The sequence below is a fragment of the Numenius arquata genome, chromosome 2 (genome assembly GCF_964106895.1).
Source record: "Numenius arquata chromosome 2, bNumArq3.hap1.1, whole genome shotgun sequence".
Classification (NCBI taxonomy): domain Eukaryota; kingdom Metazoa; phylum Chordata; class Aves; order Charadriiformes; family Scolopacidae; genus Numenius; species Numenius arquata.
In genome coordinates, this window is record NC_133577.1 from 113,144,754 (window position 1) to 113,216,842 (window position 72,089).

Here is a 72,089-nt window from a genome sequence, read left to right on the forward strand (position 1 = left end):
TAGCATTTGTGGCAAGAAACATGGAATTTGTGAGATATAAGAATGAAATTTCAGCTGGTCATGTTGTTTAAGTGGTGTGGCTGGGTATCAGGGCTTTAGCTGTATGCACATCTGCTGCACTTAGGACAGTAATTCCCTAGGTGGTCCACGAATTCATTAGCTAGTCATCTGCATAGACAAGATAGTGGACTGCTGTATGATGGACTGTCCTGAGAGAAGGCTGAAATGCTAGCTGCCTTTGCAACAAAGCATTGGATTAATCAGTGCAGGAGCTCTCCAGGTGAGAAATCTGGACTGCCCTGAAGCCTCCCTCAGGCAGCACCTGCAGTGCCTAGTCTAAATTATACATGCCAATGTGTTGATTAAAATCCTGGGGAAGAAGTTGGACATTCTGGGGACTCCCAAGGAGGTTACTACTGCAGAATCAACCAAATCCTACATAGATAAGACACCTGTAAATAGTCAGAAACTGTTCTTCCAGGTGTAGACATGGTCAAGTAGGACAGTCTTTTGTCTACAGTTGACATAGTTACTGTTTTGTATGTGGTTTAAGGCAATAGCAATAGGACAGATTGTGCCTGAGCTGGCGTGGCCATGTAGGAGCACAAATAAGCTGCCTACAAGAACTTGAGAACTGAGCAGAGCAGCAGTTTGTGGAATCTCACCCAATCCAGCTGAAGACATCATTGTAAGGACCCTTGTAAAAGAGATTCCCTTCGCCTTATATACAGTGACTGAGCACCTTGCTCTGAGTTTTGGATTTCTTGTGTAAGCATTACCCTATTGCAAAAGCTCAGTAATTCAGGATTTTTTAACAGATTTTCTGTGATTGTCTGTGCAGCAACTTCAAATTAAAAAGTAAAAAAGAACAGATCCGTGTAAGTATTTTTTTCTGAGTATAACAAACATTACCCTTACACTTACTCTGATGATGACTGTTTTCTTTGAAAAGAACTAGGACTCTGAAGAGAAGATGATGCTAATAAATCTGACAAAATTCCATTTCAACCTCTGGAGCTGTAAAAGATCCTCAGGCAAATATTCTTACTGTTACAGGATCATGGTAAATTGTTTAACAAGAAAAGATAAGATCTACATAAGACACCTGGATGTAATAAACTATCCTTAGGGTAGGAAAAGGGTGAGAACAATGCTTTATGTTGCTCTGCTGTCACAAAACAGTAGGGAGATCAACACATTCAGTGGTTTGAAGAATTTGTCTGTCAGTGGCATACGCCTGTCCCATGACAAGAGGAAATGTCTGGAGTAGACCTTCCTACACACTATCTGAGCTATGCTCTTGAGTTATGACTTTCTCCTTAGTTTGACCTTGAATTTTCATAGGTATTGAAATGACAATCATTACTTCAAATCCAGACATCATTACTTTAAGCTGTAGACATGCAAAACTTTCCAATGCTAGATCACTCTGCTTTACCAGTAGTACACAACTAGTACATTTTGTCACACCGTAGTATATTACTTTATTGGATTTTTTTCCCCTGGGTAAATAAAATGCTGTTAAATTGCATTTTAAAATATGTTTGTACCATATGTAATAATTAAGCTGTTCGGTCTCATGGATATCCCATTAAAGACTTCTGCCATTAAAATATATAAAATGTATTGATGTCTTTATTAGGTAAAACCATTTTGACAAACTGAAATGTAAACATTATCTTTTCTAAAGTGTTACTGCAATATTGATGCTTGAATGAATAAGCCAAGTAGAAAACATAATATATTTCATTTTATAGGACTAGGGAGATAAATATTAAATGGATTTCATGGATTTGAATATAAATAGGAATTCCAAAGTTTGTACAAATATTTAACAATGTAATTGAAAGGAAGAATGAGATGGCTAGTACTGTCTTTTAATTAATTCAAGGGTAAAGATAATTTTTATTTTGTGCCTCAATTTTATAATAATGTTAGTAATAATCTTATAGCCCATTTCTCAAACAATCCAGACAGTTTTCTGTTTTGTAAAAGTAGGTGAATTACAAAAATACTTATTAAAATGAGATTTGGTTCATCCTCGCTTCTCATCTTGAGGATACCTAGGATGAGAGCTTTCTAAGCACAGTTACTTCTGGCTCCGTCCAAGAAACTATCAAGCACAGGACCTCAAGACCAAGGAAAATAATCTCTTTTTTTCCCAATTCTCAGCACTTCTCTCCTAAAGTTCCCCTTTTAATCACTCCTCCTCTCCCCCTACAAATTTATGAGAAATTATTTTTTGGCATTTGAATGAACTTTGAAATGTTCAATTTTATGATTAAAGGATTTTCAGGTAAAAATAATGATTTGACACTGTAACTTCAAAGAAAGCATGCAAAAAAATTACGTTATTGGGGAGATATAGATGCAATTGGTTTTCATCAGATTTATTAGAGGTATTGAAATTCAGACAAATTCAGGGAGAAGTGAAAATATTTTCATTTTCCAAATGAAATTAAAACCTAAAAATATTTTATTTTGGATATAATTAAATCTGTTTGTCTCAAAGCAAGACATTTTTTTAAAATGTTGTCCTTTTCTTGTTTTTAATTCCAGTAAAAAGTCAATTTAAGAAGACCTTTAAATGAAGTGATGGTTCAACATGAAAAACCAAAATGTTGAGAAAATATTGAAATAAGTATTTAAACTGTTTTATTCTCTAATTTTTCTTTATTAAATCAAATTATGATTAAAAATTACATGATTTCACTGTCTTTTCACAATCTCATCTATATATTTAGTGATAGAGTTAAAAATTCTACATGGAAAATACTGGAGTTTTCACTAATCAATAGATAAAAATGTCTCTCTTCCTAATACCCCATTAGAAAGTGATTTCTTAGGATCAAGCAAGAGATTTAACAAACACATTTCATATCTAAACAATGTAAAATACATCTAGGCAATAAAATCGTTTTACTGCTAGATCAGCATGGCTTCTCCTTACTCAAGCGTGTAGGCATACTGTTTGTTTACTATACATATGAAGTATTAGCCAATGAAGCAATAATAACAACTAAATCATTGGATTAAATAACATTAATGAAAGTGAGTGTTACTAAGGCACATATACATAATTTTACCCACATGCCTCGCTATATGGCCATTTTTTTTCAAAAATAGTTATTACTAGTCTTAGCACTATTATTAATTTACTGACATATCCATCAGCACAGATAGAATCTGTTCCACTCTACTTCTATTTTTATATCACCTTCATAACTGTAGTGATGAGCAGCTTTCATTGATGCATAAAGTATCATTAGTAATATTTTTCCTATGAGTTTTGCTCACTCTCTCTCTCATCCTAGATGATTATTGTGATATAAGATTTTTTGTAGAATACAATGTAATACATCCTTGTCTAACTATGCACCAAATGACCATTTAGCAGTTTAACTCTGTAGACATTTGGAGTTTTGACACATAGCAAGTATTGGGTTGTCAGATATTTTTAGTTTTATAAGTGTTGTATCCCTGCAAAATTCGCTGATCACCTTTTCTAGTCAAGCAGCCACAACAGTAGCTTTTATTAATTGCCTTTTTTCAGCACGGCTGTTTGTTCTCTTAGTAAATACTCCTAACAAAATATTATGAAGAACCCAGGAAAGAGTTCTATATGAGCCCAGACGAAAGACACTTAAAACTTGGCAAGCAAATTTATCACATACACACCAGCTGCAAGGCTTTTTATCCATTCATGTGATAATTATTCCTTTTGTGTTCACTTCTCAATTCACACACATTTAAAAAAACAAATGACAAAATGATTAAAAGTTTGAGATTAAGTTGACTTTGTATTACCAAAACGTACATCTGAGACAGAAAAATGCACAGAAGTCTGAATATCTGTGTTGTACAATTGCCTTAAAACAGCAATAATAACATTTAAATGATGATGTCATTTATGACATCACAAAAGGCAAATAAAATTTGGAATATCCAACTTTCACTTTCTTTTTAACACAGTAAATAATATCAAGAAATTAGAAGTATACTGCACCTTTAAAAAAAAAGTTAACATATTTCTTCTTTCCTAGATAAATGTCTGGCAGAACAGACTTCTCTGAAGAATTATGGAATATGTAATTGTTTTAATTCATTTTGCAAATGAGATTATACTCCAGCTTCACCCCATTACTTTCCCTCCCTCCACCCCGACATTCAGTACTTTGTAATTACTATGAATAAGATTTATAAAAGGATTTAATTTCCTATCTCCTTTTGAAATCTGAGCCTTGCTGTGAGTCTGTAAATCACAACCATTGGTCTTAACTACATCTTCAGGCATAATCATACACAAAGGTGGAGGTGAACGAATGGAAGCATCCTCTGTATAAGCTGAGAAGGCACCATACTTCACTGGCGTCCCTCTGAACACCACTACCAGCTTCCCAGTCATTCTGGAGTAAAAGCCAGGTAGTCCAACTCACTGGTATGTGGTTTGTCACAAATGTAACTGCAGCAAAAAAAATGGTTTATACTTGGATTGTGCCAGCATGTTGCCTTTTCTATAATTACCTGTGTCTTTAAAACAACGCTAGTTGCTTTTAACTAGTGTTTCAGCAAGGCATTGTTAATGCTTGGATTGGATGGTGCAGTAGAATAAAGGCAAGATCTTGGGAAGATGTTTCCACTTCACGGCTCAGAAATTCCAGAATTCAAATGTTATTTTCAGCTATTTTTCATCTTTTTTCTCTTGTTTTCCTAGCCTGTATTTTCCTGAGAACAAACCACATTTCATAGTTTTGTTGGTGCACTGTTTAGTTCATACTTATGTCACCAGATTAACTCTGTATTAACCCTGTACCTCTGTACCCTGTACCTGTACCTGTAACCCTGTACCTGTAGCCCTGTACCCTGTACCCTTGCATATATATATTCTCCTTTGTATAACCCTGTGCCCATCCATCTCACTGTATTAACCCTATTTAGGTTAGTACAATTATATAGAAGTATCAGCATGTGAGCACAACAGTCCATTTGGTTCAACTGGAGCTCTACTAAGGAAGAAGATGGCAGTTGAAGATGCTAATAAGACCTGTGCTGGCATGCTCCCTGGGCTGACCTGAAACACAAACCAGTGAGACCTGAAGAAAGCCTTCAGTGGCATGGCAACATTGTTAATGGTGGGTTTATCAGCAGTACAGGTGGTAGCTTGGATGCAACTTCAGTAAATCCTGACTCTCAGAGCAGGAAGCAGCCCTGGGTGATGCCATTTCCTCTGGAGGTACACCTGATGGCTGGTGCAAGGGGACAGGTTAGAGGTAAAGTTGAACAGTCAGATGATTTTCTGATATAAAGAGGAAGATAGAAACAGGTTCAAAAGGCAAAAATTTTCAAATGAGGATGTGAATATCATCAAGATTTACTTATTCAATGTGATTAAAGAAAATTCCTATGCATCTCTTTCATAGAAAAGAAAATGAATGGTTTAGCGCAAATACCCCGGAACAGCTTCTATTCTTCTATAGCTTCTAGACACTAGAAGCACATGTGTATAAAGGACATCAAGTCACTCACCAATTTTTTACAGAGATATAGAAATCAGCCGGAATGCAATAAATAACTGTATCTGATTGCTGACATGAAAAGAACTCAAGATGAGTTTTTGTCTGAATTGACAAGTGGCCTTTGGTTTTGTAAACACAACTTTGCTCTTTCTAATAAATGTGTCTGAAAATCTTATTATGCCTGAAAATCCTATCACTCAGCCTAAACCCCTCTGGAATTTGGGAGGAAATCCTGTTCTTTAAAATCATCAGCACCAAGCTTTTGACTTTTTGATATTATTTACATTCACAACTAATTGAAGATACAACTATTTGCAGATGCAGAATTATTTACAAGACAAAAGATTAAACTGAAGCTTTTAAATTGAGCTGAGCTGTATATGTGGGGTCTGTTATATTACCTAAAGAGGAGAAAGTGAGGAAGTAGAAAAAAGGTTACTGATGACTATGATAATAACTGCTGTAAAATGAGATTATATTATGAATGTTATTATTTTTGTTCTTAATAGCAGTAGCATAATATTTGCCAACTCTTCACTCAAATTTTATGATCGTGATTGTTATTTTTGTTCCCAGTGTGGGTATTTATAGCTGCTGAAGAGCAAACCTTTCAAACATTTATTTGTACCCCATAGCACATTCAAAGTCTGATTCCTTTAGTTCTTTCAAGATCCCACTGAATTGTTTATAAAGACTTCTCATGGCAAAGTCCAATACAGACTACATATCTTGTTTAGGACAAATGAATCTGGAGATACGTGCACTTGGCTTTAAATCTGAGGAAGAAATTGTATGTAGGTAAGTGTACAACAATGACTTCATTTTCTTGTTCAGTTACAAAGTAATGTAGTACTTTTCTTGCCATGAGCAGAAATAAGAAAAGCACTTTTAAAATCAATACTGCTCCTGCATATTTAGATGATTTCTTCATTTAGTTCTGGCAAAGGCTGACATGTTTGAGAAATTTTTAGATTCTCCAGATCTATGGATAACTACCTCTGAGCGTTTCACCTATGGAATTAAAACAGCCAAACAAAGTAATACAGTGACCCTTGAAAATCACTTTTTTTACATTTGAATAAATATTTAAAGATAAACAGGAGTGTCTAGGAGATTTCTTTTTATTTTTCCATAGGGATACATTCTAAATTTTTGAATGGAAGATCAGTATTACAGCTTCAGAAGTTAATTGGTGTTTATATGAGCAACGCTATTATCACAAGAATGTGGTAGGAGAGTTGTTTGACAGAGAATTTTTCTTGAATAGTAAGTAAATGAAAGTAGATAGGTCTTACTCCTGATACTTCCTTTAGCTGTAGTCTTAGAGTAGCTGGAAGAAGAGAAATATCTCAGTGAGCAATAGACAAGTCTTGTAATAGCGGTCATGTTAGAAGTGGGATTAATGTGACTGCCTAGTGAACTAGATTGCCTTTATAGTCAACAGACTGATACATTTTACACTGTAAATACCTGAAATGAGATTAATCTCCTTTCACTGTCTTTGTAGGACAGTTATGCACACACCACAAAGGTAGTATGGAGTGCACTAAAGTTCATTCCACTAAGACTTTAGCACATCTGGAATACATGTTGTAGTTGTGTTCTTTTCGGATCTAACAGGATTATTGAATTTAAGAAGGACATATCCTTCTTATGGCAGGCTAATGAGCAATTTTTGATACCTTTGCACATTTTACTTATGCACATTGAGCTATACACACCATCATAGAATGGTTTAGGTTGGAAGTTCCAACCTCCCTGCCATGGCCAGGGATAACTCCCACTAGACGAGGTTGCTCAAAGCCCCATCCAGCCTGGCCTTGAAACCTTCCAGGGTTGGGGCCTCCACAACTTCCCTGGGCAACCTGTTCCCATACCTCACCACCCTCACAGTGAAGAAATTGTTCCTGGTATCTAATCTAAATCTACCCTCTTCCAGTTTGAAGCCATTACGCTTCATTCTATCACTACATACCCTTGTAAAAAGTCCCTCTCCAGCTTCCTCGTAGGCCCCCTTCAGATACCGGAAAGCTGCTATAAAGTCTCCCCAGAGTCTTCTCTTTTCCAGCAGAACAACCCTAACCCTCTCAGGCTGTCTTCATAGGAGAAGTGCTGGAACGTGATCATCTTCATGACCATCCTTTGGACCCACTCCAACAGGTCCCTGCCCTTCTTATGTTGGGGACTCAAGAGCTGGATACAGTACTCCAGGTGGGGTCTCATGAGAGCAGAGTAGAGGGGCAGAATTAATTCATTTCTATCACGTAAAATTAGAGAGCTTTGCAGGCAATGTGTGCTTTCATTTCAAGGGCTGTATCTACCTTTTGTTAAGGTCGAACTGAATCTATATGGACTGAAATATACCTAAACAGATCCTTCATGACTTCATGATCTATTTTAACCTGTAGTACTAGACATACCCATGTAATTGAAATCACATTTTTACTAGCTGAAAACTTGAAATTTTTCATTCCCCTGCAAGGTATGCATGACATTTGCATGTTCTCACAACCTTATATATTGTCAGAGTTTACGTCTAAAATGAACTGATATGATCTTCTCAGTATAATTTAATGCATGTTGGTAGCTCCTGAAATTGAGGTATTTTCAGTTCACAGCAACAGATAATTTAGAGCTGCTTCTAGAAATTATAACACATCTTGCTTTAAAGGCTATAAATGATGAAGCACTTATAATTTGAAATTCTGAATTTCTTTTTCAGAAGGTAACTACAGTGTCTGTTAAAAAATTTCCTTTTCTTTTCATCTATTGAAATGTTATACAAGCCGTTAGGTAAGTCAGTGGATTAAAAGAACTCAAACTCAGTGGTCATTTAAACTTGACTTGAAGCTGCCTATCTGTCTGGCCTGCATTGTTTTTCATGCACCTAGCTCTGGGTGTTTGGGACTGAAAGTGTCCAGACATATTGACTGCAAGCACAACTTTAACATAGTTTCCACCTCCTTATGCCTGGGGAAACCAAACCATGAAGTAAGTAATTCCTCAGTGGTTCACAGTAAAATTCATAAAAGAAACCTTGCTTTGCAAAATTTTAAGAGTTAATTTGGAAACCTGCTGTGAGAATACCCTAAGCTAGCCAAAACACTGAGGAGGACCTGCCTTGGACCTTCCTTAGAACAAGCTCTCTCTAAAGGTGAAAGTAATTAAGATAGCAAATATAAGATCATGATCTTAGAATTTTTTTTTTTTTTTTAAATATATTTTCTTTGAAACATGCATGTTACACTACATTTAAAAGACAGGACATTCATTAAGAATGTGAAAAAGAGGCAGCTACATCCATGTATATGCCTTCCCTTTGGCACGAGGCAGCGTTTGGAGTAAATAGGAACAAGAAACACACTTTTATCTTAATGAAAAGACAATTAAGAGAGTTCCTCCAGGTATCTAGACAGATGCTTGTAAAGCTGTAATTTGATGAAATGTTGACAGTCATTATGGTGGCTGCTATCTCTCACTCTCAAAATTGCAAGCTGCCAAGGTACTGAAGAAATCTTTGACTAACACTGGGTTTGATTATAAAAACGTGCAATTTTTACTTTGTTAACTGGACTTACATTTATGTAAATTTTATAAAGACACTTACAGACCACTTAACTGTATCTTACTAGAGGAGTCTGCACAACTCTACAAGATTTGTTACATCTCAGCCTCTTTTTTGTACAAACCTGATCTATGTAAACATTAACAAAATCTGGAAAAGTTTTTGCATTTACCACCATAGGATAATGAAATGTGAACAGCAATGTTTTCTGTTTTTCTCACGACAAGAGTCCAGGCACTGCTGATGAAGCAAGCGCAGCAAAAAACCCCAACCAACCAACCAACCAAGTAAACAAAAAACCCCACCAGATTTTGTCCTTCCAGTCTACAGTAACAAGGAAGGGTAGTCACTTCATTTCATCTTATATATTAGGTTCTACCTTAGGGCAAAAGGAGTAGTCTATCAAATTGTGAAACAGTTGGGTTCTCACCTTTGTTCTGTTTAAAAGCTTCCTTATTCCCATTTGAGGATAAAGATATCCTCAAACTTTGTTTTCTTACTTGAAACTTCAATGATACAACTTCTGAGACCAAAGACTCAACATATTATTTATAACCAAAGAGAAGACACTTTTTTTCTTGATCCTCTCATAAACTGTACATTTCCTTTTTTTTACCCATATATTTAATTTTTGTCTTTACTTCATTATCACAGCCCAAAGTTTCATTCAGTAATTCCCTTTTATCTCTAACTGCTCTTCCTGTGCTTCTATTCCTTGTATTTGCTCAAGTTTGAGAGGTAGATAAGTATCCAAGCAAGATGCTCATTTTCCTCCAGGCTGCTAGTCCACTCATCTTCTACCACACATTGCCCATTTTTCTTCTGAGAAATTCCACTTAGCTAGTGGCATTCCTGTCATCCTCTACCTTTAAGCAGTATATAACTCTCCTGCTGCTTATGTCTACTGTAAGGCTTCTTCTTTTTTTTCTTTCTTTCTTTCTTAATCTTTTTCCCCTGAACATGGAGTATAATATTGACTGAGGTTCATTATACCTAACCATATTTATTAGATTTCATTAACTCCTGCATCAAACTCAGATCTTTCTGTCTCAGGTAACATTTCTTATTTTGGTCTGCTAGCCATATGTCTCCTGTACTAAAAGGCCATTTACACTTCATATGATTCAGACTGGACAATGTCCTCTAGTTTGCTTTAGTAAAACTCCAATTAGTGATTTATTCCAAATGCTTATCTGGGTTTCTTTTTTTAACCTTCCTTTCAGGCCTAAAACAAAGGCCTGAAAGAAAAACCAAAAGAAAAAAACAAAACCAATAATATATCAAAAAGCCCTGTCCAATAAAGTGACAACAGGAAAATTAGGGGAAGAGAATATTTTGGGGTTTTAAAGGCTTCAATAGATCTACAGAACTAGTTATTTTGAGAATGACTATGACCACACATGATAATTCAAGAAAAATAGCTGCACGGTATGTACAAATTTGTAAGTTAATCAAGAAGTAATGCTTTCACTGCATCTTTGGTCATTTCTGTTGCGTTCAAAGAAGTGTATTGTTAGTTGGCCAAATTATGGTGATATCTATCACTCACAAAGAGGTTGGAGGAACCTTATTTGTTTGTTTGGGAGATTGTGTGTGTGGTTTGTTTTGTTTTCCCTGAAATACCTAATGCTGTTGCAAGTATGGTCCTTGTGGAAGACAGGATAGGACAGAGGATGAAACGAGGCGGAGGGAGGGGGGAACGGAAAGTAATAAAAAAAAAAAAAAAGCAGGTAAGTAATAGAAGCGTTGGGCAATTACTGTAACTACTGTAGCATGTTATCCTATTACTGCTAAGTACAAAAGTTTCTGAGCTTTTGCTTCCAAAATGTCTTGTCAGACAAGAGCTGGATTACAGCTAAAATTTTTTAATCTTCAGAGTAGAGAAGTCCAACATTTTTATAACAGGATGTGAGCAGTGATACTCTGCCATCAATGACACTGCTACAGCTTTCCAGTTAACTTTGGCACTAGATGCATTTTGTATCTGATATTTGGTGTAGCGAGTTATTTAATCTTCAGGAAATTATTAACAATATATTTCTATGAGACTGTATTTTAAACAGTGCTTATAATCAATTTATATAGTTTTAAATAGGGATATAAAGCAATTTGTAACCCATATTCCTGCCATATTTGATGTTTTGCAGGAGTTCCTTAACTAAATATAGCCAAATATGCCCAACCCTAGAGATGTGTCCCAGTTTGAAGTAAAACTGAACCAATTTTCTGTTCTGTAACTTTACATCCCAGCTAGGCCTCTTCTAACTCTCTGAAATTAACGGCATATTGTGGAGAAAACTGCTCGTTCTCAGAATTATAAGACCAATGTTTGTGCTCCATGCCAAGGAATGGTATGCAGGGAGGCCCTTGCTTATACTTATTGCTATAACAACCAAGGTCAGCCAATTTCGTTATTTGCCCCCTTAGAGGGTCGGAAATGGAAAAAACGTAGAGGGGTCACATCGGTGGGGAGGAGCGGACAGGACAGGTGACCCAAACCTGACCAACTGGGGTATTCCATCCCATCCATCCCAGCTCAGTATAAAGGCTGAGGGATCAAAGGGTCAGCCCCCCTTCCTGCGATGGCCGACGTGCAGAGAGGACTCTGTCTGTTCATCTGCCTTTGATCCCGATCCATGTGTTCCTGACTCCAGAGCTGGAATCCCGTTCCCATTCGTCTCTGAGTCCAGTCTGGGACTTCCCCAGTGCCTGCCGGTGATGTGACTGTCATCCTGGGAGTTGATACTGTTTTATATATATTGTATCTATTTCATTATTTTCATCTTTATTTTTATTTTAATATTAATTCTTCATTAAAGTAGTTTAGTTCATTCTAAACTTCTGAATCTCCTTATCTCTTTCTCCTCCTCTCTCCTATTTTTGGGGGGGAAGAAGGGAGGGGGAAGGGCCATCTGTCGGTCTGGTTTTGGCAAATTCGGCCGAAACCACGACAAGATGAAAACCCAAACGCTGCAGGGCTTACTAGTGGTTCTTTATTTATTTGGAATCATTCACGGTATTCTAATAAGAGTTTCAATACTGCAGGGCAAGAATTTCACAGCCTGTTGAAGTCAATAGAAAGCCAAAATGTTGATGGACAAAGATCAGTAGGTCTTTGTAGCATTAACCCTAACATATTGGCTAAATTTGAAGTCGTATGTTTATGTTCTCTCTACTTACATGCCCTGCTTGTTAACAATTAGACACAGTGAGGTAAATTCTGTCATCTCTTATTGAAGACCCCTGTCAAAGATGTGCCAAATCAAAGTAAAATGTATCTGAAAGAAAGTATAAACAGGAAGAAAAATAAACACTGGTGATTAGGACCATTGCAAGGGAAGTTGAGGAGAATAATGAGGGTAAGCAACCTGGTCACATACAGATACAACTTTTGAACTACCAGATGATAAGAAGTAGTTATATAGAGAAAAAAAAAAAAAAGTAATGGAGAAGATTTATGAGTTTTATTGCTCACTTTGAAGTGTATTAAGTTCATGAGGACCAGTTAGTGCGTATCTGAATTGGATTATTTTTTTCAGATTGAAGTGGCTCATGTATCAAAACCAAAATATTTGACACCTAATAAAAGACACACCCTCCCCTTCCTTTCTTTGTTTCTTCTCCTTTCTTTTCCTCGCTTCTCTTTCCTTTCTTCTCTGAAAAAGTGTGTAAAAGACAGATACTTTGAAGTATATTCAAAAATCCTCATCATTGATTATGTCGTTCAGGGAGAAGAGTATTCCAAATCAAATGAATCACTTCAAAGGTTGAAAACACCCCAAAACAAGCAGAACATGAGTATGGATCACTGAAAAATGGTAGACTATGCTGCCACCCAAAGGCTCTGTTGAATAAATTGGTTGCTTTTATAATAAACTAATATAAGTTTCCAGGTGGAATAAAGATTTAGTTATTCCTTGGTTGGTAGTTGTCATGACTGATGTGTCAGCACCAGTAATCTTATTAATGATTTTTTTTCTGCTTCATTTTAGTTGTGAAGTGGCTTGTGGCACTTTTGAAATAATATTTTTTAAAATTATTAAAACCCACTTTCATATTTCTCTTTGACTTTTAGCGACTTAAAAGCTTAAGTGACTTGACTTAAAAGCTACTTAGTACTTTTAGCTACTTAAAAACTTAGCTAATGTTTTTTATTAAGGTGCTATCTGCCTCAGATTTAAGAATAAGGTTTTCATGTTATATAACTTTCTCTTCACCAAGCGTAGAGTATAAAATGGTGGCCATTTGAGTAGAACTGGTTGTATCCTTTTGGAAATAAGAATGTATACCTTCTTAGTTCTCTCTTATTTGCACAGAATGATTGATCTGGATCCCACTTGATGATAACTTACAAACAGTTCACCTCCTTATTTTTTTATGGGTGTTTTCTTGTCCACAACATATGCATGTCTAATTTGCCTAAGTGTGACATATAGCTTTCCAGAACACTCGTTTTGTCTGGAACCTTATACGTTGTAGAAAGATTTGGAAATCCTGCTCCACTCTTTCTTCTACTGTGTCATTGAGTGATTGTGTGCTGTATAATTTGACAACCTCCTCTATCAGCTCATCAGTATAACCTGCAACATGCATAATAATTACAGCTTCATTCCAGGAAATACATAAGAAAGGGTCAGAAATGTGTCAATCTGTCTAACTACTTCTTCCATCACATCTGTTCTACTTAGTTGTTGGACAGAGTGGGACTGCCTTATAAAATAATAATGCATTTTTAAAACTGGAGTAATCTTTTATGCTGTCACAGTGCTCATTCAGTGTTATTCTATAACCTGTCTTTTTTGAGGATTTCCTTATAAAATGGGATATTTTAATAATATTCTATGAAAATCACTATGACCACATTACCATAAACGCAGAGTTATCCTCCACCAAGGCTTGAATTATATAAATACAGGCTAAAAAGTTTGGTGTAAAAGTTCTGTGTAAAATTTAGCATTATTTAGTGGGCCACAGTTAATGTCAACATTCTAATCATAAATGATGTGCAGATTTTTAAAGTTTGTTACAGAGATCTGCTATGTTATAAATGTATCACCAGAGGTACATGTGTAAATGCATAAAAAATGCAATAATTTTATTTGCTTTCTGAAGTATATAACAATTGATTTCATGAAATGTCTTTAGCAAGTCTATTAATTTTTTTTTTGTGAATATGACTTTGAGATAAATTATTGCCTCTAAAGGTTTTGTTTATACACGGATTGTATCACTGCTATTTAATAAATGGTCATTAAATGATATTTTCCTTGGTTTTCAGAAGACCATTTTTTTACATTAGACTTCATTGTTCTCTTTAATTATACAATAGCTAGACATGCGTGTATATCATATGCACTGTGCAATTTGTCTTAGAATTTTTCGTGTTCTCCCCGCAATTGATGCAAAACTTATTTGTTGTCTGATAAACATTAGGAAAAGCTGAAAAAAATATTACATCTTATGGTTCTTTATATTTCTTCTTAAACATTCAAATTCAATAGCTTTTTTTTTTTAAAGTAAAAGATCAAAGATGACTTACAGAAGCAGGAACAGTGAGTTGTAATTCATTGTAATTCATGCCCATTAACTAGTGTATGCATATACTCCTCAGAAATTGTCAGAGTTTACAGCCTGTAGAGAGAGGAACTTCTAAGCATACTTGAAATTAGAGCGCTTTAAAACAAAGGTGCATTCAGGGGAAACCATCTTTCTCACAATAAAACTGCAGAAAGAAAAGCTGACATTGCAATAGACTTGTCAGAACTATTTTATAAGAGGTGATCTGTTTTCCATCTGATGAGAAAGCTAACTTCAAGGACACTGTCCAACTTGGCATTTTTGTCAAAGGTTTCAGAGAAAAAATTAGTTTTAAAGAAAAGCAAGCTTTTTTTTCAGATTTTGATTTACACTGAGCAACAAAAATGTTAAATGTTACAGTGAGAAAGGTGATGAAAAACTGTTGTCTTGAATAGGTTTGTTTTTGTATGAGTCCCTGTGATAGAAAAACAATGTTCGGTGTATTTTTCTTTTTCATTGAGATAAAAAAGAAGTCAGAGACAAGTAACTAAAAACAAACTATATGCTATGGTTTGAATATTTTTATTAAAATATATTGATATGCTATATCAAAGAAGTATCAAACAGTGATGGGACTGAGCCTTGTATAAATATTTACTTATAGCTAAATAATCTGAGTCCCAAATCTGAATCACGTTGGTGACCAAATTCTTGTTTCCTTAAATTTTTGTTCACATAAGCAAGCATATTAGAATCAAATTCTGGTAATAATTTCTTTCTTTTTTTTTTTTTTTTTCCCCACAGCACTATTTCAGACCAGGAACATGGACCAGGACATGGTGCCATATTTTGTTGTTCAAAAGTTCCTGGTTGAAAGCACGCAGGTAAGAACTTCTCTGAATTGTACAATGGAGAATACGGTACCTTAGAAACTGACTGTATGATATTCTATAGAGCTAAAAAATAGGAAGTACAGGATAGTCTTTGGAAAAAAAAAAAAAAAAAGCTTTCCTAACCTCTTTTTGGTGAATATATACAGATATATAATGTAGTATACAGTGTGCTATATAGATATATAGTAATGTCTGAGAAACTCAAAATCTGTCTATGTATATGTGTGTATATATATGTATGTAAATCTATGTGTATGTATGGACGATAAAGGCTGTGAGTGAACCCAGTGGGTACCTCTGATACTTTTCTGATCTTTAAAGTAAACATCTTAGTTTGATTCTCCCGCACCATTTTCTGTTGGGGAAAAATCTCCAGTCCTCATCCTTAGAAAAATACCTCAGTCAAAAATTCATTAGAAATTAAATTAAATGCTCAGAAAATCAGACTGAATTTTCTTTTTTTTCCTTCAGAATTTTTATCTTTTGATTAATTCTACACAGAAAACCAATCATCTCCTTATAAAGATATGTTTGTCAGCAAGCAGAAAAAATATTTTGTAATGTGACTTGAAATCAGTGAAGTATGCTGATTTCATCTCATCAGATATTATATTTTGTTACAGTTGAACAATACTGAATTCTTTCTTAAGCCATAGGATGAAAGCATATGCAATTTTCATTCTCTTAAGAGAGCAAGGATTTTTGGAATTGCTAATAGTGGTGCTGCAAATTGGACTAATGACAGTAATTGTATTTTATTTTGATTCATTGATAAAATTTTAATGAGCCTATCAATAAACTCTTAGCTCATATACATGGTGTGTTCGCTATTGCCTGTAACAGGATTTGTGATGGAACTGATGGACACGTCTTCTTTCCTGGGAATATCAAGTCCACACATCAGGAATGTCATTCACAAACAAACTTTAAAGTCAAGGGTAACATATACTAGCAAATGCCTCTGTATTCTCCATTTTTAATTCACATTTTTATCACAGAAAAACAACAGCTAATTAACAAACTTTTAAACCTTAAAACATATTTATGCTTATCAGGCCTAACTCAAACCATCCACAATTCATTGTAACAACTCACTGTCATGGTAACAGAGGTTCTGGGACAAATTCTTCTTGCTTCTCTGCAAATTCCCATTCATTTTGAGATTAGTTCTGGAAATGGATAGTTAAATGTTCATCTTTATGACAAAAAAAGTATAAAATGCTTAAGGGCAAAAATTAAGGGAAAATTGGTAGTCAGGAATTAGTCAGCTTTGTTCAAGCCTTGCTGTATATATCAAATAATTCTGTACTACTGTGTAGTAGAGTTAATCATAAAATTAACATGCTGGTAAATCCTCGTGCTCCAGAACAGGAAAAATGAAACAGTGTCTTGCTTTGTCTAGTGCTGTTTTTTTAAAGGGCTTTCATAACACTTTCTTGTTCTACTCTTGACCGAGAACAGTATTCTTTGCTTTTGTAAAATGTTAAAAACTATTGCCAACTTGGTTAAAATCACAAAGAAATCAGACCTTGCACTCCCACAGTTCCCTCAGATGAAAAGGAATCTTCTTGATTTAAACAGATTTGTAGCTCTTTGCCTACTTCCTCAGCAAGCATGTTGAAAATGTCCCCACACATTTCAGCCAGGACTCGCTCAAATGTGGTCAAAATAATTCTGGTTGGACTGCCAGAGCTTTAGGGACTAAGAGACATACCCTGTTATAGTTTGCACACAACTGCTTATAAAATATTTGAAACTGCTTACTGAACTTGCGTGAAATGCTTTCTCTGTGATGAAATTAAGGCCAAATGTTGGTCCTCTAATTTGATAAGAAATAGTAGTGATTTTTATTTTTTTTCATAATACTTTTAATAGATCAATACCTTTATTGGATTGATACCACGTAAGTATGTCAGATATATATATTTGCCGAGGAGATCAGGTGCAGTGGAGGTAAGCGACACTGTGGGAAGGGATCGTGGCAAAAAAACCCCACAACCTAAAAGGACCGGGAAGGAGCTCTTTTTGAGGGCTTTTGAAGCCGCCAAAAGCGACTGGTCCCTGCCGGAACCCGGCAGCCTGGGGGCGGGCTGCGGAGGCGGCGTGGGCGGAACCACTCCCCCCCCCCCCCCGTCCGGCTAAAAAGGGCCTCTCAGGAGCACAGCGACCCGTCGCTGCCCACCGGGAGGGCACGCGAGGCGCTGGGGGCGGCAAAGGGCACGCAGGGAGGAACCCGAAGCTCTGTCAGCTAGACAGGTGAGTCCTCCTGGTGATCATCGCCCCCCTCGGTAGGAGTTTAACCATGGTCTTCACCCGGAGGAAGGTCACGCGCTCCACCCTAAACAGAATGGATGTGGGAACCCAGAGGGAGCTCCCACAGAAACATGTGGCCGTCCAGGTCACAGGCTGCAGGGAGTGCCAGGACCTTTTACTGGTAACAGGTGATAGCTGTGAGACCTGCAGTGTAAGATGTGAACAGATCAGTGATCTGCTCAGCATGGTGGCAGAGCTGAAAGAAGAAGTTGAAAGGTTGAGGGATAACAGGGGGAAAAGCAGCAAGGGTCCAGGAGCCCCTGCAGGCACCCCTGGTCAGGCTGAAGGCAAAAGAGTAAATGAAAAGAGTATGTGGAAGCAGGTTCGTGGTTGTGGCACCAGGCAACCTCCCACCTTACCTACCTCATCCTGTGAAGTACCTCTGAGGAATAGATATGAGGTTCTGCTTGAGAATGGTCAGTTGAGTGAGGAAGTAGGTAAGGAGCACCCTATAACACAGATGCCTCCTAAGTCAAAAAAGCATATACCCTGCATCACCACCACTCCCTCTAAGAAAAAACGAAGGGTTATAGTTGTTGGGGACTCCTTCCTGAGGGGGACAGAGGGCCCAATATGCCGGGTGGACCCTCCTCAGAGGGAAGTCTGCTCTCTTTCTGGAGCCCGGGTGAAGGACGTCACCAGGAAACTTCCTGGTTTAGTACGGTCCTCAGATTATTATCCGCTACTGATATTCCATGTAGGCGCAGAGGAGACAACGACTTGAAGCTCAAGAGATATAAAGAGAGACTTCAGGGAGTTGGGAGGCTCAGTAAAGGAATCCGGAGGGCAGGTGATTTTTTCGTCACTCCCTCCAGTGGCAGGCAATGATGCTGGGAGGAGCAAACGGATCCAATCAGTCAATACATGGCTCCGTGGCTGGTGTCACCACCATGACTTTGGGTACTTTAATAGTGGGTAGGCCTATACGGCACCGAGCTCGTTGACAGGGAATGGAAGATGCCTCTCCCAAAGGGGGAAGAATATTCTGGCCCAAGAGATTGCGGGGTTGATTGACAGGTCTTTAAACTAGATGTGAAGGGGGAGGGGGGTGATAACATCAGGCCTGTCCTTGAGGCTCCTGAGGCAATAGGAATCTGGGAAACACAGATAAAACACCACAAAGGAAGGCCACCTGAAGAGCGACATGAAGGAAATGGAGCCATTCCAGCTAATAAGTCAGCCCCATTGGGCGCCCAGCTGAAGTGCCTTTACACAAATGCACACAGCATGGGGAACAAGCAAGAGGAGTTGGAGATGTACGCATGCCTCCAGGGCTACGATCTTATTGACATTACTGAGACGTGGTGGGATGGCTCTTATGACTGGAGTGTTGGAATGGAGGGTTACAGACTCTTCAGGAAGGACAGGCTGGGCAGACAGGGTGGGGGTGTTGCCCTCTATGTCAATGACCAGCTGGAGTGTGTGGAGCTCCACCTCGGGATGGATGAAGACCCAACAGAGAGCTTATGGGTCAGGATTAAGGGGAGAACAGGGGCAGGTAATGTTACAGTAGGGGTCTGCTACAGACCACCAGATCAGAGTGACAGGGAGGATGAGGGCCTCTATAGACAGATAGGAGCAGCATCGCACTCACACACCCTGGTCCTCATGGGGGACATCAGCCACCCTGATATCTGTTGGAGGGACAACACAGCAGGGGATAAGAAATCCAGGAAGTTCTTGGATTGAATTGATGATAACTTTCTTCTTCAAATGATCAAGGAGCCAACAAGGAGAGGAGCCGTGCTGGACCTTGTCCTTACCAACAAGGAGGGCCTGGTGGGGAATGTCAAGTTCAAGGGTAGCCTTGGCTGCAGTGATCATGAAATGGTAGAATTCAAGATTGATGGGGCAGCGAGGAGGAGGTGCAGCAAGCTCGCTACCCTGGGCTTCAGAAGAGCAGACTTTGGTCTCCTGAGAGATCTGATTGGCACGGTAGTGTGGGAGAAAGAACTGGAGGGGAAAGGGGCCCAAGAAAGCTGGTTGGTATTCAAGGATTGCCTCCTCCAAGCTCAGGAGAGGTGCATCCCGAAAAAGAAGTCAGGCAAAATAGCCATCAGGCCTGTGTGGATGAACAAGGAGCTGCTGGACAAGCTCAAGACCAAAAGGGAGGCCTATAGAGGGTGGAAGCAGGGACAGGTAGACTGGGCAGAATGTGGAGAAACTGTCCGACTGGCCAGGAGCCAGATCAGGCAAGCAAAAGCCCAGGCAGAACTAAATCTAGCCAGGGACATCAAAAGCAATAAGAAAAACTTCTATAGATATGTCAGGGATAAAGGCAAGACTAGGGAAGTTTTGAGCCCTCTCCGGAAGGAAATGGGAGACCTGGCTTCCCAGGATATGGATGAGGCTGAGCTACTGAACAACTCTTTTGCCTCAGTCTGCACCGGCAAAGGGCTCTAACCACACTGCCCAAGTCACAGAAGGCAAAAACAGGGGTTCTGCGAATGAAGAACTGCCCACAGTAGGAGAAGATCAGGTTCGAGACCTATTAAGGAACCTGAAGGTGCATAAGTCCATGGGACCTGATAAAATCCACCCACAGGTACTGAGGGACCTGGCAGACGAAGTTGCTAAGCTGCTTTCCATCATATTTGAGAAATCGTGGTAATCTGGCGAGGTTCCCACTGACTGGAAAAAGGGGAACATAACCCCAATATTCAAAAAAGGAAAAAAGGAAGACCCAGGGAACTACAGGCCAGTTAGCCTCACCTCTGTTCCTGGCAAGATCATGGAGCAGATCCTCCTGGAATCTCTGCTAAAGCGCATGAAAAATAAGGAGGTGATTGGAGACAGCCAACACAGCTTCACCAAGGGCAAATTGTGCCTGACAAATTTGGTGGCCTTTTATGATACTGCCACAGGCTTGGTGGACAAGGGCAGATCAACAGACATCATCTACCTGGACTTATGCAAAGCATTTGACAGTGTCCTGCACAACACCCTGGTCTCAAAATTGGAAAGTCATGGGTTTGATGAATGGACCACTCGGTGGATAAGGAACTGGCTGAATGGCCGCACTCAAGGGGTTGTGGTCAATGGTTCAATGTCCAATTGGCGGCCAGTGACGAGTGGTGTTCCTCAGGGGTAGGTACTGGGACCAGTGCTGTTCAACATCTTTGTCGGAGACATGGACAGTGGGATAGAGTGCACCCTCAGCAAGTTTGCCGACAACACCAAGCTCGGTGGCACGGTCGACATGCTGGAGGGAAGGGATGCCATCCAGAGGGACCTGAACAGGCTTGAGAGATGGGCTCGTGCAAATCACATGAAGTTCTAGCAGGCCAAGTGCAGGGTCCTGCACCTGGGACATGGCAATCCCAGGCACAAATACAGGTTGGGCGGAGAATGGCTGGAGAGCAGCCCTGAGGAGAAGGACTTGGGGGTGTTGGTGGATGAGAAGCTCAACATGAGCCAGCAGTGCGCACTGGCAGCCCAGAAAGCCAACCTCATCCTGGGCTGCATCAAGAGAAGTGTGGCCAGCAGGTCGTCGGAGATGATTCTGCCCCTCTACTCTGCGTTCGTGAGACCCAACTTGGAGTACTGTGTCCAGCTTTGGAGTCCTCAACACAGGAAGGACATGGACCTGTTGGAACAGGTCCAGCGGAGGGCCACGAAGATGGTCAGAGGGCTGGAGCACCTCTCCTATGAAGACAGGCTGAGAGTGCTGGGGTTGTTCAGCCTGGAGAAGAGAAGGCTCCGGGGAGACCTCATAGCAGCCTTCCAATATCTGAAGGGAGCCTACAGGAGACCTGGAGAGGGACTCTTTGTCAGGAGATGTAGTGACAGGACAAGGGGTAATGGTTTTAAATTGGAAGAGGGGAGATTTAGATTAGATATTAGGAAGCTATTCTTTACTGTGCGGGTGGTGAAGCACTGGAACAGGTTGCCCAGGGAAGTTGTGGATGCCCCATCCCTGGAAGTGTTTACGGCCAGGCTGGATAGGGCTTTGAGCAACCTGGTCTAGTGGAGGTGTCCCTGCCCATGACAGGGGTGTTGGAACTCGATGACCTTTAAGGTCCCTTCCAACTCTAACGATTCTATGATTCTATGATTCTAATCTCATACTGCTCTCTTTCTTTCTACAGTGTTATGATTGAGTAGTGTTATTACTCAATAATATACTTAAGGTGCTTTTGTTAAGCTTTTTAAAAAATGTTCCTTAAACACTTAAAATGATTTTCCACGTATGTAGTCGTATTACTCGTTCAACTCTTTTTCTCCCAGTGTTTTTTTTCTTTCCTCTAGTCATATATGTTAAAGCAGACAAGAGTAGTCATCTTCTTGTGCTCAGTACTTTTACATCATTTTAACAGGGGAGAGTCTACACTTCAAAGGGCTACATTATCATAGAATCATAGGGTGGTTTGGGTTGGAAGGGACCTTAAAGATCATCAAGTTCCAGTCCCCCTGCCACGGGCAGGGACAAGACCAGGTTGCTCAAAGCCCTGTCCAGCCTGGCCTTGTAGAGTCCTTACAGGATTCTACAGAATAATCAAGAGTTTATTTTACAGACATGCCCTAAATATATCATTAGGCACATAAGAGATTTTCAAAAGCAACTAAGTAGATTACTTATCTAACTCCCACTGACTTTAAGATTGAAAATTGAAAATATGACAAGACAGATGATATTTGAATTACCAGAGTGGGGTGACATCTCTATATTTTATCAAAAAGCTGATCTGTTTGGGTGGTGGGGGATAAAACTTAGTTGGACAGAAGTGAAAGATCTGTGAAAGGTGGAATAATTTAAATGGTAATTAATGAAATCTGTGCATGTAAGGTATGAATAAAGCCTTTAATGTATTATAAATACACTATGATGAATACCACGGCAATTGCATAAAGTCAGGATACAGTTCTCCAAGACTGTCTCTTTTATCCAATGTGATTTACCTCATGAAAGTTTATAAACAATGACAATAGAGAAAATGAAATAAAAATCAGGAAAAAAAAGCTTATCACATGTAACACAAGATGACAATTTCATCTTACAGTACAGGAGCTAGCTCAAAACTAAGGGCAAAATGCTACCACGAACGAGAGGGCTTGGTAAATATCTGTGTGCACTATTTTGTGGTCTACCAATTTGACATGCTGTAGAAATCACACAAGTAGCATATGAATAAAACAAGTCTATCAGGCAATTTTTTTTTTGGTGCTACTTCCAGTGAAATAAGTATGCTCTTCGCTCCCAAATAGTGTCCAGATGAGACCACGCTCAAAGATTTTTCCTTTGTTTAAGGCTTTCTTCAATGTCAATTTAAACAAAGATTATTTTCTGTTTTTAAGATCTGACTTCCACCAATTTCAATGAGTGTTGGGTCAGACACTGGCAATTTTGCCACTGTGGAATATTTATTTGACTGTAAAACTACCCACTGCATTTGGTACAGTCAGTAAGATCTTAAATTTGCAATGCCATTTTTTAAAAACAAATTAAAAAGCAAGCCAAATCTTCAGGTTCAAATATTTAAAATAAAAGATCACTGAGGTGACTACCTGACATCCCACAGAGACTACCACGTCCTTCTTTTCTTTACCACTGGTCTCCTTCTGAGAATTTTTTTTTTCTCAGTGTTGAGGTCCATACTCATGTGATGTTCATACTAATAATAGATTTCTCTGTGTTTTCTAACTGAAGAAAGTATCTCTATATATATGTATATAAATCTGGTTGAATACTACTTCAAATTTTTCCCTATTACAATAATATTTTTAAAAATAGGCAAATAAAACCCATAAAAAGGGGGCAAAGCCTTCATGGTAAAATATTCAAGAACTTCATATCCTGTATGCTAACTCCCTTGTCCACAAATCATATCTTCATTCTGTCAGATACACCTGTTATTCTTGCAAAATAAATTAAATAAAAACCTAGAGCAGAGATTAAAAAAAAAAAAAAAAAGAAAAAAAAATAGGATAAATGCAGGTTTTTTTCTGACCTGCTCCATTTGGCATGAAACCACAGCCTCTTTTCACTATATTGTGTCTCATTTGTAAGAAAGTTTCGAGAGTGTAGTCTTCAAATAAGACATGGAAGCCAGAGGTTTATCCCCACTTCCCCTGTAAATGTGTTCACATCCACATTGCTAACGGGCTACATCACTGATGAATCTGTCCTCATCCCAGCTACTGATGTTCTGTGAATACCTGGGGACACATGGGAGGCTGGAGGTACTCATGCTCCTCTTACTTGAAGTTCTCTCATGGCATAGGGTTCACTGAAGCACAAGCTGAATCTAGATGTGCTGTATTTCAGGAAAGTGTCCTGACTTCAGACTGAAGAATCATTTAATTATTTTTATTTATTTATTTATTTATTTGCAAATGGCTATGTGTTTTACAGATAAATCCATAAGGTTTTGCTTACTGTCTGTCATTTAGAAAACAGGATCCCTGTTTGAACATACTCAGAAACTGTTTGGACATAGACCCCTAAAGTGAAGACAAGTTTCATAGAACTACCTTGAAAAAAAAGCTGTCATAGCTCCAGCTTTTCTTTCATGTGGCCTCCCCTACCCACTCCCACCCAAACTCCACTGTCTCCAAGAAAAAGCAGGATTTTGGTCATTCATCTGAGATTTTGTTAGATATTATTGAGCTGTGAATCCTACACAAATGGCTATGGCACCTGCAGAGATCGTCTGTTCAGCTCAAGTGCATTAAGAGTGATGTATCTTGGGCTGTGGGCTTTTGAAGCAGCAGCTGTAAATTTAGTGTATTTGAGCAACGTAATGAAAATATAGTTCTTGCAACACTCTGCAGTGATGCAAGTGATTTCCTTTGTGGAAAAAAGACAAAGTGCTCCAACAGGGAAGCAGGTGGATTTTATCTTGGCAAGTCTGTAGGTGTTCTTCCTAAGATTTATATAGTCTTTCTTACTTGTTTTTCTGTACTGGGAGCTCCCCTCCACATTTTCAGTAGTAAGAGAACTCCCCAAATTTTCTGTCACTTTCTCAACCAGCCAAACAGTATTAACAAATTCTTAAACACTAGGACTTTTCCAGTTTGGGGCATTTAATAGATTTCTTTTGTCACCTCCTTCCTCTCTCCCATACCATAACCAGGCATAGTATTTTAATTGTTTCTTTGCTTATTTTATTTGAAATTTTTTAAAATTATTCTGATATAGCCATAAAATTATGTTTTGGTAGATACCCGATCACATTTCTTTGTAATTTTTTTCTTTTATCTTCTGGCTAATTACCTATCTGGAGCAGGCAGTTAGGCGATCAAACAAATGTGCATTCGTACTAAAGGTACCCCAGCTGAGAGAAATACAGATAATAGCTGTTTAAGAGTTTAGAGATCAGACATTGTTTTACAAGTAGAGATTCTGCCAGGAAAGACAGGAATGAGAAAAATCTATAGGTTTTTCTTTACAGTTAATTAAGCATGAACAAGTTTTTGCTTTGCTTTATTTCATTTTCTTGGTTTTGTCTCAGAAAAATCAATACGGTTGCATGATGAACCGTTGCTCACTGTTACATTTTTATCTTTGCTCCTCCCTTCCGCTCTTCTGTATGAAATATGGCCACATTTTTCATTACCCATTTCAGGTCCTTCAGCCTTCAGAATAGCTCTCTGATGCACCAATTAATAGTCAATTTAAATATAAATATCAGGCTATCTCCAGTTCTGGCTAGAATCATTGATTTAATTTCCTAATGACAGAAGAATTAAGTAATAGGCCCTAAATAGGAATGCAGGCAGCCATGTGAAACCATGTGCCAAATTGATATTTCAGCAGCTCTGATAACTTATTAGGATGACAGCCATGGGATGTCACAGAGCTGAATGATAAATCTTCAGTCTGCGTCTTTCCTACTTCTTTAAAATTATTGTAGTATTGCAAAATTAATTGGCATTTGTGTTGAGAGTCAGTGTTGTCTTTAGTAATGCTTAAAGTAAGAAACTCACAATGTTACTAAATGTTGTGGAAAAGTTAAAAAAAAAAAAAAAAGCAAATCATCTGACACAATAAACAGGCAGATAAATGGGTTTGGAAACCATTTCACATAGAGCCAATGCAAGTTTGACGTGTCATTTAAGCTCATTAATGGCAAGATAAGCACTTAAGTACTGCATATGCCTATAAATAGGGAGAATTTCATAAAAGAGGAGTAAACTGGAAGAGTAGGTTTAGAATTGCAGGCCTAAAAGCATAAATGCCAATAGGAGCAGAACACATACATCTGAAGGCTGAAATAAACTGGCTGCCATGAGGATTTTGGGGTAGAAGGGTAGGAACACAAAGTAGTCAGGAATGAATCTCCTGTGAAATACTCATGGTCATATATGTTTTTAATTGATTAAAAACGGTCAGTGATATTTTAATAAGAAAACCAATGTCAGTTATGCTTATAGGTTAGATTTTATGTTTTCAAATGAACATGAAATGAATTAACGGCTGTGCTGTTAAATTGTCTCCCATTGCACTCAGTAGCAGTTTTATCCCTGATTTTAGAAGAATGAAAAAATTGTATCTTACCTACTTCTTGAAAAATGTAACTGATCCAATGCAGCTTTAACAGAAGTTCATGTTTTTCTCCCATCCTTGTAGTGCACTAAGTATTGACAGAACTGTAGAGATTTCAGCTAGTAACACTCAACTTGCATATCGTTCACCATACTCCCTTACTTTAGAAAACTACTACTTTTTTTTTTTTTTCCATTTCATATTGCTTAATCAAAAGACCTAGGCTTTTCAGATCATCTTGGATACCAAACAAGCTGGGAATGCTCCCTGGTAGCAATGGTGCAACTATATTCTAATCTTAGGTTCTTAAAACCTAATGTTCTTAATGTTTTAGTTGTTTGTAGCACTTAAAAAATGGAGGAAAAAGCTCTACTTAAAATATAGACAGTGTAACTCCTGATTGACACTAAAAATCCTCTGAAAAAGATTTGTTAAGCAGTGTATGAAGGCAATATAGTTTGCAGAACAATGCTACTGTTGTTCTTCTGTATACTATGATTTCTAGTGATTTTCCACTGTACCTAAGGAATCTGCTTTTGGATGAACAAATGCCTTTGAAAGTTAACGTAGATGTTTTGAAAATTACACTCTCGGGTACAGAAACAGGGTGGGTACTCCATAAATGAGATGTGTACCTTCCCTGAAGCATTTTTGTCCCAGAACTCATTTGCAGGTTTGCAACAAGCTTTGTGTAAGGGGAGAACACATTGTTTCTGCTGCAAGAAACCAGGGACCGTATTGTGAGGATGTATGTCTTCACCAATGTAAAATTGCTCAATGTATGTTTCAACCCCCACCCCAAGCCCCACAAAACAAAATAAAACAAATGAACTGAAGAAATATAAGTTTCTCTGACACTGTATCTCTAGGCAGTTGCGACATTTGAATAGGTGAGGGAAAAATAACCTCGTAAAGTAGTGATTAGAGTACTTTTAATACTAAAAGTAATAATAAATACCAGTTATGATTTTTATGCTTCCAGGCACTTTTTCAAAGATTAAAAAATACAATTGGAGCTGGTGATCCCTGTGTGAGTTAAAAAGACACTCGTATAAATAAAAAGAGATACCTAATACAACAAAAATAGCTGAAGCCATTTGAGACATTGATTCTTTCTTCAGATACTGTAATGACTGTATAAGAATTTTCTCTGAGTAGTAGAAAACTCCGAAGTGTTCAAAGAAATAAACCCTATCATTTATTATGAGTGAGGTAATTCTAAATAAACAGAGTAATTCAAATGTGAACAAAAGAACTGGAGACTTAACCTTACTAAAAGGTCAAATTCTCCCTTCAGATACATGAACTTTGAAGGAATGCTCATGGGCAGAGTTTAGCCCTGATGTACATAGTACAAATTTAGCAAATACATTATTGAATCCATGGCTTTGTAAAGAGATTTCAAAGTCATGTGTGTTAACTATGCTGCATGGGGAATAAGCCTTTGTGAAAGAACTCAAGAGGATTGAAAGTAATTCGCTGTCGGAGGTAATGATAGTCCTGAGGATTTCTGACAGTTTAAGGTGACATGACTGAAATAATTTATTACTTACAGTTACATTGATGAAAATAATTTAAGTGTGGAAATTATATGGACAGTTGCTGGCACTCTGATACTAAGGTTGTTCAATTTTCCTTTACAACCTACCATTTTCAGTTGCATATCATATTGCCAGTCTTCAAAAGTGTGGATTGAATAAATTGATACTTGGCTTAAAATTGATTTTTTCTTATTATTATTTTTTGAGTTCAGCAAAAGTGTAAGGGATTTTAATTTTGTTGTGTTTGGGGGAGCAAGGTTAGCAACAGATGCTGTGGGTAGTTTTACCTGTTTTTTTGTTTGTCTGTTTTTCTGTTGCTCTTCTGAAAAAGTCTCTTGCAAAAAGTGTATCATATTCAGCAGGGAAGGTTCTGTGGTCTAAATGTTGCCTTATTAGAAATTCTTCCCCACTCAGTTTTATTTAAATAACTTGAAATTCTTTTTGGGGGGCGGGGGAGTAAACACCCACAAAAGACCAAACATACAAACAAAGCAACCCAAGACCTCCCAAAAAGAGAAACTTGACCAAAAACACACAGGAAGGGGACAGTTACTCTTGTGTATTGAGTATGATGACAGTTTAAAGTGCTTTAACACTGATTTTTGAGATAAGTGTTCAGTTTCCTCATCCACCTGGGAGGAATTAAGACCCACATCCTTGCAAAATGCTTTAGGTAGAAAGTTTTGAACAGTTTTTGTGTAGGGAACTAGGGATGGAGAAGAAATTAATATCTCCATTTGAAACTCTTCCGTTGTGCAGTGAAAATGAACATGTTTTCTAGTCTACTGTGTAGGGCACTCAATAGATGAAGGTTTGTAGGTCCCAATCCCCAGTTCAAAGCCTGGTTATGCAGTTTAGTGAATGATCTTTTTCATATAAAGTACGTAGCCAGTCACTGAAGCCTATACATATTTGTTGGTTCTTGCCAGAGCAGCAGCAGCTGGTAGGTAATCTATCCCCTCCGACACTGAGAAAAAGTGAATGTAGGTTTCATCCAACATAAAAGTAAATGTGGTCACATATGGAAATCCATTGAATATAAAGACAGTAATTCCATACGTAACCTACAACAAAGTGGTAATTGTCATTATGAGGCACTAGGGACGATGACGGAGAAAGAAATAAAAGGAGAGGATTTGGATTCTGATTGTCCCAGGAGGCAACCAGAGGCTAGTGGGCAGGTAAGCAGGGTTTCAGGATGCGTTAGTTTGAGGGACTTAAATACTGATTTTCCTGATGAAGTCCCACTTTAATTTCCTAAAATATACTTCCATATAAACAGAAGTGTGAGTCACGTTGATTTTAATGCAAATGAAGTTTCCAGATTCCTGCCTGCGCTGGGGTGACCATCAGCTTCTGGTTTCTCTTCCTTTGTGGAGAAGCCCCACTTTTACTTCTCCCTGTCACATATAACTTCACTAAGGTGCAAAATATGAAGTAATTTTTCTCTGAAATGAAAATCAGAATGGAACTATAATTGTAATATCATGATACTCACACTTATCTCTCATCTGAAACTGTGTACTTACTTGTTCCTTATCATCCATTTAAGACAAACGAAGTTAGGCGGGTTAGGTGCTCCACTTTTGGTCTCCAGTATCTTAGATTTTATTTAATACAGTGGTGTTACTCAAAATTCTTTGGGTGTACTTTAGGATACTATTACCTTGCAATGGTTAGCATGAGCAGAGATTCAATTGTTTGCAGAGCTGAAAACCTTTATTGACAGATAGTAATGACATTAAGACTTTCTTTTTAAAAAATGCATGCAGTCAATGTGTTTTAGCAAAGCAGTATAACAATCAAAGCTATACACAAATTCAGGTTCAGCTGGAATACCACCTTTAGAGTACGAATTCTTCTTTAAGGTATAAAGAAAGGTACATTATTTTGTCTGAAACATGATGTTATATTTTAGAAGTATCAGGTACCAAGTGGCCCATGACTCCACTGACATGCACGCAGCTGGAACAGTTCCTGCTTCTTATTTCATTATATCACTGTGAGAAGTGGCTTGGAAGAAAAATGTCTATTGTGCTTATGCCAGAGACCTGACTTTTTTAAAAAAATCAAGTATAAAATTGTATGAAAAATATTTTAAAATATACTTTTATTTGTTTATCCTAAAAGTATTTCATTCTTGAAACTTTTGAAATGTGTTGTGAGAGAAAAATGGTACAATTTCCTTTTAAGTAGCTCAGTCATTTCACAGGAAAAATAAAATGTCATGAACTCCTAGTCATTTTAGTTTACAGAATCAATATTTTTCAAGCAGCTTCCCAGGTCCATGTAATAATAATGTATTTCATTGTATTCTACCACCTGAAAGTCCCATCTCTATATCATCTGTGAAAAGATGAAAATGGCTCCAGCTAATATTTCAGTCACCATACTGTTGAAATATGAATTTTTCTTTCAAACACACAAACTGCTAACTTGGCTTAAGTGAGTAATATTAAGCAAAACTGCATAAGGATTCAAGTTTCATTCATGTTCACTAATAAAGGAACAAATAGTAGGAAGGAATTAAAGAGGGAGACTAATGGGAGAACCCTGAGTTGGGAATGGGTACTGCTGAAAGATTTCAAATCACTTACTGGCAATTTATAAATTAGCACACCTTTGGGAATGTATGGAAAGTCCTTTTCAGATTTTTCAGTTGTCAGTGTAATTGGGGTGTAAATGTGGGAAATAATATTATGCATAAAGACTTCTAAATCTGCAATGCACTCTAGAAAGAGAGCAATTACAGCTTGAAATTTTAGTTCAAAAATGTGGCTGCTACTGCTCAGTCACATGGAGCTGTTCTTGAAATATCTACAGGAAGCTATGAACTAAATTCTGCAAAAAAATCTGAAAAAATACTTCATTATTTTGTTTAAGACGAAAACAAGCAAAATTAAGCAATTCTTCAGTTACAGTATATTTTTCAGGTCACTGTGCAGGGTGTTTCAAATGTTTTCACATTTGCTTCTACACTGATGTGGGTGTTTAGATAAATTAAAACTGCAGCACATAACTGGAATTATGGAGTATGGCACTTTCTTTAGTGCCACTTCTGGTTTTTATGCGATATCTAAGGTAAATTACACAAATAAGGGATTTAGTTCTGAGTCTTGTACCTCCTGGGAAAGTTTCCTCCCTATTGGCCAGAAAAAATGATGCTGATTCTCATTTTTTTCTTCTCTGTCTTGCTTTCTTTCAGCAGAGCAGCATAGCTTTTTAAAAAGGATGCTTTTTAATCCCTTCTTGCTTTCCTCATCTCCATCCTTGTCTACAGATTGATGATTTCAGTACACTTATGGAAAGCAGCAGACAGGTTTTCAAATCCTGGCAGATTGAAGTGAGAATAAAATCAAGTCTTCCGCCTCCCGGCAAAGTGCAGTAACCACTATGCTATTATGAAAATAAGCTGGTGGCAGTAGCAGCATTTGAAAAGAAGGCAGCAGCTACTACAATATTGTGTGAAGTGCCTGATCTTGTTACTGTGTGTTAGGAATTCTCTGAAAAATACTATGAGGTCAAGCCCCTGAGGGGATTTGCACACAAAAGTGCTAGTTTCTGAATTCCAGTCAGGCACAGAGATTTATGTGACAACACATATCTCAGCAGTCTCAAGGTTGAGGGGCCTACTGCCATATTCAGGACAAAAAGTTTTGGGTACTTAAGGAGTCCTTAAAATTAAGATTAAAATACTAAGATTAAATAAATAGATAAAAATGAGTTGTTATGAAAATTAGATGTCACTAACCTTCGGTGGATATTTGAGTTTTCAGGATAACCACTTTGGACATAGAATAAATACTGTATTCTATCTAGTTAATTCAGGGTCTATATACGTAGGATGGGGGGGGGGGGGGGGGAAGGGGGCAGGTGGGGTTAAATCTGTGCCATTGTTTTATTCTTAAAACAGATTCAAAATACCTGCAAAAGTATTTCCTGAAGTTAGCTAAATTCTCAGATTTCACGACCCAGCTCACAACTTGATGGAATAAACTATTTCTGTGTATTTTATTAATTTGATTAAAGTGGCTAATCAAGAAAATATTCGTCTAAACAAGCATATTAGTACAATTAATTAAACTAATTATAGACAGAACAATTTTAATTGAGGTCACAGTAAAGACTGAGCCAATAAATGACTATTTTCAAACATCTAAATCTTCAAATAGAACAGGTAATCACTGAATTACGGGTTTGATATGAGATGAGGTTATTTTATACTAACATTGCTTTAGGAGATAGAACTCAGAGTTTTTAAAACTGGGGAACAAGCAGTTCCAGTCACTGCAGATATAATTTCCTACTAGAGAAAAAGCAGAGAAATATACAAGATACGTGTGTTCTTCATTTAAGTGTCTGTTCTGAGCTAAACTACTTGACAAAGGTTTCGATTCTTAATCAAAGGAATTGTCTATTCTTTCTAGTGTGCTATTTAGTCATTAAAAAATATTATTACCTTCTAAAAAAATTATTTTAAGCAATACCATTTTTTAACTCCTGTGTCTATTGACTTGTTTATTGGCAGATGCATTTATTTTAGAAAACAACAAATGGTGGTTTTCTCCTACATACCTGCATTTGTGCATAGCTGCGCAAAAAAGAGAACCTGATTAATGTAAAGTTTAAACTTCTTCTGCTTTGTTTCTATAAAGGACTTCAACTCGGCTTGTTGATGTTGAAAATCTGTACGTGGAAGTTTGATCAGAACTCCTAAAAAAGGATTTTGGTAACAGCCAGATTATTGGTACCAGCAAGACAAGCCTTTTATCTGTTTCTCCCCTAGATGTTATGCCAAAAGAGGGAAGAGACACACAGCCGTTGTCACTCGGAGCCTGGGTAAGATTGTTACCAGAAGAGAATCATACTATGCAGCGACGTTGTCATCTCAAGTTTATTGGCTTGGCAGGAACAGGCAATAGCAGTAGCAGGGGAATAGCCATTCCTGTTCCCTAATGAACAAGCACTCATGAAAATCAGAACTTCAGCTCCCCTGGGGCAGTTTAGCTCAGCACAACTCGGCTCAGGGGAGCAGGACACTCTGCCCTTCCGAGGTGTCAGGTCTGTGGCCAACATTCAGGCCCTGTACATAGCAGTTCATCCTCAGGCTCTGGCTTCCACAGATATGCCTGAATTCTGCCTCCTTCTTTTGAACTATTTATTAGCTCTTTTTAACCACTTACTGATTTCCGTGGTAGTTTATCAGCATAAGCTACCGATGGCTTTGTAGTTCTGCATACTCAGGCCAATCTGCATTTGACACAGTGGTTTTTATCACCTTCTGGCTTCCACCAAAAATGTCACCAAAAAAAAAAAAGTTACCTTTGTTATTCAGCTCCTTTGAGATTAATCTGGCTGGTTTGGGCTCAGCAGCTGTAGTCCATCTGGATAGCAGGCCCAGGTAAACTACACCCTGGGGCACTGCTGTCCAGAGAGATCCCTTCTTCTGTTATTCCGATGAGAAATCCAGGTTTAACCTTTCAAGGTTTAGAGAGGCCAGACTGCAGCCTGTCTGTCTGTTGAGAGATAGTTTCATTTAACAGAACATACATGTGATCTGGGCAAACAATATCATATATAGCAAAATGACGACTCCTTTTGCCAGCAGTCCCCTAAGCCAGATGGCAGACAATCCCTAAATGAACAGGGGTTGTGTAATTTTTTCATGCAGGCTTCTTCTTTCTATGTGTCAGGACAATCCAAAATCATAGCTTATCCTCTCTACTTCACAGGAAAACTAATTAGTTAACACTTAATAGCGCCCGCTCTGACAGAAAAAAAGCAATACATATTCCCTTTCTCCATTTTAAATATATATTATATTTTCTGCAGTCATTTTCAAATTCAGACTTGGTAAACACAGAAAGCATTTATGTCAGTAAAGTAAAGGTTTGGACCTGCATTTTTTATGCTTGATCAGAGTAGGAAATCTATATCAAAGAAATTCAAGAAATCCTGTTAAAATGCTGAAATAAAATTATTCTAAAGTATTTAAATTTAGACATCACAAAAGGTGCTGTGTCTAGTTATTATCATTGTATTAGAAGTTCCCTTTTATCATCCTTTGTTTATTAAGAAGCTATTAAATATTTACCAATTCAATTAACTAAAATATTTCTATTAATTGCTATGAATATTTTGACATTTTCTTGCCTTAGAACTGATTAAAACATCAAAAGACCTTAGTATATTGGTTTACTAAGCATTTTATTAGTCAAATAACAATGAAATAAAAGACCTGCATTTAAATTTACTACTTCTCAAGTAAAGGATTGGCTTTTTTAACCACTTAAAGGAACAAACAGGTTTTTTTAGGGAAATAGAAGCATTATTTTTTCATGACAAGTTCCTCCTGGAAATTATTTTATAGAATAGATGTTTTTGATGTCAAAGAATGAATAATTCCAAGTGTTTATGAAAGAAATCAGTTCTAGATGGCTGTCTCGGTTTCATTGAGAAAAATAAGGAGGAATAAGGAAGGCTTTTTTTTTTTAACTTCCGTGACTCCATTGTAGACAGAGGCATTTATCCTCACTTTGAGAAGATAATTTGCAGTTGCTACTTCATCAGTTAGTTCCTACACTTTATATATACCTTACATCTAAAAACTCTCAGCAAACACCTAAAAGGACATAAGAAGTCAGCATGAATAATGCAAATATATATACCTTACAAACCATTACAGATATTCTCTGATAATTTGGGGAATCTGTACAAATAAAGTACATGAATACTCTTTGAATTTTAGTCTCAATATGTGTCTAATTCATACCCAAACTCTGCTTAGACAATAGAGTTGATTTGGATTTTCTTCTGAATTTCTTTTTTTTAAACTCCACATGATAATATGGAGGGGTAAAGCGACAATTTTGAAATTCAATGATACAATCTGCAATAAAAAGAAACTTAATTTTTTGATGTAAAACATCATCTATATGTAGCTTATCCTCAAGAAGGTTGGTTAAAACATAGCTAAAAGCTATGCAGGTTTTGTAGTAATAGTAGTAGTGACAATAGTTTGTATTAGTTCATTTGAATGTGAGAAAGGAAGTACAGCTCTTTAGAGGTCTTTGACAAGTACAAAGAACAATTTAGAATGCTATCAACGTAATGAAGTGCACAGAGGTTTTTGTTTATAGAAATAAAAAGGAATATTTCATTTTAGAGCTCTTGAAAAATACGTGTTTCCAATATCTTTAAAACATAGTAATAGAGGTCTGGGAAGGGTAAGAACTACCAGTAAAAAAAATGATTCAGTGATTCTGATCATCCACAGCTCCTACGATGTTTATTTTTCATGGAAGAGGAATGGATAGAGAATCTGAAGGTGCCCGTGAGATATTTCTGATGTAAAGAAAAACATTATTGTTACTTACTGGAACCATTGAAAGCTGTTACAAGGAGCAAAATGGGACTGAAGAAAGGTGGGTGAGTATGTCTGCAGAAGAAGAAACATGATAAACACCAACATGCATTATACAATGTCCTTCTCTGTCTAACCTCCCCACTTGGATAATTATAAATCCACCATATGGAATAAGTTTTAATCATCAATTAGGCTCATTGTGGAAAGGCAATGCAATTCTTTTTATTGACAAATTTCCACTGGCATAAAAACTTAATAATAACTTACATAATTCTGTATCTGTAATATAATGAATGTTGCCATCCATTGCCATATACAATGAGTATAAAGAGCAGGCCCTGCATCTGCAGAGCCTCAGATAAAGTTCTGACCTCAGCCAAAGGTACTCAGATTTCAGTGTCATACTCTTATTTTCCTGTAAACATGCAGTGATTTTTCTATTTTTGCTTACCTACACAAAAAGTTTATTGCTCCTTATACTCACGATTTAATTTCAGAATGAGAAACACAAAATGTAAGCAACTTGCTCATCATGGCCAACACGAAAAATGTTAACTGACCTTTAACTTTGCTGCCGTTTTTGTCCCTCCTCTGTAACAAATATAAAGTGTCATAAGCCTGATCCTTGCCCTGAAGTAAAGCTGACATTTTTAGCTGTCTGACCAGTAATAGAAAAGAAGATGGGAATGGTCTTTTAAGTACAACTCTTCTGGTGTTTTAAGTAATGAGAGATGGGTTGCAAGTGTTGGTAAGAAGATTGGTGTGTTCAAACCCAGAGCACTGAATTATTGGAGTGTGCCTTAACCACCAAACTCTTGGTGAAGATGGGATGGCATTTGTTTCCCTACCTCTAATAGGAAATGTGCCATTGTGAAAAGAATTTAAGATCTAAAAGAGTGAATAAGTGATTTAGTAATCTCGCAAGGCTGTGGAGGGCACTGCTCACTTCCTCATTCTTTTTCAATCATCCTAACGTGCACTTAAATACTCCCCTTACTCTACCTGCTCCCAATTAAAAGAAAATGATGACTCTGATACACTGATGTTGTAAATGTCACGGTACTGTAGGATTTCAGCAGTTCTGATTTTTTTTAGCAGCTTAGAAGCTCTGCAGAACAATTTCCGATTTGCATTTCATCACTACCTTAATGGAGGAACAGCAGTAAGCTTGTGAATTAAAGCTTGCTAGATTAGGGAGTTTGTGCACAAGATTTCAAGTCTCTGGTGAATGTCTTGCTACAGCTCTACAAATCATTCTGTCAAAGCAAATTGTGCTGTTAAAATACGCATTTAAAACAATGCTCCCCAAATAGGTAATATGGAGGTAATTGAAAAACCCAAAGTGCATACAAATAATTGGAAAAAGTGAGCAGTGAGGCAATAAGGAACTAAATGAAAAAAGAAACTGAAAAAACCCCAAAAACAAAAAAACAAGGGAAATGTAAATAAACATTACTGTAGAAAGAAGAAATATAATTTACTTTATCACCAACTGCAAATAAACTACATACTTTGGGACTTAACTCTCACCTATTCTGCACACAGTGCTATCTACTGAGATGTGATGGGGAATCATGGGGCAAAATAAAGAAAACTTTATGCCTCATAACTCTCACACTGAAATACAATGAGAAATGTGTAATTTTCTGCAAATGCCCAGAAAACATCCGGCTAGGAGCTCTTCATTTCATTAAATGGCATCATTGATTTTCATGGGAAGTTACAACTAAAAGAAAAAACAGAGGCCAATGACAAATGCTAATCCTATAACATTTTTTTAAATCAAGGAGTTAAATAAAATAAAAAACAGTATTCAACAGTGTAGAAACTCACAGCAAATGAGTTTGTATCTTTTATGAACCCTGCTATAGGCTATGCAATATCAGTATAGTAAAAAGACTTATCTGCTCAAGTGTTTATCAAAATGAGCTGCATAAGTTAGTATGTGTGCATACCTCTAGCACTTATCATAAATGCTAAGAAAGAATAAACTTGAACTAGATTTTTCTCCTCCTGACCCCCCCAGTATAAATCTATATATTAATAAGCAAGGGATATAATTACTAAAGAAGCTTAAGAGATTTATAGGTTCATATTTTTAAGATTACAAAAAGTATACTGAATATTTAGTTCAACTCTCTATATAATTAACAGCACAAGCTTTTAGGTGAGGTAAGAATGCTAATTAAGGGTTCTGTTAAGTAGATCTGTTTCTATTAAACACCTGGACCAACATAGATCCCTTCTTCATATACATGGAAAGGAAAAGAGAAAACCTTAATAGAACAGCATGAGTAGTGGGTTTTTATGGATTCAATTGAAATTGTGAAAAAAAAAAAAAAAGCCAAATCAAAATCTAAACGCACCTTTCTTTATTGGAAGGAAAATCACAATTATCTATACATGCCAATGAATTTATACTGAAATTCCCTTCTGTCCCACACGTATGTTTAACATCTCATTTAAAATTAAATAAATACATTGAATTAATTTAATCCTTTGTGACCTTTTATCCCCAGAGTTCTTAATCAAATGTCTCAATTGATTAATAGGTCTGCATATGACCTTACATTGCTCAAAACTTGTCCTTTTCCTCATTCTCTTTAAATATCAATTAATTCTAGAGCAAAAAGGAATATCACCAAATGTTTGCCCATCCTCTAACACAAGCCTCATCCATTAAAACAAGGTTAGTGGAATATAGACAACATCATTTCTGAAATTTTCATTACAGTCACTTCAGAAAAAATTGTAGGATGACTTTTGTTAAAAGTAAATCATCTGCATTGCTCTTCCTATCCTCAGGGGCACATATTTAGTATATTATATATTACATAATTTGGTCCTCAAGATTTAAAACCAAAGATGGGTTCTTTTTGTTTGGTTGGTTTTGTTGGTTTCGTGTGTATTGGCAGGGTTGGCATACTAGCATTTCCATTTGAAGCAAAAGATATGATTAGAAGATATAACAAGAATTCCAGCTTCTATATCTGGAAATACTTCCCCTTCAATCAATCTGTGGAAGTCCCAGTCCCTCACTATAATTTTGGATTGATTCTCTTTTACATATATAGAAAATAATGTCCTAAACGTTTTGGAACTTCTCCCATTTGTTTCCTTCACACCGACAAATCAGGTGTAAAACATCAAAGAAATATGTTTGGTTTGTTTTCTCGCGTCAACCAGATCATTATTTTTACAGAACATACATGCAAACCTGTGGATCTTGTAATGACCAAAAATTTTAACACCTTTAATTGATCACTTCCAGATGATGCTATACACAGGAATATATTACTGAAAACTATGCTATTGCCTTTTTTCTTCAGTGTAGTAACTCCACAGAATCATAGAATCATAGAATGGTTAGAGTTGGAAGGGACCTTAAAATCACCTAGTTCAAATTCCCCTGCCCTGGGCAGGGACAACTCCTACTAGACCAGGTTGCTCAAAGCACCATCCAACCCAACTTTGAACACTTCCAGGGATGGGGCATCCACAACCTTCCTGGGCAACCTGTTCCAGTGCTTCACCACCCTCACAGTAAAGAATTTCTTCCTAATATCTAACCTAAATCTACCTTCGTTCAGTTTTAAACTGTTACCCCTCATCCTATTGATCCACTCTCTGATAAAGAGTCCCTCCCATCTCTCCTGTAGGCCGCCTTCAGGTACTGGAAGGCCATTATAAGATCTTCTCAGAGCCTTCTTTTTCCAGGCTGAACAACCCCAACTCTCTCAGCCTGTCTTCATAGGAGAGGTGCTCCAGCCCTCTGATCATCTTCGTGGCCCTCCGCTGGACTCACTCCAACAGGTCCATGTCCTTCTTATGTTGGGGACCTCAGAGCTGGACACAGTACTCCAGGTGACATCTCACAAGAGTGAGGTAGAGGGGCAGAATCACCTCCCTTGACCTGCTGGCCACATTTCTTTTGATGCAGGCCAGGATGCAGTTGGCTTTCTGGGCAGCAAGCGTGCATTCCCAGCTCATGTTGAGCTACTCATCTACCAACACCCCCAAGTCCTTGTCCTCAGGGATGCTCTCAGTCCATTTTCTGCCCAGCCTGTATTTGTCCTTGGGATTGGCCTGACCCATGTGCAGGACCTTGCACTTGTCCTTGTTGAACTTCAAGAGGTTCTGTTTAACCATCTATTGAATACTGCACAAGAAGGCAGAGTATTTACATGGCTCTTGTAGGCCCTCATACCATTTAGATATGACAGTTAAGCATATTTCAGTCATGGCAATATTTTTCTCACAGTTCTTTCTCCTCCCCTCTTTTTTCCTTCTTCCAGAAACTATAACCATAATCATATTTGTTTATTTATTTGTTTGTTTATTCATGTAAATTCATATTCCCATTTAATGTAGCAGCAAGAAGTATTTTAAATGTAGCATGTGGAAGAATTCAAATATGGAAAGAATTTGAATGGAAAGTAAGGGGAAAAAGAAGTACTTCTATGAATAGTTAATTAATTAATTGATGCGTTTCCAGATAGGAAAGGAAGCACAATGAATATTGATGACTGTAGGCTATGAATTGGATCTATTTTTCTCTTTCCCAGAAGAGCAAAACTATTTGAACCAATCTTGGCTATGTTTTCCAGGGGTTTTGGTTTTGTATTTTGGAGTTTTTTTACCTGCCTTTCTGTGCAATGTAGATTTGGTTCATCCCTTCAGATCATTGATTCTTGAAATTTTGCTGTAAGTGAAGGAGAAAAAAACCCAACTACAACACCATGAACTGACAAATAGAAAGACCCAGTCATAACTAAATGAAGGAAAATCTTTCCTGAGTATCATAATTTGTGTCTCTTGATCATCATACAGAGTCTTGGATCTCAAGATAGCAGCCTTAGAAATGATGTGTGAGTTTAGATAATGATTTGGGGTATTGGGACACATTAGGAAACTCAGTGTAATCTCTGCTGTAACAGGTAAATTGGGAATTTAGATTATCAATGATATTTTGTTTCATATAATAGTAATTGGAGTTAGGGAAACTATAGCATATTAGCAGTAGTGGGGAAAATTGTCCCCATTCAGAGGGAAATCGTGTTTTAAGGTTTTTTGGGGTTTTTTTTGGCTTTTTTTTTTTTTTTTTGCCTGAATGATCAAACTAATTAATTTTTAATGAAATTGAATACAAAGGGAATATTTGACATAATTACAAGATTTTTTTATAGTTTCAAATAAAATTTATGAGTATTTTCAATGCAAAAACATTTTTTTAAAAACTACGTACTTTAAAAATGTCTATATTGTTGATTTTAAATGTTTTCAATTTGGATGCTTTCTGGAAGAAAAAAAAGTTAAATGAATATATAAATGAATATACTGAAAGTATTTCACACTCTTTCCATTGTGTTTCACACGCTGTAGAGCTATGTCCTTCAAAAATGTGTAGGAGGGGAAAACATTTCTTAGCTTAAGACTAAGCAGTATTTCCTTAATGCCACGGAGAATCAATAGATAAATACCTGCATCAGTTTGTGTATGTTTCTGACTGATATCTGGGCTATATCAAAGTGAGCAGTTTTGTTGACAGCTTTAACATGTTTTGAAGGAAAAACATCACCTACTTATATTGAAACACCATTAAATACAAGTAGTCTTGTATTTCAGTTTAGCCCTTAACACAAAAGCTTTCTGAAGTTTTGCTTAATTCATCGCTATCTTTGCTGTCTCCACCTGCAAAATGGACATCTTCCTATATGCTGAGTGAATCTAATTTCTGTACATGCTGACCTCTTTTTCAGTTGAAGAACTGAAAACCTCCATCCTCAGGATAGCTGGTCACAAAGCTGGGCAACCCTTGATGTGAAGCTATTCCCTTCTTTCCCTGTCAGAGAGCTTTTTGACTGTAATACAGACATTTCTGTAGTTATTCTTCATTCTTCCCTCAAAAAGTTAGTTGAGACAGATAATAGATAGTAATGATTTTCCATTATATGGGTGCATCATCAAATACCAAAGTCCATAAAATAAGGACTATCATCAGATTCAAAATCTGAAAGGCACTTTGAAGACAAGAAGTCCTGCAGAAGTGTTTGGTGTTAAAAATACTTTGTTGGATGTAGAGTGTATACAAATGATTAAATAAGTGTTAGGACTGAGCTAGAACCTAGGCATATAATTTTATATATTTTATATATGTGTACTTTGTCCCTGTTATACATATATCCAGAATTTAGAGCCATGTCTCTGAACATTTACTCAGCTTTCAGTAATTTCACAAGTTTCACAGTCACCAAAAAATGCATCCCTATTCATATCTTGATCCATCTGACAGGTGAACTGGCAGGCAGGTTAACTCATATCTAAGCCCAAGTAAAACCTACAAAATGAACTTTCTTTTGACCTTGGCCCAGTTATAGTGGGGACACTCTGAAAACAGTCAAGTTTTCCCCAATACACAGTTGCCTCCAAGGCTGACGGAAGGGCTCGTGCCTTCCTCCTAATTATCCAGTAACTCTGGGAAAGGTACACAGGGAAACAGAGGGAGAACTGGACTGAATGTTCTCCCTCAACCAATTTCTGCAATTTTTGGAATTGCTTGTTCTGAACAGTACATCTTAGAACTCCTGCTGTCTGTGTAAAGTCCCCTAAGTCTTGAAAAAGAAAGTCTTCTTCAATTCTAAGGAGGTACATTAACACTGGGATATTGCCTACAGTGAATCGAACATTGTTTTGGCAATGACAGCACCGATAAAGGATCTAGTTTATTGTTTGGCAGCAACAAGTGCATACTTAGCCACCTGGCTACAACAAAATCTCTTATTTTTTTATCATGAGGAAGATGAGGCTGACTTGAGCATGTAAATTCAGGCCAAATGTTCACCAAATGTTCACTATGATTTTTGAGAAAAAGTAGGTTTCCAACAGTCTGTGTGAGAGGGTCAAAGACTTGGCCTTCCATGTGGGCAATCTTAAATAAACTGTGCAGAATGGTCTTTGGTAAAGTTTCCGATTTTGTAGCACCTAATAATCAACGCTTGATTTACTGAGTCCCTTGTGTTCCCTAGGAGGAATGGTGTCTTCAATAACATTGTGGTCCTATTGTGGATTTAGCTTATTGCATTTCTATAGTCATTAACTTTAAAGGACTAAACAGGATGATGAAAACTGTCAACCTCACTCTATTAACAGAGATAAGAATGTCCATAAAGAGACCATTCTAAAAATGGGATATCTGTTAATCATGATTTTCAATGCACTTTATGTTTTGAGAATATCCCACAAATAAGTATTGTTCAGTAATGCTGCCTTGAACCTAAAATGCAGTGGTGTTCACCATTCTGTGATCAGAATTTGTTATTTTTCTATAACACGAGAAAGATCAGAAATTTCAACTTTATGCTTTAAATTTCTTCTACTAAGGAAAGTGACATATTGCATCCTTCCATGGATAACAGTGTCAGAGGAAGTGATCCTTAGAAATACTTCAGTGATTGGCATTAGCAAGGCTTTGATACATAATATTTATACAAAAAACTATTATGCTTCACTTAGTTCCTTTGATGTCCTTGAAAGAGATGGCACATAATTCCCCATGTAGAAAACGTGCACAGTGCCGTATAATCAATAGGAACATTTTCCTTTACACACTGTGGAGTGTTTCATGTGCAGTCACTAAGATTTATGCTGGAGTTTGAGAGACTACAACATGATGGTAACCTTGCAGTTAAGAATGAGAGTAAACTGCTGGTTAGGTTATGGTCTTGAACTTCAGATCTCCTGGCTCTCCATACTCCTATTTATGACAAGTATAGTGATAGATAATTAAAGACTGGACAAATATGATAATGAAGTATGGTATTTAATCTGTTGGTTAATGTACGCTTGTTTGGTTGTCCATTATAAGATACTTAACCAACATTGGTAATTTCAAAATTATCTTTCAAAATTCCCCTTGACCATTGATCACAAATAGGTGCTAACTTCACAGACTGATCATTTTTTTTTTATTTATCATCTGTGCATATGCAACCAAAGAACAAGTGACACAAAGTTTTCTCTCTTGGCACTAGCAAATGTCACCAGCTGTCCCCATATCCTTTTATTGTGTTGTAAGATTTATAAACATTTGCTAATGATTCACTGAACTGTTTTCCATACAAAGTGTTAGAGGTGACACATGTGTCTTTAAATATTATGTTTTGCTATTACTATTCAAAAAGCTGGTGATCACTTAGCTGTGCAGAAAACGGCTGTCTTAGAAAGAGTAAAATTAGTGTTTTGAATTCCAGAAATTCCCAACTGCCTTTTCTTTCAAAGACTTTCAAGAACAGAGTATATCAATAGTTAAACAGAGAAACAATAGATGAGAGACTGGGGATTACTTAGGAGGTTAGCCTGGGGGAAAAAAAAAATATGCTGCATGAATGTATGATGGAAGTACAGAGGGATGATGAAAAGCTGCAAAATATATAAACTGGAATACATATCACAAAGAAGTTTCTCAGTAAGTGCTAGGGAATTTCATCATAATTGAAAGTAAGTCTTTGTTATCATCCATAGTATTTAGGGAAAGTTGTACAAAGCATTTTGCTTAGCCTATGTTTTGCTTTTGCTTTAATAGCCCAAATGGTGCTGACTTCACAAGATGTTTCCTCAAGAGATCTCCCACTGTGTATGCTTGAGATTATTATGATGGATTGTGATTTACTGTACACTAAGTGGCGCCTTCCAAGTGCTGTTGTATTCTCACGGAGGTTAAATAGTATTCAGTATGGAATACTGTCAAAAAAGTTTTCTGTTGTGGCAAGAAAACAACACAAACAATAAAGGAGCGCCCCCCTACCCACACTCACTGTGGCCAGTCTACTTTTGCTGTCAGGTTAGAGCAGGCCTCAAAGGATGGAGACAGCAGTTTGGAAATGAGTTCTCTGCTGGATAACAACATACTGGTGTGACTTCAAGTTTTTAACAGATTTCTTGATTCTGCTGCACAGAAATGGCTGTTGGAGTAATTAAAAAAGAAAAAAAGTAACAACCAAACTGTGAAGCTATTAATTCTATCACTTGTTAACTTAGTATACTTGGGCTGCTCCTAATTACCAGTGGAGCACCTGTTATTTGTTTTTTAACTTAATTTCAGTAGAATCCTACAGTGTGAAACAAGAAACATTAATGCTCCTATATCTATTCCATGTTTCAAGAAAATGCTTTAGAAGTTTACTGTAACTTCTTTCATTTATAAATAATTTTTATATAAGTACTTGTATTATTTGTTTAGATAATATATTTATTTTCTTAAAAATAAGTATTTATTTTATTGTTGCAAGAGTCAACAAACCAATTGCAATACAAAACAAAGATGGATGAAAAAAAAAGTGTAATTCAAATTATTTTTTAAATAAAACATTGACAGTACCTGGAGAAAAAATGTTGTTAGCACAATTGTCACAACAACTTGAACCTGAATGGCTTTTGCTTGACTCATGTCATCAAGTGATTCACTTGTGTATTATTTTTAAAAATTCTGTCTGACAGTGTTGACATATCATGTCCTTTGAGTTTCTCCCTCTTATTCAGAAATCAAGGCGAAAAGTTTGCTTCATAAAATATTAAGAGATGCAAGTATTGTCTCTGACCTTACTTGATCAAAGTGGTTAGTGTCAAAGTTTAATTGCATTTCATGTGTTTTGGTGACATCTCTAAATCTTTCATGGATTGAACAAATTATTAGCATCACTCTCAGAGAGCCATAATATAAAGCAGGAAAATTCTGTAAACTAATACTTGAGGCTAAAACGAAAAATTAATTTATTTAGTCTTAGCCTCTATCTTCAACTCCTAGCAAAGATCAAAGCCTGAATAGATCTATGAGGCAGGGAATATTTGGGGTGTTTTTATAGTTGGACTTAGAAAAAGAGTTTAATTGGAATAGGTACTATGACAATCTTGATATCCCAAAGATTGTTTGGTCCTTTGGATTTTTTTGCTGGACTGTTGCAGACCTTGTCATTTACAGTCAGAAGTTTTTTTCTGGCCCTTGTACTGAGCAGACATGCTGACATTTAGCACAGTTCTTTCTCTTCAGTGACAAGGATAAAGTTGTTTTGGTTCCATTTTTATGTAGTTGGTTTCTTTTTCTAATAATTTCATTAACAGTTTTACTAGTACTGTACTCTTCTTTCTAATACCTACCTGGATCTATGGTCAACTGCCAGTCTTCCTCAAGCAGTGCTGGTAAGTTGTTACAATAAGATCCATGTCCCAAGGTCTTTGTTGGGAAGAGTATAACACGGATAATAGAGTCCCTTTCTCCCCAGTCTTGGATATCTTTAAGTTTCTTTTTATATGTTTCCTTGCCCCCGGCTGCTGCCTTCTGGCTGCTCTCAGCTGAATGTGAGCGTGACCCCACAGCCTCCTCAGGCTCAGCCCCTCAGGGGTTCTTGTTTGTTGGGCAGCAGCTCCCTGGCTTTGCCAGACCCTTCCCATGGAGGCACTGACAAAGCTCAAGCTCAGGCAGGGGAGGAAACAGGCACTTGGCCCCAAGGCAGACCCTGAAACCAGGTCAGCCCAGCTCTGGCCAAGATGAGCCCAGGCCAGCCCTGACACCTGTGCTCTCAGCTCAGGGTAGAGCCCATGGCTCTGCTAGGACGGCAAAAAGTCATATTCACTGCACTACAGCACTACATGTGGAATTCATTAAATGCTTACCTTTTTAGATTTCTAAGGCAATTTTTTAACTGGAGCTTTTCAAGGATCAGCTTTACACTGTGGCTGCAAAAATAACCATGTCAGTGCAACTGAGGGAGCAGTAAATCATGGTAGATATGCGGGGATGAGAAGCCACAGGCAAGAAGATCAGTATAGTAGGAAGCTTTGAACTTAGACTGGCCTTGTTTCTGGACAGGCTGTTCATACCATTTCACATATTTCATTTACATTCAACATATTTGTTGGAGACTTGGACAGTGCGAAAGAGTGCACCCTCAGCGAGTTTGCCGACAACACCAAGCTCGGTGGTGCAGTCGACACGCTGGAGGGAAGGGATGCCATCCAGAGGGACCTGGACAGGCTTGAGAGGTGGGCTTGTGCAAGTCGCATGAAGTTCAAGCAGGCCAAGTGCAGGGTCCTGCACCTGGGACGTGGCAATCCCAGGCACAAATACAGGTTGGGCGGAGAATGGCTGGAGAGCAGCCCTGAGGAGAAGGACTTGGGGGTGTTGGTGGATGAGTAGCTCAACATGAGCCGACAATGTGCCAACCGCATCCTGGACTGCATCAAGAGAAGTGTGGCCAGCAGGTTGCGGGAGGTGATTCTGCCCCTCTACTCTGCGCTCGTGAGACCCAACTTGGAGTACTCTGTCCAGCTTTGGAGTCCTCAACACAGGAAGGACACGGACCTGTTGGAACAGGTCCAGTGGAGGGCCACGAAGATGATCAGAGGGATGGAGCACCTCTCCTATGAAGACAGGCTGAGGGTGCTGGGGTTGTTCAGCCTGGAGAAGAGAAGGCTCCAGGGAGACCTCATAGCAGCCTTCCAATATCTGAAGGGAGCCTACAAGAGACCTGGAGAGGGACTCATTGTCAGGAAATGTAGTGACAGGACAAGGGATAGTGGTTTTAAATTGGAAGAGGGGAGATTTAGATTAGATATCGGGAGGAAATTCTTTACTGTGAGGGTGGTTAAGCACTGGAACGGGTTGCCCAGGGAAGTTGTGGATGCCCCGTCCCTGGAAGTGTTTAAGGCCAGGCTGGATGGGGCTTTGAGCAACCTGGTCTAGTGGAGGTGTCCCTGCCCATGGCAGGGGGGTTGGAACTCAATCATCTCTAAGGTCCCGTCCAACTCTAACCATTCTATGATTCTATGATTCTATTGGGTTTGCATGGCAAGCTTTTGGTAGAAAGGGGGCTACAGGGATCGCTTCTGTGAGAAGGTGCTAGAAGCTTCCCCTATGTCCAACAGAGCCAATGCCAGCCAGCTCCAAGACAGACCTGCCCCTGGCCAAGGTTGAGACAATCAACAATGGTGGTAGTGCCTTTGTGATAACATATTGAAGATGGGGAAAAATATCCCTGCACAATGACAGCCAGAGAGAGGAGTGAGAATATGTGAGAGTCTTCCATGAGATGGACCCCATGTTGGAGCAGGGGAAGAGTGTGAGGAATCCTCCCCTTGAGGAGGAAGGAACTGCAGAGACAACATGTGATGAACTGACCACAATCCTCATTCCCCATCCCCCTGTGCCACTGGGTGGGGAGGAGGTAGAGAATTTGGAATAAAGTTGAGCCCAGGAAGAAGGGAGGGGTGGGGGAAGGTGTTTTAAGATTTGGGTTTATTTCTCATTATCCTACTCTGATTTGATTGGCAATACATTAAATGAATTTTTCACCAAGTCAAGTCTGTTTTGCCTGTAATGGGTAATAGTTGAGTGATCTCCCTGTCCTTATCTTGACCCACAATGCTTTCGTTAAATTTTCTCCCTTTTGTCCGGCTGAAGAGGGGAATGGTAGAGCAGCTTTGGTGGTCATCTGGCATTCAGCCAGGATCAACCCACTGCAGCCATTGCACACTGTTGGGTTTTTGGAGCAGGCTTCATGGAGCTGAAGCAGCCCTCAGCAATGAATGTAACTCTTTCTCTGCCAGTTACATGAAAACCATGTAATTCATGAAAGAGGCTGACTTCTCCTGCATGCCATGTGAATTGTGAGATGTAAAGACAGGGAATGATCTAGAGTCCTTCCAGTCTAACAGAAAACAATGCATTCAAGCACGACATCTTAGGTGATCATTTGTACCACACAAAACTATTATCTTCCTTGTACATGTACAGTGCTCCTCTCACCCTTTGCTAGTTTAATCAATCATGTGCTATGGGCAACCTTAACCATATAAAAGGCTCACAAAGTTTCTAAGATGTATGTCTTTGGAAACTGCACCAAAGAGGGCACTCCTGCAAGGACAGTAGCATCAGTTACCTGGAGAAGTAAATAGTCCAACAAAAGTTACTCTCAATTTCTTTTTGTTGAGAGCAGCTGATGAAAGCAGAAGGAAGAAAGGTACAGATTTCAGAGACACACACACAGCCACACACCCAAACTTGGGTCTTGGCTATTCTGCAGGCTGAGTCAAAGGTCCATGGAGAATTGAGATTGCTGCAGCAGACACAGCTCCAATTCAGTGTGTGCAACAGAACAAATGTCCCCAGCAGCTGCTGAATTCTGCCTTTTTTTATCTTCTATGCTGCCAGGTCACACCCCCACTAACCTTCTGGGCCATCAGGATGATTTCTTCTTGGAGCTAGCTGCACTTGCGTACCCCACCCAGGCTCAACCAATACATTTCAGGATGAGGTCTTTACCGGGGTCTCACCAGCTCTTTCGTGCTGGGGAACTACGAATTTACCTCAATCTATATGGGAAGATGTGGACATCTTTGGAATAATTCTTAGCATAGAAGGAATAGATGAGTAATAGCAAGTTCCAAAGATGTCATATCTGCAGTCTTCCTCAGAGCAACACTTCTCTAAGAGGAGTGACTCTCAGTTCATTGATATGACAGGATGTAAATTACTCTGTAGCAGGCTGGACCTTCCTGAGACAGGATAAGTGACCCTGATAGTTTTTAAAGGACATAATTTAGGTCTAGCTTCAGGACTTCTGGAAAATATAATGCTTCCTGCTTAAAAAATAAAATAAAATAATTAATTTAATTTAATTTAATTTAATTTAATTTTTAAAAATAATGTATATATATGTGTGTATATATATAGAAAGCACCAAACACATACACTCATACACACAGCATAATTGAGACATCTCAGTTTTGTCTTAAGATAGCAGCAGATGAGAAGTTCAGCAGGACTGACTGTAGTTATGGACAAGGAGGGACACCTTTGTCTCTCATCACCATTTGTACAGTTGATTATTTGCCTAGAGATTGTATGGCAGAAACTTAAATTAAGTTACTTCTTCTGAAGTCCTTCAACTAATCAAAGATGAAGGCTATTCTATTACTGAATATGCCAGTATCTGCTGACATATGAGTTGTGAATGGATGGCAAAGTGCATAAAGTGTCATGTTAGATATTTGTGATGAGAATGAATCATCTTGGTCCATTTTAAACAGAAATCTAGTGCAATCATAAGTTCTTGGGAAGAGTCTCAAGAACAAGAGACTTGGAAAACAATACATTAATTTAGCACTGTCTTCACAAAGGTGTTGATTCATTAGCAATACTTTCATGGGAACAAAGCTCTTATATGCTTCAGAAAGATTGCTAGTGGGTCTAGACTGCTGAGTCAGGAAGAATAAAATTATTTCCCCACAAAAAGAATCTTTTGTTACAGTCTACCTATGTTGAAGAATGAAAAGAAATCACTCCAGCAACAATTTTCTCTTCTGGCCATCTCTGCAGACTGAATTGAGCCTTTATTGGATCACTGACAATCTTTTCTGACCTGAAGAGACCAATCAGGGAATGATTCCACTATCCACTTTTCAGATGGAGGTGAAAGTAGCTTGACATTTACATCAGCAGCCAGCCCATCCTGTCAATTTGTCTGGCTTGCAAACAGCTATGCAATCAAAGGGACCATTTCCGCAGTCATCAGGATGTGACTGGCAATGGCAGCTTGTCTTTCTCTAGAACATGCTTGTGATCTGTGTGAATCTCTACCTTATAACTAGAGACAGCATTTAGCAAGCACTCATCTCGTGCAAAGCTTCATTCAGTTGGTGTCAAAGTTCTTGCATAGTAAATGATAAGCACTTCATTCCCATCTGGTTATGTGTACCAGAGATTGACTCCAATGCCATAGACTGGAACATCACAAATGATAATCAACAGTGTCTGGTTGTCATAGCAGATAAGCAGAATTAGATGTCAGTCACTTTGTCACATTTTTGAAATGCACTTTGTGCTGGAAAGTCCATTTCCATGGAACTGTCTTGTCAAAGAAGCACAGAAGAGGTTTGATGATCATTGCTTTTCATGGCAGGGAGCTTTAGCAGAAGTTCCAAGGAATATCTAGAGACCTTGTTTGTGCTTTGTCTGAGATAAATTAAAATTTGTCTTCCTTTTGTGCTGTGAAACATATATGTATCTATTTAGCCTCTTTCTATAACTGCAGTACCTAAGAAGGTGACAATCTCTTAGTCCCTCCTCTGCTTTCACTGTTGGTGGGGACCTCCACGGGCTGCAGAGGGACAAGCTATGTCACCATGTTCTTCTCCATGGGCTGCATGGGGATCTCTGCTCCAGCATTTGGAGCACGTCCTCCCACTCCTTCTTCCCTGATCTGGACTGTTTCATATTTTCCTCACTCCTCTCCCTCACAGCTCCAGTGCAGTGTTTTTTACACTTTCTTAAATATGTTATCACAGAGGTGCCACCAGCATCACTGATGCTTTGGCTAGTGACGGGTCCATTTTGGAGCTGGCTGGAACTGGCTCTGTCTGACATGGGAGCAGCCCCTGGTTTCTTCTCACAGAAGCCACCTCTGCATATCCTCCATTAAAAAAAACTTGTCAGATAAACCCAATACACAGATCTAGCTGTGCTTTTGTGAAACTTGCTCAGCAGCTGTGACAAGTTTTCATATATGATCTTCTGCTCTTGGATGCAGCTCAATGATTTCTGCTGTTTACGCTGAAACTTCAGCAGATGATTGCCATTCTTGTGACCAGAAATTGCAGTTGTGGCTGTGTAACAGAATACATAGTGCTGAAGTTCATCAAGTGAACATAATTCCATGTGCTAACTGACCACATGAACAAGGTAGGACACACAGAGAGGTAGGACTACCTGCTTTTCTCTGGCTGCTACTAATTAAATAGAGTGAGAGAGGGAGATGTGACGTCAATTCTTTCTGCATCAATAAGAAACAACCTCCTATGCGCAATTCATACTGTGCAAAATGATTGTAGTAATGGAGTGTCCTTGAGCAAATACAGCATGCACTTTCACAGGACATAAAGCGGAGAGTAATGTTCTACCATTAGAGAAGTACAAAAAGATAGTTAAAGGCATGCACTGCAAAATGGCTGGTTTTCCTCCTCTCCTTGCTTCCTACAAATCTTCCCAATAAACAGCTCATATATGTGTAGTTACTGTAATGTCTATAAAATACTATCTTCCAGAACCATGTTTACTTGGTGAAAGAAAGTTTAATTACTAAAACAACACCTCCTCTAGAATACTAAAGGTTTTTAAACTTTGCAGCTATTTGTTGGTTTGCTTTTTTTTTCCTACAGTCACGAGAACTGTTTTCTTTACTGAACAACTGTTTTTTTCAACTAGCCTATTCAAAAAGTAGAAGAAATTGGTGAAAAACCTTCAGAAATTCTTTACATCTTGTTATCATAGAATCATAGAATGGTTAGAGTTGGACGGGACCTTAGAGATGATTGAGTTCCAACCCCCCTGCCATGGCCAGGGACACCTCCACTAGAGCAGGTTGCTCAAAGCCCCATCCAGCCTGGCCTTAAACACTTCCGGGGATGGGGCATCCACAATAGCCAAGACCCAAGTTTGGGTGTGTGGCTGTGTGTGTGTCTCTGAAATCTGTACCTTTCTTCCTTCTGCTTTCATCAGCTGCTCTCAACAAAAAGAAATTGAGAGTAACTTTTGTTGGACTATTTACTTCTCCAGGTAACTGATGCTACTGTCCTTGCAGGAGTGCCCTCTTTGGTGCAGTTTCCAAAGACATACATCTTAGAAACTTTGTGAGCCTTTTATATGGTTAAGGTTGCCCATAGCACATGATTGATTAAACTAGCAAAGGGTGAGAGGAGCACTGTACATGTACAAGGAAGATAATAGTTTTGTGTGGTACAAATGATCACCTAAGATGTCGTGCTTGAATGCATTGTTTTCTGTTAGACTGGAAGGACTCTAGATCATTCCCTGTCTTTACATCTCACAATTCACATGGCATGCAGGAGAAGTCAGCCTCTTTCATGAATTACATGGTTTTCATGTAACTGGCAGAGAAAGAGTTACATTCATTGCTGAGGGCTGCTTCAGCTCCATGAAGCCTGCTCCAAAAACCCAACAGTGTGCAATGGCTGCAGTGGGTTGATCCTGGCTGAATGCCAGATGACCACCAAAGCTGCTCTACCATTCCCCTCTTCAGCCGGACAAAAGGGAGAAAATTTAACGAAAGCATTGTGGGTCAAGATAAGGACAGGGAGATCACTCAACTATTACCCATTACAGGCAAAACAGACTTGACTTGGTGAAAAATTCATTTAATGTATTGCCAATCAAATCAGAGTAGGATAATGAGAAATAAACCCAAATCTTAAAACACCTTCCCCCACCCCTCCCTTCTTCCTGGGCTCAACTTTATTCCAAATTCTCTACCTCCTCCCCACCCAGTGGCACAGGGGGATGGGGAATGAGGATTGTGGTCAGTTCATCACATGTTGTCTCTGCAGTTCCTTCCTCCTCAAGGGGAGGATTCCTCACACTCTTCCCCTGCTCCAACATGGGGTCCATCTCATGGAAGACTCTCACATATTCTCACTCCTCTCTCTGGCTGTCATTGTGCAGGGATATTTTTCCCCATCTTCAATATGTTATCACAAAGGCACTACCACCATTGTTGATTGTCTCAACCTTGGCCAGGGGCAGGTCTGTCTTGGAGCTGGCTGGCATTGGCTCTGTTGGACATAGGGGAAGCTTCTAGCACCTTCTCACAGAAGCGATCCCTGTAGCCCCCTTTCTACCAAAAGCTTGCCATGCAAACCCAATAGAATCATAGAATCATAGAATGGTTAGAGTTGGACGGGACCTTAGAGATGATTGAGTTCCAACCCCCCTGCCATGGGCAGGGACACCTCCACTAGACCAGGTTGCTCAAAGCCCCATCCAGCCTGGCCTTAAACACTTCCAGGGACGGGGCATCCACAACTTCCCTGGGCAACCTGTTCCAGTGCTTCACCACCCTCACAGTAAATTCACAAAAAAATCTTCCTAATATCTAATCTAAATCTCCCCTCTTCCAATTTAAAACCACTATCCCTTGTCCTGTCACTACATTTCCTGACAAAGAGTCCCTCTCCAGGTCTCTTGTAGGCTCCCTTCAGATATTGGAAGGCTGCTATGAGGTCTCCCCGGAGCCTTCTTTTCTCCAGGCTGAACAACCATTTTCACTGATTCTCAAAGGCTTATGCCTGATGGATTGTACAAAGATTTGAACCAGGGAACCAAGCAGGCATTTTTTTACTCACACAGCCATGAATACTGGCTCTATGTGTTAGGAATACCTACCATGTGGTATATTTAAAATACAGTTCAGTATTTCAGGTGCCTTTTCATCAGGAATTTTTTTTTTTTCAAGCCACAAAATTGCACATTTTTCTCTATGACAGTTGATATTTCAGTGTGTTTCAAATCTTTTGAAGAAACGGTTTCAGAAAGCAGATATGCAAAGACATAGAAGACTAAAACCAAAGTAAAATTAAAATTTGAATTGAGAAATTTAATTTGTCACAGATGTCCAGAGTATTCACAGAATAATTCTAAGTGACTATTTAAAGCATTTTTCTATATTCTGTTAGCAATTGAAAACAGTAGTTAGTGCACCAGTAACTGCCAAAGTCAATTACCGGCATAAACTTGATAGAGGAAAACCAAATAGAAACCACAGTGCCGGCAAAATTTGATGTGACCTCAAAATCTAAAAAGTTTTATATGGGCACATTTTAAAAATGCATAGTTTTTCTAGAACATGAGTTCAATGTTTGATCTCTGTTTCTCCAGTAATACTAGATGCACAACTCAGATCAGGATGCGAATAATCCATGTAGTATCACATGGATAAAATACAGCTAGTCCTGAGGATCATTTTTTCCAATTATGTTTTATTTGCATAAAAGTCATTCCAACAGACACAGTTTGTCAGTTTTTCAGTCAAATACTCTAAAGGCTGCCCTTCCCAATCTTCCCTGATACCAAGATCCACACCTGCAATGAGTAAAAGTGCTTGCAGTTATAATATTTTTATATAAATTGAATCTATAATCTTTAACAGTAATCCAGATTCTGGTTTTTTCCTTAGAATTTGTTAGTTTTAAGTACACTTTAGATAGACTTGTATACTTTTGTGCTCATGCAACTTAAAGACATATAATATAGATATGTAAGAAAGGGAAGTTAACACTAGAATGGTACTTGTCAACTAGCTTAAAGTACAATGAGATGTAAGTTTTGATGCAAATACACAGTACTTGAACTTAGACCTCATTGCCTGAAAACATATTTGGATAGACTTTAGGGTTTATCATGAAACTGGATATGTTTAATTTTAAGACTCTATATTATGCTGCGTATTGATGGAGCAATATATAGTTCAGTTTTGTATCCAACTACATACAGTATTTCATCTTCTGATTATAGAGATTGAACTTTTACTCCCACTTCCAAGAGAGTGCATATATGCCAGCTATGGAAAGAACCATCTTTCCTGAGTATACAGATATGCCATAAGAATCATAGAGTCATAGAATGGTTTGGCTTGGAAAGGACCTTAAGGAAGAATCAAAGAAGTCAGCATAAGTACCAAAAAGATACAGTCAATGAAAACAAGAGAAATTAGAGAGAGAGAGAGACGAAGGAAGGAAGGAAGGAAGGAAGGAAGGAAGGAAGGAAGGAAGGAAAGAGGAAGGAAGGAAAAACACACAGTGTGTTCACATACCCACAACTAGTAAGAAAAACATGCAATAAAGACTGTATGAAAAGGTTATTAGGAAAAACTGTCCAAGTGTACACTCTTTTTAAAATTGAATCTACGATTAAAATAGGAGCGTTTGGGCATACTTATGTTCTAAGGTATGAGGTTTTTAAGTCTGGTATGTAAGAAAGAAGAAAGCACAGCAAGGAAGGGAAAGTAGAACTGTTTAAAATGACTTCTTATTTTTGTTGGTTGACTACTGGCAATTTGGAGAAAAAATCATTCCCATTTGAATAACAGTAATGTCTAAAAGTATTTTAAGCTCTGCAAAACATTTTCTTTGATATAACTATTTCAAAATGTGATAGAATCTTTTAAGTTAGTGCAAATTAAATGGATTTTTTTTTTTTAAAATGTAATATATATATATGCTTTGCTATTTCATAATTACAAAATACACAAAGAGTATATGAGAGGTTTCTACGTGGCTGAGTCTATACATATTGTGACAATAATGCAAGAATATTTATCATCTCCAGTAAAAATTTACTTCCCCCCCAACTAAGAAGAGTGTATGAAATAGGGAGGGGAAGAGAACTGCAGAGAAACTGCTGATAACTTACGCACAATGGTGTTTACTCAGTCAAAAACTGGCAAAGTGTTCAGTGAAGGCACCTGCGTCAAAACAGGCTCAAAGGAAAGTGCTGTGGTCTGGCTGAAGGAAACAGCACAATTCACACTTTAGTGGAGCCGGAAGCTTCCTATTTGCAAGGACATATATTCCTGAGTTCAAACCCATGTCTCCCACTATCTTCATTTCTGTATAATGCAATATTGTGAGGTCTTTCTATTCTAGACAGGTCTCATTCAGCCACACTCACTTAGAAGCCAGCAGAACTAGAAGTCTATTTAGCAACATAAGTTAGCTGAGCTCTTCTGCTCCCTAAACTCCTGCTTATGTCTCTTCACACTCTGGCAGATGCATTTTTAATTGGTATTTAGTAATAACAGACATTAAGTCACAGTTGTATATTTGTCAAAAGGCTTTTTTAAATTTTGCAATACCTTGTCTCCCCAACTAGTTATAGCTTTGTCAAGCAGTGAAATTAGAGAACAAGGTAATTTACATTTCAGTAAATGTGTTGTCTTTTGTAAAAATATCTTTGTATCTCAATCTTAATTTTTTCCAAACTGTTCCACAGCGGAATATCATCAGTCAGCAGATGCTGTAAAACTAGTTGACACATTGTTGAAATGCAAAAAAGTAAACACACTCTTTCTGCCTTATGGGAGATGAAGTATGTATGTGTACAAAGTGAGAATGCAAAAATAATGTCAGTATTGAAGTCAGTACTAGACAAAAGCAGGTGATGCAAATGGGAAAGAGCACAGAACTCAAAGTAAATAGGTTCCCAGAGAGGATACACATGCTAGAAATTATTTCTGTCACTGAATTCTAAATTACTTATAGCTGGATGGGTGTCTGTGTTTCTGTCTCTGCCTCTATATCCAGCAGCTGCATAGACGGTAAGAAACTGTAAAATAAAATTGGAGGAAAAAGCAAGTACCCATACTTAAACCAACAAAATAAAAATATGTAAAAAGAGGCATGCAAATAAAGAGAAAATTGATATGAGAAAAACTGAGTTATTAAAAATTAATGAAAAGAATTATAAAAGGACAGTTACTTACATGGTTAAGACATCAAATATAAATTTTAAATTAGTGTTTAACAAGAAAAAATAAGGAAAGCATTTTGCAAGCCATGAAAAGCTCCGGAAAAAAAAAGTCTTTTCAAAGAAGAGTCATAGAAATGATTAAAGGGATGAATGGACTTACTTATTAGAAAACATTAAAAGGATAAATACAAATAGTTTAATGAAGTAATTAGGTTAAGGAAGAGAGAAGAAGAAGACGAGAAGAATAAACAACTACAAACATCTGAAGGCAGTAAACACCAAGGAAGGAGAGGAATAATTTAGCCTCATACAAGAGAGTATAATTATAAGTACAGGAATTAAAAGTTAAAAAGGAAAAACAAATAAAGACACTGAGCAGCAGAAAAAATCCCTCATCTATGAGATGAAAAAGGTGGAAGTGGTGAGAGTCCATATATCTAAGGGTATGCAGATAAAAGGACTGAAAAATATAACATAATAAAATTACAACAAAAAAGATTAAAAATTAGTTCTAAAAATTAGTCTGCAACTGCCTGACTACAAAATTTGCATTCCATCGACATGGTTTACATTCTAAAATAATACATTTTTTAAATTATTTGGAAATATTCTTTCAAAGACAATTTTCTCTACTTCTATGTAAGTCTTTATCAGTCCCAGTCACCTCACTGAAACTTTGTAGACCGTTTGGTGTGGAAAGTCCATTGGGAAAATGAAGAAATCTTCCTGTATAATCACAGTGAACATCTTCAAGGCATGACGAGCCCAGAGAGCACATGTGCAAGAGTTAGGTTTATTCCCAAAACCACAGAGGAAGCACTGAGCAGACGGAAGTATAAGAGGCTCAAAGCCTGATATTTATCTTGCTTAATAGTAAAAGTTAGGACTTTATGTAGAGACAGTGGCAGCCTTTCAAATTTGGATCCTGCTGTTCCCTGACCAGATATATTCCACAGTCCTTTCCTTTTATACCTTATGACTATTTCCTTTATACCTTATCCTCTCTCTGTCCATTTCTTATGAAGTTCAGACTCTATCACATCCCTGTTGTTTTCTTTCCCAGTTCTCCTTCTTTCCCTGTCTTACCTCTCCTAACAAATAATTTCCTGCAAGTTTCCCTTTTCTTTCCTTGCAAGGACACTAACCTCTCTCTGTCTCCTTTCCACCATTACTACTCACTACAGTCCTTGCTCCTGCTTTAGTTCTCTGTTCAGTCTCCCTTAACATCCCTACTGATGTTCCAACAGTGACATGGAACAAATATCTCAGTCCTGCACTCCCTCCCCTGAGCTTCCTTCTCCTTCTTCACCTTCCAAATTCCTCATTCAAAGACAAGCTCTTGTGGTAGGAGGAAAAGAGAGGCCAGTTTATATTTTTTTATGTTATATGTAGGAATACTGTACTGAATTTCACTGAATTTTTTTAGAGTTGGAAGGGACCACATAGATCATCTAGTCCAACTCCCCTGCTGAAGCAGGATTGCTTAGAGAATGCTACTCAGGACTGCATCCAGGCGGGTCTCGAAAATCTCCAAAGAAGAGGACTCCACAACCTCCCTGGGCAGCCAGTTCCAGGGCTCTGTCACCCTCACCATGAAGAAATTCTTTCTCATATTTGAGTGGAACCTCCTATGTTCCAACCTATATTATTTCTAGTACAATAAAAAAAGTAATGAAAAGATTCAAAAGGCAAGCCACAGGTCCAAATTTAAAGAGCAATTTTCAAGGTCCTTTTGTGATTTTCACAAGAATAATGCATGTCCTGAGACACTCTCTAGGACTTATTTTCTTTTTTCGGGCAAAGAGGAAGTCAAGGTTATGAAGTGAATAATGTCATATTACCATGAGTTTTAATTGAAGAACAAATAGAGTACCTCAGTTATTAGAGGACAGCCATGCACTGGCATGGGCCTGAGCTCTAATCTATCTTTCTGTCTTTAACTGCTGTTCGCAAGACGTGTGATTCAATGGTAAATGCAGCCAAATACATTCCTACTGTGTGTTATGGTTCCCTAATGTCCTCCATCAATCCTGATGCTCCTTTTCTTAACTAATGGATGTTGTTATACTGTCTATCACTATTCAGACTTGCATTTGTATTTTAAAAGCATCCTAGGTTGTAAATTTAAAAATTTATTGCATATATTTAATGCTTATCTTCCTATTGAGAGATTTAAGGTATAAAATAAAAACAGATATACAAAAGGAAAATTAATTATTAATGTAAAGATACCTTTTAACCTCTCCAGGTACAGAAAGGTGGGTTTTTCTACCTTTTTTCAGGTGTTCTGTATACTTATGACACATTTCAGAATTATATGTGGTAACTTTTTAGGAAATTACATACATTGTTAAGATTGATTTGTGAGTTGATGGTAAGATTAATTTTAAAAACAAACTTTAAAATGAATAACATCTATCAGACTCTTCAAGTAACTTGACTGTCAAAGGGGCCACACTGACCTTGATACGCTATATAAAAGCACTAAAATTCCTTCTGAAAGGGCCCTAAAAGATTCTGGCTGTTCCCTTAGATTGAGCAACTGGAAAATCTCTGTAAGAATGCTTCACAGAATAATTACATACAAAGTTTCTCAAATTTGTTTTAAGTACCATAGCTCTACAGTTCCTTCCTTGAAACTCTGCTTCGTGTACTGTAGCTTTACAAAATTCTTACCCTAATCTTCACTGAAATCCCCAAGGAAAAAGACACTATAAAAGTAGTCCCTGGAGTCACTTGCATTTGAAAATGGCACTCAAAGTATATAAACCAGATGATCACATTATTTTTTCATTTTGTCTCAAATTACAAATCCAAATTAAAACTAATCTTGTGAGTTTACAAGTGCTGTTACTCAGTTATTACTCTAAAGGTCCTACATTCATATCTCAGAAATGGTTAGCCTTAGCCTAAGAAAAGCAAAGTGTGCTCATGTGCTCTTTTGAGGGAATGACTGTTTTTGTGGAATTATACTAAAATATATATATGCATAAGAGTGTATGCAAGTGATTTTACATATGTTGAAAATAATAAAAAATATAGTTTTAATTTCCATTTTCATTTTTTAATTAACATTCTTGATTGATGAGCAACTATGAACAGAAACAGTATTAAGAAATCCCCCTAACCCTAAAATTCCCAGATTCTGTTGAAGATCGTAATAATTGTTTTCCTTTCAATTTCCCAGTCTGTCATTTTCTGGTGGCTCAAGTAACCCCTTTTTCATCTTGCTCATAATTAGATGACTAATAGATGACTCACAATGTGTGTTGGAATTAAAGCGATTTTGCAAGCTGTGGATTATTCATGTAATTTGAATTGCTCAGTACAGGACCATTTGGGAACATTAAGTTGTTTTTAGAGATAGGTTAAGATCAAACTATAAGACTTGATGACAAGTCTCACACCTGTTAAAATTCTATTTACTTACTAAGAAGTGTCCTTATATTCTCTTCTCACTGGGCACATTAGCAGATCACAGGTCATGTGCTGAAGGAAATACTACTGTGAAGTGCCACACACCTGCTTGCTTTTATTTGACACTTTAAATATAGTAACTGTGAATAGAGTTCTCAACATCAACCAGTCCAGCTGGACCTGAATAACACTTGTAATCATCTAGGAAAACGCTGAATGTAATGCAATGAACCATCACACTGAATCTGCAAATAAAGCAAATAGAAAATTCCAGCAAAGTGTTATAGAGAAACCAGAAGTTGTGTATTTAGTTTACGACAACATAACAGATTTTTTTTTGTTTGTTTCTATTATGAATGCATTTAAACATTAGTCAGATTCTTACAACTTTCTTCTCATTAAGAGTTATAGACCCATGTGCTATCAGGAGTATCATCTAAATGTACACTGTATAACTCAATCTATGCTCTGCATTATCAGGCAGTTCCATACCATTCTATCTCCATAAGCCAGGTCACAAAAAGAGTGCTAATAAAAGTGTTTCTTCACCAAACCACAAGATTTATCTCTGGACTAGTACATTTTAGACATTTATGCTTCCATTAGTATGACTCTGATTTGTTCAGGGTCACACCCACTTGTGTCATATAGAGCAGAGAACATTCTGAGTGCACAAATTATATCTTAAAAGCCTCTTCATAATCTCAAAGATTTTTCCAGTTTTGGACTAAGCATTCCACAAATCTCCTCTGGTGCAGGCAATACATGTAATTAGAAAAACAAACCCCTTTTCACTTCCCTGATAGTTCTCAGCTATTGCAATGGCCTCTTTGAAAGCCTTCTTAGAACAACTTCTATAAACCTGATATACTTAAGAGTAGTTGCAACATCCAGAGGACAGAATGTCAGTTTAAAGCCGCGCGTTTTGTTTAATACCTCTCAGATCTCCTGCCAAGCACTTCTTTGTGGGACCAGCAGATATCAGGAGCTACACATTGTTGCTCTCTCCCTTTTAATATTTTTGAGGTAGTAGCAGGAAGGCTAGAACATGTCAGAATCTATTTATGAGTGGCTGCCACTAGCTGACCTTTTTTATCCAGTGTTTTCTAATAAGTAAAGAATTAACATCCAAAGAGTAACAGTTTGTAATTTCCTGTCTTAACTGTGATATGAATATTACCCTTTTGAACTCTATCATTACCCTCTTACTCATCTGAAAATGATACATAAAATCAGTAGCTGAGAATATAATTTGTTCCATTCAAGCCACAGGAAAAAAAATCCAGTAAGAGAGCTTGCATTTTCAGACAGCAAATTTCAGACAGACCCCCTCCCCAACAGGACCAGGGGAGAAAATATGATGAAAATCTCATGGGTTGAGGTAAGGACAGGGACATCACTCAGCAGTTACTGTCATGGGCAAAACAGACATGGCTTAGGGAAATTAACTGAATTTATTGCCAATTAAACAGAGTAGGTTAATGAGAAATAAGAACAAACTACCATCTCCCCACCCCTCCCTTCTTCACCAAGCTCAGCTTCACTCCCAAATCTTCTACCTCCTCCCCTCCGAGTGGTGCTGAGGCACAGGGAGGGAATGAGGGTTGAGGTCAGTTCATAACACTTCATCTCTGCCTCTCCTTCCTCTTCACGTTCTTCCTCTGCTCCAGCATGGGGTCCCTCCCACAGGATACATTCATTCATGACGTTCTCCAAGGTGGGTCCTTCCCACAGGCTGCATGTCTTCAAAAACTGCTCCAGCATGGGTTCTTCCTACAGGATGCAGTCCTTCAGGAACAGACTGCTCCAGAAGGTCAAAAGTCCTGCCAGAAAACCTGTTCCTGTGTGGGGTCCTCTTCATGGGCTAGAGTTCCTCCCAGGAGCCTGCTCCAGTGTGAGATCTCCAGGGGCTGCAGCTTCTTTCAGGGCATCTCCACCTGCTGCAGCAGTGAATGCTGCAGGACTGCTCCAGAGTAGTTCTCTGTGGGCTGCAGGGGGACAAACATGCATCACCATGGTCTTCTCCATAGGCTACATGGTAATCACTGCTCCAGCACCTGGAGCATCTCCTTCCCCTCCTTCTTCACTGACCTGTGTGTCTACAGGGCTGTTTGTGTCACATATTCTCACTCCTCTGTCCCAGATGTTGTTGCACAATATTTTTACCTTTTCCTAAATTTATTACTGTGGAGGTGCTACCGACATCACTGATCAGCTCAGCGTTGGACAGCAGTAGGACCATCCTGGAGCTGGCTGGAACTTCCTCTGTCCAACAAGGGGACAGCTTCTGGTGTCTTCTCACAGAAGCCACCCCTACAGCCCCCTCTTCCCCCCCACTTCCCCCTCCGAAAAAAACTACCTTGCTATGTAAACTCCATACATCTTTTAAATAAAAAAAAAAATCCATCAAACCAGATTCATAGCTGGTGTAGATCAGCAGTTCCATCAACAGAAGCAAGAAGATCTGGTATATGAATAGAGTGTAAGTGTATGTGCATGTATAGGTAATAAGCTTCATACAGATTAACTCCCAGTAGTTTGATACAGTATCAAGTCCTATATAAAATAGCCTCAGGAGGCTATATTGTATTGAGCCCCAGAAATCAATACTCTAATTTACCCCTCTGGCCAATGATCACAATCCAGATTACCCATCAAGAGAGTCAGAAATAACACAAGAAAAGGTATAAACTGGTCACTCTCCTGGGAGAAAACCTAAATTCTTCAGATGGGTAAGGAAGAATCCATAAAGGTCACTGCTACAAACAGGTGATAAAACTATAGCTTTTGTAAGCAGCTGTTGTAACATGAGAGGTTTTTCGGCAAGGTGTTTTAGTTTCAAACTTAAAGCATAGCATTAAAAATGGAAGATCAAGACAAGATTTAAAAGCAGCCAGAAGCATTGAAGAGAAAAATGCCACACATACAAACGTGCCTAACTGGATAGATTGGGATTAGGAGAGGTTGGGATTGTTGCTTTATAATTCTGGGATATACTATCCAAAAGCATTTTGAAATCCATTTATCTCAGGAATACATGTTATATATACACCATTGGCATCTTTTGCTATACTGTAAATGCTTATGAAGTTTATACTTCATATTTGAAGTATAGGAACAACATCCAGAAAGTTCTTTCATCATTTGTATATCATGATTATGCCTACAGTAACCTCTTTCACCAAAATATTTTTATATTCATATAAGACTTTAATTAATTATGAAACAATGGAATTATTGTTATCATTACTATTATTATTAGCAGCAATAGCAGCAGCATAAAATTAAAAAAAAAATTCCACTCATAATAGCTTTGATTCTAGTTTTGACAGGCCATGCGATAAGACAGAAAGAACCTAGGCCCTTTGTGTTAATCTCAACCAGTGAACGATTAGAAGAATACTATTGAGGAAGGAAAACAGAATGAAAAGGAAAAAAAAAAAAAAAAGAAAAAAGGAAAAAGCTTTGCTGCTAGAATGGCTGTCTTAATCAGGCAGCAGCTGATTAACAGATCCACACATAAAAAATTACACACAAACACTGAGACGAAGTCTGAGAAGGAATACAAAGAGCTGTTACATGAATAAATCTGACATAGAGATTCCCAAGGTTTCTTTGCCAGGTTCAACAGTAGCAGCAGTAGGTGACACGTCTACTTGTGGTAATACAGTAGTAGTTGTTTCTGTGTCAACTCATGTGCCCATCTGAGTGTTATGCATGCTATAAGAGGACGTAAACAGTCCTTCAGGAAATTATGAATTAGAACAAAATGAGGTGTGTCCAGCTGTTGCTCTTCACTGTTTATTTTGCTTTGCAAACAGGCTGTCTTTGGAAGGCTGTCCTAAGTTAGGATCAAAAACTTGTACGTGTTTTGTCATTTTTTTTTCATTCTGATCTTTGCAGAGCTCTTCTTTCTTGAGATTGGCTTTATCTATTTATTTATTTTGTATGTATTTTGTATATATTTATTTATTTGAATTCAGAAAATTATTTGATTGTATCATCTATGTATCTGAAAACAGAGTAGTTATTGGCTGTTCTGGTTTGAGGTAAAACAATTTTCTGTTCAGTAATTTTACCTTGCAACTAAGCCTCTTCTAACTAACTGAACTCTCTGAAACTCTGAAATTTGCAGCATATTGTGAAGACTGTTCATTCTCAGAGTGGTAAAACCTGATTTGTTGTAATCTATGCCAGGGAATGGTATGCAGAGAGGTCCTTTCTTATACTTATTGCTATAACAAACAAGGTCAGCTAACTTTGTTATTTGCCCCATTGGAGGGTCGGAAGCGGAAAAGCGTAGAGGGGTCCCACTTGTAGGGAGGAGCGGACAGGACAGGTGACCCAAAACTGACCAACAGGGTATTCCATCCCATCTGCATCACACTCAGTATAAAAGCTGAGGGATTACTAATCGTGATCAAAGGGTCAGCGCTCTTTCTTCAATGGCCGGCGTCCGAGGAGGACTCTGTCAGTTCATCTGCCAGGTGGCTAAGGAGGGGTTGGGCCAACCACTGTGTCTCAATGACCTTTTTTCCTTTAATCCACCCCACTAACTTACTCCTAGACTCCTTAATTAAGACCATTTCTGAAACCCTTATAGGTGTAAGTGGTTCTTATATAGGCAATCTCATCAGTTTCTTGGGCAGCTTAAAACAGTTAATATCACTCATGACTTCTTCAGCAACTTGCAGAGTTGAGCCTTTGCTAATTTTAAAATGTTATCTCAGTAGGTTAGCACTAACTTGCTCTCCTTTGGCCTTCTGACACTAATTCTTCCTTTGAGTCATATAGTGTATTAGTAGATGTGATAATATTGATTTGATATAATTTCAGGTTGGGCATACTGCAAATCACAGTTCTTCACAGGGACAAGTAATTTCTATAGTTTCATTCTGAGATTTCAGTTTTATCATTATAGGCAAATTTGCTGTTGTTGTTGGTTCCAGGTTTATGAAGTAATGGAATAGTCTCTGGGGATAATTATTAGTATTGTTCACGATAAGTAATTAAACTACAGGGCAAAAATAATTTTAATTACATTTACTCTACCTCACATGTTAAGGTTGTTTCCTATCTTCAGAGGTCTTCAGTGATATTTTGTATAACACCTCTTCAATTATCTTTAGCCATGTTCTCCAATCCTAAATTAAGCTTTCCTCCTAAAAAGACTTTTAATTTTTGACTGTGTTCCTATTTCTGAGTTTGTTGCAGCTAGAAAAGGAGTAATAGAAAGGATAAGAAAGCTATGAATAAAATTCTCTGTAACTTACAAAATACTAAAATAGCGTTGTTGCTAAGAGCTGCTGTATCTAGATCTTACACAGTGGATGGAATTATATATGCTCCAAGAGAGAAGTATATTCATGTACACCACTGGGCAAAAAATAAAAGTCATAAACAAGGAGAATGCAGTGGTGGATTCAATTTTATTTCTAACCTTGTGAGAACAATTTGTGCATCATAATATATTTGTAAATTTCACACAAAAGGATTTATAGTAGCTAATGGATGGAAAATAATTTTATATCTAATGGACGTATGGACTGATGCATGTCAGAATATAGTTGGCATGAGAGTTACTAATATCTGGCCTCAATTTTGCAGTCCAATGTCTTGAGTGAGAAAGGTCTAACTTTTAATTGTTCTTTCTTTTTCATCCTCTGTCATTTCTCTATATCAAGCTGTCTGGATTCATGTCGCTGTAATTGATTTAAAACCAGTGGTTTTCCCACAGGGGGTGAATTTGGCCACAAATGCCTAAATAGCAAGCTGTATTGGTTGCCCACAAAATGCCGTGCTAAAAAAAGATCAGTACATCAGCAGTCTGTATGCATTTCAAGTTAAAACAACCAAGAGGAAGGGCATGTAAATCCAACAACCTGGAAACCATACAGAATTTACATTATATAACTAAGTTCCTAATTTGTTTTCTTTCCTTTTCTATTTTATTTCAGTTTGGAGGATTTGCCTGCAAATAATCAAGCGTTTGTCACGTGTACCTAATGTAACAAGGAAAACACCAAGTTTCATAATTTCTTAGCTTAACAGTAATTTTCACACAGAACAAAAAGTTACAGATTTTAGGACTAAAATGAGTAAAGAAATGGCTTTATAACAAAAAACTAAAGGGGTGTGTGTGTCCATTCTTCTTAATTAAATAGAGCTAAAGGGTGATACATAGCTAGAAATTTTGCATACATGCGCATGTGTTTGGACACGTCTGCCTATGTGTTGGCACACAGCTTTGAAGACTATGAACACTAATATAATTTTTCATGATGAGAAAGAAGAGCTCTTGGGTATCAAAAGCTTCTTCAGACAATGAAAGGAAGCTCCTCCTACCTTTTTGGGACTTTAACTACGTCAACATCTGCCATAAGGACAACATGGGACACAATCCAGGTGGGTTTTGGAGAGCTGAAAGCAGGCTCTAAACACAGTGAATTCATGAGGTGATTAAGTGAGGCTCTTTATTGTACCTGAGAAGGTCACAGGGGTTTGGACCAGATGATGTACAGAGGGTCCTCCCAAACTTACTTGAGAAGCTTCACATTTGATAGTGTGAAGAACTGAGCATTTTGTTATCTAATTAAAATACGTGTATGCGTGTGTATATGTATACATACATTCCGTTTTGCAAATACCCAATATGTAAAAGGATTTATACTGCTTCCCTACTCTGCCTTTTTTTTTTTTAAATTTTTAATAGTTTTCATCATGGGTTTTATTGGGCTTGATTGAACTTTGACAGATATATATCTCAGGTTTTCAGCTATTCATTTTTTCACCTTTAAAGCATCACAGAATCAAAGAATGGCTGAGGTTGGCAGGGACCTCTGGAGATTGCCTAATCCAATTTCTCTGCTCGAAGCAAGTTCAATTAGAGCAGATTGCCCAGACCTCTGTCCGGTTAGGTGATGAATATCTCTGCAGATGGAGACTGTACAACATCTATTGTCAACCTGTTCTTATGTTTGACCACCTTCACACTGAAAAAGTACTTTCTTATGTTTCAACAAAATTTGTTGTATTTCTATTTGTGTTTATTGCACCTTCTGCTGTCACTGGATACCACTGAGAAGACTCTGGATCTGCCTTCTTTATACCATCCTAACAGATAATTATATAGGTATTTATATATTAAAGAATGTTTGAATAATTTATTGTAAAGCTTTATGTTTATGCTATTTTAAAGTTTTATATTACAACTTTAAAAAGAGGGAATAAGGGAATCTAGGAGGGGAGGGGTGTTGAAGAATATTTTTTTCTTGCTTTTTGGTTTAAATAAATTATCCTGACAGGATAATTTCCTGACAGGAAACTGATTCAGAAATGCAAGTCAAATTCATTCAGATTCTTTTGGTTGACGGACTAAAATGCTTTGGAGGTGAAGGGGGAAGAGGGTGGAATTATTCTGCATATATTCTGTGTGAATTTGTGCAGAACTTCCTGCAGAATTAGATAAATATTATTTCATTTCCAGATAGCTTAACAGATATTAAAGTTTTGTTATCTTTGATAATGTACTTGATTTAATGTTTCTATGAAAAGGTAGTTCAAGATCAGTGTTTTTATTTGTAATTAATATTTTTTAAAAATCCTTTTGAATAGATAGGTAATGCTTTGGTATAATTTTATAATCAATGACTTATATTACGTCCAATTACAAAATCCTGGCTCTTCATAGAAAGCAATATTTTCTCAGAATTACTCAAGTAATGTGTAGATAACAAATGTAGGGCTTGTCAGTCGTTTCTGTGCTGCCAAGAGAGTGTGTGAGTTGTTCACAGTTGGTATTTGGTTTCTCTGAAACCTTTTTTGTGGGATGCTATGTAGGAATGAAGAGCATCAAACTAATATACAGTGTGGATCCAGCTATTCTGTTCCTCAGATCTGCCTGAAAAGCTGTCTCATAATTCCTACAGGGAAAGTGATTGCAAAGACTCATCATGTCTCCAAGCTGTGAAGTCTCCTGGCACAGCTTATATTCAATTTGGCTCTCCTTAAGCACTGAGATTGGCCATTTACTGCATTCAAACCTCCCAAGCTTTCGTTGGACTCTAAATCTGGAAGCCTAGGAAAACACTTGCACCTCTACTGATAATCTGTTAGGATTTAAGCCAGCTATTAGGCAGGAGCCTGATTCTCCTGTCCCCTTAGCAACCTTAATAAAAAGATCAAGCAGAAACAAATCCAAGAAACCAAAGCAATATCTTTGAAGTGATATGCTTACAATGATATACTGTTACCCAAGTAAGTGGCTTCCATTAGTCCAAGGCACACAAAATCTCTCTTGATTTGCATGGAATTTGGGTCAGTCTTCCTCACCTACATTTTATGTAACCAACTTTATATCCTAACATATACAAATAATTACGTAAAACTTTGTAAGGAGTGTGGTCATTCTTTAAAACTCAAACATTAGCCTCGCTCCCTTTTAAGCCTATAGACAGAATATGTACATCCTCCTGACACTCTTGCTCTCAGTTTTAAAAATAATATTATTTAATTATATTAAATGTTCCATATATCCTTATAACAACCAGAAAAATGCCATCATGCTAAGCTTTGTTTTGCAAGCTGAAACATTTTATAAGCAGATACTTTAATAAGAGGAAAAAATATCTCACCTGATAATTTCTAAAAGGACGGGATAAGGCATATTGTTTATCTAATTCTTATGTTACAGGCTTATGGCCTAATTTAATCTGTTCTGAATGCACAGTAAATGCAACACAGTCATTTTTAAATCATAAACCTCTCAGAAAAGCCAGGCAGAAGTCTGCTAATGTGTTGGATGATGGATCTTCTATTCACTATTGATCTCTGAATTCAGAGCCAATCCATTCTGAACTAGCAAACATTTTTCATATATTTTTAGAAAATATCGAATGGCTCTTAATCAGTAACAAGCCTGTTTTGTCTGTTACTACTCAAAGTAGATTAGCAACAACCTACTGCATTTCACCAGAAAAAATGAATCTTGTAGAGGCTGAATCTTGTGCGTTATATCTTGAATCAACTGACTTCACATTCAGCTACCCTTGAATTAAAGGAAGGCTCAGCGTAAGCAATCTAGATGTAGTGAGAAAAGCACTGTTGGGGTTATGTATGGAGATCTATATAGTCTTTTGTTGCATGGACATCTATACACTGTGGTTTGAGTCATTGCTGGAGGAGGATTTGATTCAAGCAAACTGGCTACTTGATCATTATAGTTGGTTTCAGTATTATCTGTCTCAAGCAGCTTCTGTTACATCCAACTCACTACTAATGCTATTTTCTCTTTCTCGAATCATCCCATTTCGATGATGTTTCCTGCATCTCACCCATCTCTATTTTTTTCTTTTCAAGTTTGGATGCAGAAATCCTCACTATACTAATCTAATCTCAGCTTTGTGCTCCTTGGCCTTTGGACCTGATCTGGATGACATTAAAAGAGTATCAAAAATCTGGTCCAATTAAATATGGAATGCAAGTGGGTATGTAATAAACAGTATTTAATTAATATATACTGTAGGTTTTGGACTTTTGAAAAGCTTCCGTTTCAGAAGTCTTGCCCCCCTCTTTAAGCCTGTTACTTCTCCTTTACACCTTAACCATCCTTTCCTATTAAGGCTGTGTCATTATACTCCCACAACACTCAGAAGAAACTAACAATAGAGGGCATGAATATATGACTGTTATTCAGTTCACTGATTAAGGACTCTAATTTTAAGCATCTACTAGCAGATATCTAGTTGTTTGATAGCTGTTTGTGCTCCTACTATAGTCAGTAGAACTTGAGGGTTGTGTAAAAGCTGGTACGTAGCACCACACCATTTTCCCTAAGATATTCAAAACATCCACACAGGATGTTACTGGTAGGTAAGATACATGACATACAGGAAACCTCAACCCTTCTGAATTAGGAACAGAAGGCCACGCAATATATTCTAGGGCATTTCACATGCTACTACCCTCTTGTTTTATTTTCCTTGTTCTCAGCACAGCCAGTTTTTCCCAGAAAATATTTGGGGGCATTATCCCCTAGATAATGTCTACCTAATAAACTGAATCCCCCTTAATGCATTTGCAGAACAAACAAATAAACAAATAACCCCCAAAAGCAAAAAACAATAATGATGGGACACTAGCCTCTTTCCCAGGCTTATATAAATGACAGAAATATTTCTGTTATTCTCTTATTTTCAAGGGAGGGTTTTGTATCTGTACATAAAGAGCGACAGATTCTTACTGAAGAACAATAAAAACTACAGATACTATGTAAGAAAAGAAAATTCAGTGAAATGTTTCTGAACTTGTCTACTGCATCATGTTCAATTGCAGGAAAGTCAGGCTGTATCTCAGAAGGTATTTCACTCACACTTCTTACAGTGATATTGACATTCAGTAAAAGTACTAATTTTTAATCCTATTTTAGTGAGAAAATCCCTTCTTCTACCAGCTCATAGTCACCTCATTACAAGTTATGGTACTTTCAGGTAATTCAGTTTTCATAATGGCCATGCACAAGGCCTATACACATTAACAGTAAGGACTTGCAGGCAGGCAAATAAACATAGTGAATATTCTGAGTGTGAAATGTTCAAGAGAGATGTTCTTTACCTTACTGATATTTTTTTTTCAATTCAAATTTGTTTCTAAAATGAACAAAAAAGAATAATTTTTGATAATCCTGTAACTAACATGAAAATCTTTTAAATATCATACTCTAATTTTTACTCTTTTTATAAATTCCAGATATGCCAAATTGAGTTGATTATATACTACTTTTTTCCTCATAAATGTCATGCTCCCAAAAACCCACTACATTTTTAACATTGATATTAAATCACATGAAAGAAATAGTACTCGTGCTGGATTGAATATTCCTCTATATAGTCTACAGAGTAATTGTTCTTTGTCTGGTTAAATAGCTGGGGAAGAAATTTCATCCTCATCTCCCAGGTATATAACTACACCAAAAATAATGATGTCAGCTCATATCAGCATGTTCTTTTTTGAATCTTCTGATCAGTAAGCACTGAAATAAAAGTTTCAACTTTAAAGGATGCATGTGCCATAATAATCTGAATTTTAAGTTCTTAGAAAATTCCATTGTCTTTTTTTCCTATCCTGATGACACATTTTTTAAATTTCCCTGAAAAATAAGGTTCTCAAAACACAATTCACTCAAATAGTTTTGCTGTCATAGAATGAAAACATTCTGAGTGTTTAAAAGTAGTTTGTCAAACTATAAACAGGAATTTAATTTCAAAAGTCACTTAGAAAAAAAATAAGAAATATTTTTCCTCGAATGACAAAATAGGATGTTTCAATACTAAAACATTGGGGAATTATTATTGCTTTCCTTTTAACATGTGGGTTATCTCCTAGCAGAAGACAGTTTACACTGCCAAACCAATGAAATAAAAATAGTTCCACCTAGACTTATTCAAAATAAATGTGAAAGCCTGTGAAGACTGCAGTCTAGGCAGGTTGAGAAAAATAGTTCAGATATGGATGCCCCAGATTACAAAGGATGGTTATCTCTGCTGATACTGCTGGATGTCTCAGGGGTTGTCATCACAATTTCTCAATTACTTGTGTGCAAGATAACATGAGGCTGGACTTGGCTGTCCCTGCTCATTCCAGCCAGTTAGTTCTCAGCAGTCAGCTGGTCACTTGTATCCTTTTCCTAAGAATGGTGAATCTTCAGTGTCCTACAAGACTTTGAGATGTCTCTTTTGTGAAGTGCTTCTTATGAAGGAAATAATTCCATGCACTAAAGTGAGATCATCACACACCAATTACAGACATGACACCAGGCAGTGCAGAGCCCTTGGCTCAAACAAAATAATGGCTGTACCAGCAGGGAGAGGAAAAGCTTTTCAGAATCTTGAAAGACATTAATTAAACATTTCTTCTCTTCTCATTATAAAGGTAATAGACATTTAAAGGGTTATTGAGCTCATTGCTGGACCGTGACAAAAAAACATACAACCTTTTTCTCCATTATATGCCCTCTGTGATAGACACTTTTTTTCACCCTTAGTTTAGTTATTAAAATGCTTTCTGACGAAGATAATGTAAAAGATAATTGGAAATTCCAACTATATACTGTGTATCAACCCATCTATAAAAGGAGATGTAGAAGAAAACCAAAGTTCTTTCTCTTTTT